Source organism: Hordeum vulgare, chromosome 2H (genome assembly GCF_904849725.1).
Source record: "Hordeum vulgare subsp. vulgare chromosome 2H, MorexV3_pseudomolecules_assembly, whole genome shotgun sequence".
NCBI lineage: Eukaryota > Viridiplantae > Streptophyta > Magnoliopsida > Poales > Poaceae > Hordeum > Hordeum vulgare.
The window spans coordinates 367,993,286-368,065,374 of NC_058519.1; the positions used below are offsets into that span (position 1 = coordinate 367,993,286).

Here is a 72,089-nt window from a genome sequence, read left to right on the forward strand (position 1 = left end):
GAACATCTCATATGCATCGTGTTGCTCAAAACGCCTTTGGAGCCCCGTTTCCAAACTGTATAACATGCCACACCTAACCAGAGAGTAGTCATCACTCCGCGTTTGCCGGACGTTCAGAATGTCCTGGGCTGCTGCAGGAGCAGGAGGGTCACCTAGCGGCGCATCAAGGACATAAGCCTTTTTAGCTGCTTCAAGGATGAGCTTCAAGTTGCGGACCCAGTCCGCATAGTTGCTACCATCATCTTTCAGCTTGTTTTTCTCTAGGAATGCGTTGAAATTGAGGTTGGCCATCTACAATATTTATAAAGACAACTTTTAGACTAAGTTCATGACAATTAAGTTCATTTAATCAAATTAAGTATGAAATCCCACTTAAATCGACATCCCTCTAGTCATCTAAGTGATACATGATCCATGTTGACTAACCCGTGTCCGATCATCACGTGAGACGGACTAGTCGTCATGGTGAGCAACTTCATGCTGATCGTATTCAACCGTACGACTCATGTTCGACCTTTCGGTCTCTTGTATTCGAGGTCATGTATGTACATGCTAAGCTCGTCGAGTCAACCTGAGTGTTTCGCGTGTGTAAATCTGGCTTACACCCGTTGTATGCAAACGTTAGAATCTATCACACCCGATCATCACGTGGTGCTTCGAGACAACGATCCTTCGCAACGGTGCACACTTAGGGGAATACGTTCTCGAATTTTTTTAAGAGGGATCATCTTATTATGCTACCGTCATTCTAAGCAATAAGATGAAAAACATAATAAACATCACATGCAATCATATAGTGACATGATATGGCCATTATCATCTTTGCTCTTTCGATCTCCATCTTCAGGCTTTGCATGGTCATCATTGTCACCGGCGTGACACCATGATCTCCATCATCATGATCTCCATCATCGTGTCTCCGTGAAGTCGTCACGCCAACTACTACTACCACTACTACTATAGGTAACCGTTAGCAATGAAGTGAAAGTAGTAAACACATGGCGTTGCATCTCATACAATAATTTAAGACAACTCCTATGGCTCCTGCCGATTGTCATACTCATCGACATGCAAGTCGTGAATCCTATTACAATAACATGATCATCTCATACATCACACATGCAACATCACAACATTGTCCATATCACATCGCATGTCAAACCCTGCAAAAACAAGTTAGACGTCCTCTAATTATTGTTGCAAGTTTTACGTGGCTGATTTGGGTTTCTAGCAAGAACGCCTTCTTACCTACATGACAGCCACAATGATGATATTCCGAAGCTATTTACCCTTCATAAGGACCCTTCTCATCAAATCCAATCCGACTAGAGTGGGAGAGACAGACACCCGCTAGCCACCTTTATGCACGGTGTGCATGTCTGTTGGTGGAACCTGTCTCACGTAAGCGTACGTGTAAGATCGGTCCGGGCCGCTTCATCCCACAATACCGCCGGAAAAGAATAAGACTAGTAGCGGCAAGGAATTGACAAATCATCTCCCACAACCTTTTGTGTTCTACTCGTGCATAGAATCTACGCATAGAAAACCTGGCTCGGATGCCACTGTTGGGTAACGTAGCATAAATTCAAAAATTTCCTACGCCACATTCAGATCTTCCTATGGAGAGACCAGCAACGAGAGAGGGGTGAGTGCATCTTCATAACTTTGACGGTTGCTAAGCGGAAGCCTTTCTAGAATGCGGTTGATAGAGTCGTACTCGCGGCGACTCAGATCGTGGTGTGATTCCGATCTAGTGCCGAACCACGGCACCTCCGCGTTCAACACACGTGCAGCCCGGTGACGTCTCCTGCACCTTGATCCAGCAAGGAGGAGGGAGAGGTTGGGGAATATCTCCGGCATCACGATGACGTGGTGTCGATGGAGAGACGAGGTCTCCTGGCAGGGCTTCGCCAAGCACCGTGGGAGAGGAGGAAGGAGGGAAGCAGGGCTGCGCCGAGGGAGATGGAAAACTGTGTGTAAAACAGCCCCAAAACCCTCTCTATATATAGGAGGAGGGGAGGGGATGTGCCACCCCTAGGGTTCCCACCCTAGGTGGTGCAGCAGCCCCCCAGATGGGAGGTGCGGCGGCCAGGGCACGGAGAGGGAGTGGCGCACCCCTAGGTGGGCCTTTGTCCCACCAGCGCCTAGGGTTTCCCCTCCCTCCCTCTTTGGTGCGCATGGGCTGGATGTGGGGGGCACACCAGCCCACCTAGGGGCTGGTTCCCTCCCGCACTTGGCCCACGTAGCCCTCCGGGGCTTGTGGCCCCTCCCGGTGGGCCTCCGGAACCCTTCCGGTGGTCCCGGCACTTTGCCGGTGGTGCCCGAAACATTTCCAGCGTCCAAACCCATCCATCCTATATATCAATCTTTACCTCCTGACCATTCTGGAGCTCCTCATGACATCCGGGATCTCATCCGGGACTCCAAACATCCTTCGGTAACCTCGTATAACAATTCCCTATAACCCTAGCGTCATCGAACCTTAAGTGTGTAGACCCTACGGGTTCGGGAGGCATGCAGACATGACCGAGACACTCTCCAACCAATAACCATCAGCGAGATCTGGATGCCCATGGTGGCTCCCACATGTTCCACGATGATCTCATCGGATGAACCACGATGTCAAGGATTCAATCAATCCCGTATACAATTCCCTTTGTCTGTCGGTATAGAACTTGCCCGAGATTCGATCGTCGGTATACATATACCTTGTTCAATCTCGTTCCGGTAAGTCTCTTTACTCGTTCCGTAGCACGCCATCCTATGACTAACTCCTTAGTCACATTGAGCTCATGATGATGTTCTACCGAGTGGGCCCAGAGATACCTCTCCGTCACATGGAGTGACAAATCCCAATCTCGATTCATACCAACCCAACAGACACTTTCAGAGGTACCCGTAGTGCACCTTTATAGTCACCCAGTTACGTTGTGACGTTTGTTACACCCAAAGCACTCCTACGGTATCCGGGAGTTGCAGAATCTCACGGTCGAAGGAAAATACACTTGACATTTAGAAAAGCTTTAGCATACGAACAATACGATCTAGTGCTATGCTTAGGATTGGGTCTTGTCCATCACATCATTCTCCCATTGATTTGATCCCGTTATCAATGACATCTAATGCCCATGATCAGGAAACCATGACCATCTATTGATCAACGAGCTAGCCAACTAGAGGTTGGCTAGGGACACATTGTGATCTATTTATTCACACATGTATTACTGTTTCATGTTAATAGAATTATAGCATGAACAATAGACGATTATCATGAACAAGGAAATATGATAATAACCATTTTATTATTGCCTCTAGGGCATATTTCCAACAGCACATTCTTTTGCAAAACTCACATTTGTTAGTCCAAGAAAATGACCCCCCTTGAGGAGACTTCGCAAAGATCTCATATTGACATGGGCTAGCCGGTGATGCCAAAGCCATCCCACATCAACTTTAGCCATTAATCAAGTCGCAGTCTTAGTGGGTCGATCCAAGAAGTTAACCACATAAAGACCATTCTCGACATGCCCAACAAAGTCTGCTTTAAGAGTCTTGCTCCAGAAAAGGGCCACAGAGTCAACACTAAAGAAGGTACGATGGCCCATGAGTGCAAGTTGATGAGCGAAAAGTAAATTGTATGCAAGGGTCTCAACAAGCATGGCATTCTATATAGATATGAAACTAGGTTAGCAACCTATATGATGCTAACAACAACAACAAAAACAACAAGCAAGTAACAAATACAAAGTAAAGGTAAGAAGTAATCACAAGTGGAACCGATGAAGATGAGGATGTGTTACCGAAGTTCCTTCGCTTCGAGGGGAATTACGTCTCCGTTGGAGCGGTGTGGAGACACAATGCTCCCCAAGATGCCACTAAGTCCACCGTATTCTCCTCATGCTCTCACACAATGCGAGATGCCATGTTTCCACTAGTGGTGCCCTTAAAGGTAGCGACCAAACCATTACAAACAGGGTTGGAGCAATCTCGACTTTTTGATTGGAGGCTCCCAACAAAACCACGAAGCTTCATCATAATGGAATTTGGCTTCGAGGTGACCTCAACCATCTAGGGTGCTCAAACACCCAAGAGTAACAAGATCTGCAAGGTATTAGTGTGGGGAATCAAATTTCTCTTGGTGGAAGTGTAGATCAAGGCCCTCTCAAGAAAACCCTAGAGTATCAACAAGTTTTGTTTGGCTAGGGAGAGATATCGGGTGAAACTGGAGCTTGGAACAACAATAGAGCTTAGAGTTGGGAAAAGTGAGCTTCTTGGGGAAGAAGACCTCCTTTGTATAGTGAGGGGACAATTCTGACTGTTACCCAATCACACAGTCTGCACATGAGCGGTACTACCGCTTCGGAGAGCATTCTACCACCCACTAGAGGTAGTACCGCTCGTGGGGAAGCGATACTATCCTTGTGGCCGTGGAGTAGTAGATCAGGAGGGAGGCAGAGGGAGGTAGTACTACCGGGGCAGTACTACTGCTGCTTGGGGCGGTACTACCGCCCATAAGGGGTACTACTGCCGCCTATATCCGCTCAAGATCCGCTGAGGGGCCAACCTAAGAAAACCTGAGCGGAACTGGCGAGGTAGTAATAAGCGATACTACCTCCTAGAACTACTGCTTTAGAAACCGCTCAGTCCGACACGAAAAGTGTTGAGACCTGGAGGCAACAGCACAAGCCAGCAGCACTGGCGAGGGCACTACCGCCTGAGAGGTGTACTACCGCTAACCAGGGTGGTACTACCATGGATAAGAAGTAGTATCACTCGTGGGAGTAGCACTACCGCTTGGGTCTTTTCACGCAGAACACGGCAAGATTAGAGGCTCCATCCTGGCAGGAAAGGAACAAGGGTGCGATAAAAAGTGTACGTGATGATTCCACCCAAACCTTTCTGATGCGAACCCCTCTTAATAGTACGTCTTTTCTTATGACTCAAATCCATCGAGAGTGAAACCTAAGAAAGAAACTCGTCTTCACTTTAATACACCGAGGCACATGAATTGTCTTGTGCCATATGATGAAATACCTGAAAGGCTTAGTGCACACGATTAGTTCACAATTGCATTGTCATCAATCACCAAAACCACTAGGGTAGAAATATGCCCTAACATTAACTCTATTCTTGTCTCGTACACTCTATATCTAATTAAAGTCACCAGCGAGCAACCATCTAGTACCGGGCATAGGCTTCTCACTCACTAGCTCATGGAAAAAGACATATTTGAGGTTGCTCCGAGTTGGTCCATAGAAAGTTGTGAATTTGAAGGACGTGTTGGTCCTCGTCAAATTTATTGTAGCAAAAAGGAAGAAAGCTCTAATGCTAATGTTCTGCACCTCCACCAGGTCTTCGTCCCACAACATCACGATGTTGCCTCGCGTGCCAATAGTAGGTCGTTGGGCGAACCTTTGAGTTGGCCTCCAAGAGAGGCAACCATGAAGGAGTCAACATGCTCAAGCTTGGTTTCTTGTAAGCAGACTAAATGGCAAGGTGTACTTGCGGTGGTTTCAAAAATGGTACATCGTCGGTCCAGGCAATTCAAACCGCAGAAGTTCCAGTTCAGAATACTCATGTTCTGCTCACTCATATTAGAACTTGAGATACAACGACTGGAAGATCTCTAGCTCCAGCCTTTATTTCATGGACACTTGTCTTAGAGCCAGACTACATAATAAGCCTTTGAACCTAATGGTGAAGCCAGATATAAGCTGTGTAGTCAATTTTTTGGTAAAATCAACGTATGCATGTAAACATGTGTAAAATAATGAATAGAAATTCATATATTTGACTACACAACTTTAAATTAACTACACAACATTGAACTTCTAACACCGTCATAGTTTGAACCCCATTTCATTTGCAAGTTGAATGGCACGCCGGTACACCAACAGTTCAGATCAATCATGATCCGCGATGGATGAAAAAACAACATGTTAGCGCAAGGAAAACTCCATGATTGTCCTTAGAACCACTCGTCCACCCCCGAAGTTATGCATTTTTTCCATAGCACCCTTCGCATTAGCATTAACCCAATCTAGCTCTGGACGTATACATTCATACACTTGTCACACTTTGATCACTTGATCCTTTGAATGGATTTCCAATCTTCAGAGAAGTGCACAAATTTGTCCTTTATCAGTTGAGGCTCCTCAATACGCTAGCAATTGAAAATAAGGTGCATTTTATCGCATTGGGGCATTTTGAATTCTTAAATAAACCAATCCGGAAACAATTAGATGTCAGTAAAATCATGAAAAAATGCGCGCCGATTCAAACCCTTAGTGGGGTTGGTGCGTAGCCGAATAGACAACTCATCCAGGTTTGCTTGTTGTCCACTAGACATAAGCTAGACATTTGAACCCTTCTTAATTCCATATCAATCACAATTTGTTGTTGTTCTCTTGTTGGATTCTATAATGCATCATTGGCATTATGTTCGTAACTATAGGGGATGTAGGCACTAGATATTTTGTGGAACGTGGAGGGGTAGGAAATAGGCATGACATTAGAGGCTTGAGCGAAGCAAACTCAGCTCACGACTCCCGTATAATGTCGTCCACATGAAGTAGCCCTTATTTTTCATGGAGAAAGTTGTACTTACATAGCTTTGCCTATATTACAGTTGACAATAACATGATATAAATATAGTTACCAATGCCATATGTTACACTTAACAACATATCAACTATGTAGCTATCATGCTACCCATGCTACACTTACCAACATGTAAACTGTTATGTATTTACCAACATGGTTATAATGTAGTTACAGGAATAACAATTATGTAGTTATCACCGAGTTCATGGTGAAGTCATTAGACTCCTTACCGAGTTGTCCATGTTAGATTTACCACACTACTAATGCTAAAGTTACCATGATACCTATGCCGAGGTTATCAAGCTTCTCATGTTGAAGTTACCAAGCTCCCAAAAAACTCCCACCTTCTCCTGCAACTCTCTTGCGGGCGTCCGGGTGGCTAACCATAGCACTGTCGACCACCCTCCCCTCCTCATCTCCCCATCCCTCGTTGCTGCCAGGGGGCGCGAGCGGGCGAAGCCCGATTCTCCCCAATGACGACGGGACCCTCTCGTCTCCTCGGGTGAGGGGAACGTCGTGAGCCGGATCTCTCGTTCCTAGACTCTGTGTTCAATGTCGGGCATGACAGTGCTCGAGCGTGGGTTTATGATGGTGGCGTGGCATCGGTGTGACGGGCGGCAATGACAGTGCTGCGGGTCGGCGGGTGGTGATGGCGGTGGCTGCTTCCCAGCAACGCCTTAAAGACGTCCTGGATTTGCGGGTCGGGCAAGATCGGGTCATGGGCGGCCCCTCTTGGCATGGCTCTTTTGTGTTTGGAGCAGCGGTGGAGATGGGCGTCCCTGTCTAGTCGGGCCCTTTGCGGCTGGACGATGATGCTCGGCATGGGAAGACCTCACTGGTGGCCTTCCATGGGTGATGCGGTAGCGAATCTAGCTTCCCTCCTCTTCGGCATCAGACGACGTACGGTGCCCTCCGGTTGGTCTGGTCCTGCTTCGGACTAAACAGGTGGTTTCGGAGGGGAGACTGGTAGGGGGCGGGGGCATCGTTGTGTGCCCCATAGCCGGAAAGGGGTGATGGTCTAGGCCATGTGTTGCTGGTTCACATCCCCCTGCCCCCAGTCGGCATATGGTGACGGTCCTTATCGAGGCAAGGTGTCCATCAATGGTTCCGGAGATGGTTGGGGCGTGGATCTGGTCAAAGTCATGTTCTCTGGTGGCCTCATGGTGGTGTGGTGGCAGGTCGGCGGTCCTCGTGGTGGGAGGCGCGTTTGTCATGGGCGAATGACGCGTCTCAGTTGCGGGCGAGTAGTCATGGCCGGTCAAGCGGCATGGCTGCACGTGATTGGCTGAACAGGGATGCGATGGAGGGGTTGGAGCACCGGGATACATCACTTGCCCAGTCTATGCACTCGCCGACAGTGACGACATCCACGGACGTCGTGTTCCTCCTTGTGGGCTCCGCCGTGGTTCTCCTCTCTTTGCATCTAGCTCCGGGAGAAAACTTGGTCTTCGGATCGGACGGTGGTGACATTCCGTGGTCGTACCCTTCTTATAGGCATCATCTTGGAGTCCTCGGTTTGGCGTGGTTCATCACACACCCTCCCGAACGATCGCTTTTGGTGGTGGTCTCCGTCGGCTCTAAGCGGTTCTTTTATGGATATCTTGTAGGTTCTTGGTAGTCGTTGAGGTTGTGTTTCAGTGCGCAGCATCCTTGTAACATGCATTGGGTGTGTGTGATGTGCATTTATATCAATGGCTTCGACGAAGTGATGGTTACTTTATAATATAAAGCACAGGGGACCCTTTTTCATCGAAGTTACCAAGCTGTCAATGTTGAAGTTATCTTGTTGTTCATGCAAAAGTTATCACACTACCCATTCTACTATTACTAACGGATGTTTTGTCACATTAACCAACATAGTAGTCATGTTTTTTCTTTCAAGAACACACATGAGATTTGTGTGTCGTTTCATTAAGGATTATTAAAGTAAGTGACTATACAATCATTACACGAGTAGGCACAAACACGATAGTGTGCCTACCCTCCACCGGCAAGGAAAAACTAGGTAATTACTCCCTATCATCTACCCTGGAGTGAACCTGTGCAAGCGCTAAGGAAAAAGCATGATGAATAAGACTTATATTGAGAAGCTACAACATAGCAACAAGTAGTCATGGTCCTTCACTACTTGATCGCAAAGCATGCATCAATCATGGTTATGGAGATGACGACAAACAAACTGATCTGTAGTGCACAACCTTCTGTGAGAGCTAGCCACAGGAACACCTTGGTATCCAAGGGCGCCCAAGAGTTCCACAACTCATCCCCGCATGGAATACACCGGTGTTTGCAGTGAGTTCTAGTTTTGAAGTCGATAACTATGCATGAACAATTCAGTAATATGCATAATGTTCGTTGGTAACAACACGTGAACATTTATGGGCAATTATTGTATGCTAGATAATAGAATTCAACCCAAAAAACCGATTGAAACGGCGCAGAAAAGAAGCCTTCATGACATGTAATGTGTGTGTAAACAATGTGGTAACTTACATATTGGAGGCCGGGTAAATTTTGCCCCGCAAAAATCATCGAAACATACTAACATGGGATCTTTTTCGATAAAGGATGGATTATATTGGCTTAAAATGAAGCATCAAGAGAATACTATTAAAATAAACACAAACCTGGCCGCTGCATAGTTAGGATGCACACATCCAACACTGATGCGCACACACAAATAAATGCCGACAAATAGCAAAGTCACAAAAGATCAAATCTATGCATGCGCGAAGAAAAAACCATAAAGCCACAGGTCATACGTCTCCATACCTTTTTAAAAACTTTTGCTATTGCACAATTTAAGTGAAACTAACCCGGATTGACACTCTTTTCTGTAAAACTATCACAGTATTGTTTTTGTGCATAAATAAAAGTGGTCGGAATTGGACAGGAATTTTTGGAGATTTTTTTTGGAATAAACAAAAAATACTAGTGCAAAGAAATACCGGAGGAGGCCCACCAAGCCGCCACACGGACAGGTGGTGTGGTCACCCACAAGGTGCGCCACCTACCCGTGTGGGGGCATGGTCATCGTCTTGACCTGATTCCAACACAAATCTCCTACACAAACAGCCACAGAAAAATTCATCCCGTTTTACGATACATAGACGCCGCCACCCACTGTTCTTTGTTGGGAGCCCTAATCTGGAGTCTGTTTCTAGCTCCGGAGAGAGGGATTCGTCGCCATCGTCATCATCAAACCTTCTCTATTAATAATTTCATGATGCTTATATCCATGTGCGAGTAATCTTCTGTAGGAATATGGAGGTAGATGGGATTTGGATGAGATTCATAATGTAATCGTTGTCAGATTTTTAGGACTTGTTCTCAAATATCCACTATGTTCTGAGATTGATGTTGCTATGCTTAATGCTTGTTACTAGGGTCCTAGAACCATGATTTCATATATGAATTTGTTCAGTTTTCATGAATATATGTATGTATTTGATCTTACATGCAAGTTGTAAGCACCTGTTATCCCTCTGAATCCTATACCCCAAAGTGAAAACAATTGGGATACTCCGCGGGGATGACTTTGATTTGAGGATTACATGTATTCACTATGTTTTAGTGCTTTGTTCATGTTCTCTATTAAAATGATCGTCTCGGTTACCCTTAGTTTCCATTAGGACCCTAATGTGATGGGAGGGTAGAACAAAAGATATTATGCAAGTTCTTATTGCAAGAAGGTATGATTATACACGAAATACATGTCTATGGTTGATGAACTGAAGCTAGTTCGTACTGGTCTAGGTTAAGACTGTTGCATATAGAATCTCATCTGAACACCCCATTGCTACTCCATGCTTACACTTTTATGCTATTATCACTACTAAGTCACTATTGTTCTGCTTTGCTACAAATTTATTACTATTGCTGCTACTATTACCTTATCACTACTGCTATGATATTACTGTGCTACTAATAAATTTATGCAAGGAAGTTATCTTTCAGGTGGGATTGAATTGACAACTCAATTGGTAAACATTATAAATATTCTTTGACTACATTGTGTCGGATCAATAAATTTTGGTTCAAATATTAATCTCGAAGACTATTGAGATCCCCTATACTTGTGGGTCATCAATCGGATCCACGATCGGCAAACTACAACAAAGACCATGTCCTCACCAATCATCTCATGACACCACACAGACGATGTCGTACCTAAAAACAATGCCTTCAGGAGGGACGGGATCGGCCCACCCAAGGGGAAAATCTAGTTTTTCACCCTGAAGAACCAGTCGGAGCATATCCGAGCAATGCCTTCAACAAGGTAACAATGCAAAAATATCACCATTGCAAGGTATAACCAATTCAGGTCATACCTAGGCTCTCGCCCCGGAGCTCGAGTCCTCGTGCTCGAGTAGGACCACCATCAAATTCACTTTGTGTTGTGAGCAACACTTTTTCGTGACCCCGCATCTACATGCAACGTATCACTGCTCCCGTTGCACGACCATATCTTTGCGTCAAGTCGTCGTCAATAATTGCACCTCTCCATCGATGTCAACCACTAGATCTGGAGACACGCACCATCATGAAGACATTTGAGGCTACCACAATCTTTAGTGAGTCTGCACCCGCATGCCGGAGTGGTAACACCAGCACCAACACCAAGGCGGAGTACACAACCGTTGACTACCACCTCGTCGGAGGGAGTTTTGTTTAGATCCATCGGCCCAGGGGCCGACATGGCTGCAGCTGGAGCACGAAAGGCGGATCACGATAGCCGATGCGTGTTCGCGCATAGCGCAACCTGCAAGGCCATTAGCGCACAGCCAACAAATCAGTGTCGTGCCTCCCGACTTGAGCACCATGCCCGTCCCGAGCACCTCCGTTGTCGCGCCTCATCCACCTACCCAGCACGGGAATCCAAGGGTCCCGACCACTAAATGGGCCAAGCAACTTCAACCGCCTTACGGTCGTCCACGAAAACGGAGGAAGGTACCTCAAAGAACCCCGTGCAAACATACGCGTGAAGAGATGTGCCACCGTTCGCAACCGCCCAACGCCCCCACGAATCTGGTCGACAGCGCCAACCCTCACACCAGCTCAGCCCTGCGTTACCATGCCCCAAGTGTCAACACGATGGAGAGGGCAGCCCGCACGCACTCCCCACAACACGAGCCTATGGACACCTTGTTGTACAAGCATGCAAAGAACTAGAGTCCCGTGCCCACCTACCTCGGGGCCGACCAAGGCTTCGCTGGTGGGCACCCTCCGGCGGCTGCAACGAGAAGGTGGATGAGGGGGACGAAGTGGCGACACTAGGGTTGCTACCCCGAGTCAGGAGAGGAAGGCTAACATGGAATCTAGTTCTGAAAGTCTCTTCGTGATGCATTTAATGTTGAAAATGAAATTTTGAATTAGACCAACCTATAAAACATTTTAGATTTAAAAAATGAGAATAGTATTAGATAACATTAGGTTTTTACTCTAGGGCATGCATGCATACGCATGTAAAGATGAGGGGTGTTGGTATTTATCACTAAATTTGATATGTTCTCTATATATCATAGTCGTAAACTAGAACTAAATTCTAGAGAATGGATGTTTGGTTCCCGAGCACCATGAGGCCTTTAAATTTAAAATTTAAATTTCATAAAATTCATATTTTAACATTCCAAAAAATTCAGAAAAAATACAGAGATATATGAGGCGTAACACATATGTGAGTAAATTTTCAGGGCAAAATATGTTCAAATGAAGGTTGTGCAAAAAAGACATATCTAAAAGTTTTTAACACATGATACTATTCATCCTCTAAGGTCATAATTTTTTTTTTTTGTACAGATCGCATTTCAACGTTTTTCATCCTGAAATTTCACACACATATACATAACATCCTTGTTTACTTGCATAATATTTTTCAAAATTTTTTAAACCAAAAAGTTTAAATTTTGAATTATTTTCAAAAAGAGGCCTCCATGGTGCTAGGGAGCCAAAAGCAATTTCCATAAATTCTATCACTATATCTATTATCAGCATTATCAGCAGTATCTACGGCGCCCTTAATTTGACGTCCCCACGCAATTCATACCACCACGCGTTCATAAAATCGCAAGGCTGGCAAGCTTTGATTGCTTGCTCGTCCCAAAAGTCAGCCATGGACCGTGCACAGGTGAGACATTGATCTTCCATGTGAGGGCGATGACCTCTACAAAACTAAGACCAGCATATATTTTTTGTTGAACGGACCTAAGACCAGCATGTCTATGTCAGTAACTCTCTTATACTCCCTCCGTTCTTAAATACTCCCTCAGTCTCAAAATAAATGTCTTAAGCTTAGTATAAATTTGTACTAGAGCTTATATAAAGTTGATACAGTTATTTTGGGACGGAGGGAGTATAAGTCTTTTTAAAGATTTCACTAGAAGACTACATACGGAGCAAAATGAGTAAATCTATATTATAAAATATGTCTATATATATTCGATGTAGTCTACTAGTGAAACCTCTAAAAAGACTTATATTTAGGTACGAGTATTAGTCAAAGTCTCAGAGATAACCCGTTCCAGGTGGTGTTGTTCATAATCAAGAACCGAAGAGTCGTACATACACCAGCCGATGCTTCCTTCCCGTCCAATAATGTAACTTGGAAAAAGGCTTCTGATGCTGTGGCGGCCATTTGAATCTTTCTGTACATGTCTTAAAAATAGTTCATGCCGATGGTGGCGGCCATTTGAATCTTTCTGTACTCCCAAATTGGATGTGATGTTGTGGTTTATTAAACTGAGGAACATTTGATGTGATGTGATGTGATGTGATGTGGTTTGGCTAGCTAGGTTCAGACATCCGTTAGGGCACAAAGAAATTTTGGATCAACTGAGAGAGCGCTGTCCGTATCCCGTCGATATTGACAGGGGATGCTCATCGGAGCGATCCAGTTTCGTATAGCAACTTCATTTGGACAGAGCCTAGTAGGAATCAAATCGACAACATTCGCGAGGTATCTACACAACATCAATGACATGTTCTTCATACGATTGTGAATTTACCATCTATGCTATTCATTAATTCAATGAATGTGGGTGTACACCGTAAACGCGTGTGTCTACCCTGAGATCACGAATTGGGACGTGCACCTGTCAAGTGTCCGGTCATCATCAGCCACCCACCAGGCTCGTCTCTCACAATGGTACTCCTTCTTATCCATATTAGTAAATAAACGTATATAGATATATTTTAATGTATGTTTGAACAAATAATTAATTTGGATAAAATAAAATATTACATTTTTGTACAATTATTATCGCGTTGAATAGTACTAGTACTCACGGAAAGCAAAACAAAGACCATATATGTGCAAATCTGGTTACTTGCTCGCTCTCTCCCTCTCTGTGTATTATATAAGCAACTCCCTAGATCGCGAGCCGCATCTCTTTTCTTCTCCCCGTCGAATTAAGAGAAAGCTAGTGTGCAATGAGCCGAATGGGCAGCAGCAACGGCGGCAGCAAGGTGGCGAGCTGGCTGTGGCGCGCGCCGCGGCGGGCACTGGGCCGCGCGCGCGACCTCTACGTGCGGAGCCTCACCAGGTGCGCGGGCCAATTCCCGTCCGACGCCTCCTTCGGCTACCCGTCCTTCGCCGCCGCGCCTGCGCCGTGCAGCAGGGCCGACGGCTACCACAGCTTCTCCGCCTCCCCCTCATCCTCCTCGCGGTCCTACGACGGCGACGGCGACCTGCGGGAGCTCATGCGCGCCGCGTCGGAGAGGCGGGCGGCTCCGGAGCGGCCGGCTGCCGTACCCAGGAGCCGGAGCGTGGCCATGGCGAAGATCGACGAGGACGGGCCGTGCGAGTTTGCTCTCGCCGGCGCCGGCGTGGCGTTTGCCAGGAGCCGGAGCTACGCTGTCTCCGCCGGCCGGGCCAGTGGGCAGAGAGGGAGGGCGGCGCCTATACCCATGGCTTGATCGATTGTTGCACTGGGACTGGGAAGCTTCAACCTCGAGTCCAGCCTTCCTCTGCTTTTCACCTTCGAGTCTCCATAAATCTGCAGTGGTGCTGTAAATAGACTAGATCTCTTGTTCTGTTAATCCTTCTCCCGTCATTCTGTTTTGTCTGAAAATTATTCCGGCGCATTCGCTTGTAATCTCTTCCGCATAGCAGTCGCATGATATGCGATGTCCCTTTTCTTTTCTTTTTATTCGGAGAAACAAAGAGTTTATCCTCTGCTAGATAAACGGCCGTGCCTTCCAACCTGAGAAAAAAATATTCATAAATTTTAATTGTCATGACCATATTTTTTGGGGCTGCTACCAATCCACCGGTGGATATTTACTAAAAATCCATCACCTCTACAGCCGTTCGATCTCGCTCATAGCCGTCCGATCCGCTCCTGATTTAATTCCTGAAACAACGTTCGAGTTGCAGAAACAATCGTTTTGTTGCAAAAAATAAACTTTGGATCCATTAAATCCTGAAACAACGGTTGAGTTTCAGAAACAATTGCTTGTTTCAGGAAAAAAATTGTTCGTCTTTCTGCAAACATAGGTGCTGTTGCGGAAGAATTTTTTGCAACAAAGGTCATGTTTCAGAAATTTTTTGCAGCGGGCTGGGATGGGGCCGCGCTACGGCGGTGCGGGGCGACGGGCGGGGAGGCGTCTAGCCCCCTGGTTGCGGGAGCTCGCCGGCGTGGCCGAGGGGCTACGGCGGAGCCGAGAGCGGGCTGGGACGCCGCAGCACTCCGGCGGTGTGGGCGACGGGCGGCTGGCCCTGGCCGCGTGAGGCGACGCGGCTGCCCCTGGCCGCGTGAGGGCTGCCCCGTGGTCGCGGGAGCTCGCCGACGGGGCCGGGAGCAGGGCGGGGAAGGCCATGGCAACGGCGGCAGCTCCGGCGAGGCTGAGCAGGCCCGCAGCGGCGAGGTCGTCGGGGCCGCAGCAGGCCAACAGCGGAGGGGCGACGGGACCGCAGCAGGCCGGCGGCGAGGTCGTCGGGGCCGCAGCAGGCCGACGGCGGAGGGGCGACGGGGCCGCAGCAGGCCGGCGGCGGCAAGGTCGTCGGGGCCGAGGCGGAGGCGAAGGCACGTACCAGGCAGCTTTGTGAAACACATGCCCAGTTTCTGAAACACCGATCCAGTTTCGAGATTTAACGGACGAGCAGGGCGACGGATGGATTGGGCGGATCGGCCGGTGGAAGATAATCTTTTCCCATATTTTTTTGCATCATCGAGATACACTATCGTTCTCATTTTATGAGATTGAGAACAATTTTTAAAAATCCTGAACTTTTTTTAAACTCGTGAACATATTTGATACCGTGAATTTTTTTCAAATTCGTGAACATCTATAAAGATTTTCGAACATTTTTATAAGCAAACATTTTATGAATCAATATACTAGTATTTTATAAGTCACGAGCAGTTTTTCAATTTTTAAGATATTTTGAAATTCATGAATTATTTTTGAATTGACGAAATTTTGTTCAATTTATTAAAAAAATGTAAGAAGTTCTTAAAAAATGATGAACCTTTTTAGATTTTCCGAGAGTTTGTTTTCAAAATTGTGAACATTTTCTAAAATCGTGAATATTTCTTAAATCCACAAATATTTAGAATTATTGAACATGTTATTTCAAGAAAATCATTGAAGAGTTTTTGAAACCTTTTTGAAGTCCTAAATTATTTCAATTAGAAAAAATGGAGACAGAAAAGGAAAATAGAAAATAGAAAATTTAATATAAAAACCAAGCAGCTCGGACATGGACAGGCCTAAACAGGCGCTCATGTCTTCACCCAGCGCGTAGAGCATAGTATAAGAGGTTCCTGATGCATGGGCCGGCCCAAGCAGGATTTCCTGTACGAAATGTTGTTTATCATTTATAGATGGCATCGATGGGTAATATTTTGAAACATTGGGGACAATTTATGCGACGTACCGCAAGAAGCATTAACGACTTTGTTCTTACTAGTAAATATGTCCGTGCATTGCAACGGAAAAGTAAACATTTTATATCCGAGTGGTTATTTTCATGTTCATTCAATTTTGATTCTAACTCATCATATTGATGGCGTACACCTGCGACCATGCTCACGCAACATCTGAGTGGGTTGTTTGAAACTGAGGAGGCCGGTCTATAAATGAAATTTATTAAAAAAATCCTATATGTATCACTGTCACATGCAACAGATGGAACAGAAATTAAAATCATACTTATCGGTTCAATATTAATGTTCATGACTATCACACAAGTAGTTGGGATATTTTCAAAATAATCCAACATGTACCTATGATGTTCATTAATTTATAAATGTATGTACATACATAAAGTTGTTTATGTACTCACTACAAAAAATTGTGTAGTCCAATGGTAAGTATGAGGCTGGATTTCGTCAAGAAAAGTTACATACGTAGGGTCCTATATTATGAAATATGTACAAAGAGATAATCTGATGCAAGTAGAGCATTCCCAAACATGGGAAATACATTTTTGTTCCTTGTTGTATATGCATTCTATACAAGAAATTCTTTATAATAATCAATTTAAAAGTTAAAATAGTTCCCAAGTATTCTTAGATTAAACTTGACTCTGTTTTGCACTAGTATATAAATTTTTATAAAAAAGAATTCAACTTGACTTGTGGACAAAAAAGACAAAAATTATTTACTATTATAGGTCACTGTTCATAATATTTTGACCAATAATTTGTCTCTTTGAGAAGAAGTCAAAGTGTAGTTTCTTTTTGTGGAATTTTTCTTACAAGTATAATGAAAGGTCAAGTTTATTTAATAAATATATTCAGAATTTTGAACTTTTTATTGAATTTCTAAATTTATTTTGCATATAGAGTACATATACATTCCAAAAGTTCCCCTACGCCAAAGGATTATATTTTTTCCTTCGTTCGCTCAGTGTCAACGAGCGCCGCTACGAAATAAAGGTGGATTATGCATCATTGATTTACATTACACCCTAAATTCCATTTTCAAAATAACGGACATATAAAATAATATCATATTCAAATTCTACACGATTTTACAATCAAATTTGATATATAACATGTTAAAATTAGGGTTACCATTTAAGGGATATGGTTATTTAAAAATATTTATTTATTTTTAATAGACTCAGGCGTGATTAATGCAGATATCAATGTGTTTCATGTAATACTGGAAAAGCAGGTTCCCTATCACTTATAGATGGACTATGGGTTAGTTGGCATAAAATACACAAGATTTTGCGTAAAACTCAAAACAAACAAAAAAACGACTCGTTCTGACTTAAATAAGGATCGTGAGTTAATTATTGAAAAAGGCATGAACTTTTTTACAAAAATGCCGATGACATACGACTTTATTATTAGATAGAGATTATTTATATATTTCTACCATAAGCATACACCTATCTATTTTTGAATGCAACAATATAATTATTTATAAAACAAAGAAGCGCGAAGGGTCCGACTTTAAATTAATAAATCCCACCAACAAGCAGCACCCGACAAGGTTCGAACCACACATGAAATTAGAAGGGACATTTACATTTGAGCCCCTAGTTGTGTCACACCCGTTTGATTTGTCCCTAAATTCAAAAAACTCTCGTTTCTCTCCAAGCTCGCTTGCTCTTCTTGTGTTTTTGCCCTTTGACTGTTTGACCGTCACCTTGAAAACTAGAAAGACAAGATGCGGTAAGTTCGGTACATGCAACCAGCCTCTAGGCCTAAGATAATAGACAAATATGGCGCAAAGGCTCTCGGCGGGCACCATACATGAATTCGATGACTCCAGCAAAACGAAGCACCATGGAGCGAAGTTAATGGTGCGCTTCTAGGTGAATGACTCTGATCCGCTCCATGGTCACCTAGATAAGCTCACTGTCAAGTTGTTTCTCCAACGGCGTCCAAATGAGAAGAAAAGGATGGCATTCAAATGTCACATCACTCATACTTGTGATTTGCGTTGGATTTTCCATGAATAGGAACGGGTAATTGCAGCAAATACGGGTATCTATTTATGTGAATTAAGAAACCAAGGTTTATCAAAGAACCAATAGAAATTTCAATCCTCAACCGTCTTCAACGGCTGCACGCAAAAGAGCAAACAACTTGCACTCAACGCGGGCAAGAGGGATGTCAATCTCCTCGGTCTCGTTATTTGCAAGCAAATAAGATATGTAGATGATTGTAGATAATTGTATATTGCAAAAGAAAAGAAAAGGCAAAAAGAACAGCAAGGAAATTATAAGTTTACTGAATAGATAAGTGAATAGACTCGGGGGCAGTATGTTCTCTAGTAGCATCTCTCATGAAAGCAACATATGGTAGATAAAAAAAATTACTTTTGGGCAATTGATAGAAAAGCAGATAGATATGCGATTTTCATGGCAATGATCACGTGTATATATGCGTCATGCCCATAAGTAAATAGGTTGACTCCTGTCTGCACCTACTACTACTACTACTACTACTACTACTACTACACTTCAAGAGCGCTTCTATACTTCCCTCTATATGTATTAAGTTCATGACAAACAGAGTAATGCTTGAAGAACAATGACATGATGTAGACAAAGTAAACTCAACCAATATGAATAAACCCTATCATTTTATCCTTAGTGGCAGCAACACGAAGACGCAACTTGTCCCCTTCTGTCACTCGGATATAGAAACTCGTCAAGTTGAACCCACTACAACGCACCCCTCTCACTCAAGAAATACCAAACTACTTGGCCAAAGCAATTCAATAGATCAGAGAGAATTACTAAGTTATGATGATCATGCAAATGCGAATCATAATAATTTCAGAGAAGACTCAAATACTTTTCATGAATAATCTGGACATAAACTCATAATTCATCGGATCCCAACAAAAGTACCATACAAAAGAATTACATCGGATAGATCAAAGGGAAGATGCGATGATCATTGTATTGAAGATCAAGAGAGAAAGAGAGAGAGATAGCCATCTAGATACTAACAACAGACCCGTAGGTCTATGCGGAACTACTCACACATCATCAAGAGGGCAACAAGGTTGATGAAGGCCCCTCCGTGATTGATTTCCCCTCCAACAGAGTGCTGGAACGGAGCTCCAGATGGGATCGTCCTGGAACACAGACTTGCAGTGTCGGAAAAATCGTTTGTCTCTGATATTTAGGGTTTTTGGAATATATGTGAATTTATACGCCAAAGATTGGAGGTAGTGGGGCCACCAGGGAGGGACAAGCCATCACGATGCGCCCACCCCCTTGGTCGTGCCGTGTTGGCTTGTGCCTCCCTGGTGTGGCTTCCAGCCTCCTCCTGAAGCTTCCGAGTTTTCTTTTGGTCGAGAAAAAAATCATAAAAACGTTTCGACGCAATTGGACTTCATTTGGTACACTAGACGTGAAAAGTAAAAAACAAGCAGAAAACACGAACTCGCACTAGGCACTCGGTCAATAGGTTAGTGCTCAAAAATAATATAAATTGGTAAATTGTGACCCAAAAAGTATCCTAGGATGATATATCACTATGGAAAAAACAAAAATTATAGATACGTTGGAGAGGTATCAAGCCTCCCCAAGCTTAATTCATGCTCGTCCTTGAGTACGTAAATGATAAAAACAGAATTTTTGATGTGACATGCTACCCAATATGCAATATTTTGCATTTATGCTCATTGAGAAATAATGAATTAACAAACATCAAGATAGAAATATTTATAAACATAAACAACAATATCATCAATCTTTCAAAGTACACGATCCTAAAAGAACATTTACCCTCATTCATCTTTCATATTAGCAAGGCATGACTCCATCTTCACCACAATAATACAAGTGTCAAGCACCACAGTGTCCAAGTCAGGCAATTGGATCATACTTTTCAATGTGAATCGACTTTTTATTCTTCATGCAATACATGAGCGTGAACCATGGACATAGCATAAGGGTGGAGTAGAATATGGTGGTAGATATCAAAGGGGTAAAAAATGAAGAAGATAATCTCACATCAACTAGGCGTACCGACGGGCCTTGGAGATACCCATCTGTAGATGTCAATGCAACAAGTAGGGATTGCCATAAAAATGATGCACTAGAGTTATAAGTGTATGAAAGCTGAAATGAAGCTAAGTGGGATGTGCATCCAACTTGCTAGCTCATGAAGACCTCGGGCATTTGAGGAAGCACATCATCGGAATATGCAAGCCAAGTTTATAATAATGAAAATATGATTCCCACTAGCATATGAAAATGATATATCATGAGACTCTCTATATGAAGAACAAGGTGCCACTTTGAGGAACAAGTGTGGTAAAGGATAGTAGCAAAGTCCCTTCTCTCTTTTTCTCTCATTCACTTTTTATTTTCATTTTATTATTATTATGGTGGGCTCATTTGGCCTCCCCCACTTTTATATTCCCACTGGGACAATGCTCTAATAATGATGATCGTCACACTTTTATTTACTTACAAGTCATGAAAGCTCAATATGAAGAACTATGAAGCAATATGACTCAATATGAATGCCTCTCGTAGTGTACCAAGATGTGCCATGATCTAGCGTGACGTATATCAGCAATATTATGAATGGTGACTTTGCCACAAATGCTATGTCAGCTCTATATGACCATGCAAATAAATATGATGACGAACTAGTCATATATCTCAGAATGGCTATGAAAATGCCATGATATGTAGGTATGGTGGCTGTTTTGAGGAAGATATAGGAAGGTTTATGTGCAGTGGCGGAGCCAACGCCAGGCTACCCTGGGCACTTGCCCAGGCTCGCTGGACACTAGCAGCAACAATAGGTATATTAAATAAAGGCTTAAACTGATTTGTAACTTACTCTACCCGGGCAAAGAAAACTAGGCCTTAGTTTCTCTCACATAAACAGGCTAATCAGCCCAGCAATTAACAAGGCAGACAATTACGTGGCTGCCCAGGCTGTCGAAACAAGGATTACTGCTGGTGTCTCTTCGTTTTTCACAGGCGACATAATCATATGATGGATCGCGCAACTGCTGGCGGCTGAACCCTAGACGGCTGGACGCACTCCCGGCGCTCGGCGCCGGCCGCCGGCGGCAAGTGACACAAGGCTGCGAGCCCCCAATGCAGCTCATCCCCTCCTTCCTCTCATTCGGCTTTAGCTTCCTAGTTCCTTCGGTAAGAAATCTCCATGAAAATTAGGGCCAGCCAGTACTGGGGCCAACTGACCAACGATCTCTCATGTCTCATCTATAGAGTCTGAATAGTTGGGAAGTAGAAAATACTGATCGAGATAAGTATACATATGCGGTAGCGGTCAGCAGTCTGAATAGTTATACATATGCAAATGATATTGCTGCTGCTAGTGTCCAGTTTGAATTTTTTGCTGCGATATTGATATTGCAAATAATATCCTCGTCAATAGATATTGCTGCTGCTAGTGTCCAGTTCTTATTTACCTGTTTAGCAACTAAGTTCAAACTTTATCATTAAATTTCATAGATGAGGAGGTTTTTGGTTGATAGAGCAAGCACTGAAAATGTGAATGGTGTGCAACCGGAAGTAGAAGTGGAGGCACAACCACCTCCTAACATTGCCAATGAATTTAATCCAAATGATATTGAGCGTGATCCAGGAAAGAGGAAACAAATTAGTGAGTATCCTCCTAATATTCAAGATCAAGTGAGAAGAGCATATGTATTGAAGGGTGCAATGCAACCAGATTTGAATAAATTTCCTCGTACTGAATTTGGAAGTTCACGTACATCAAGAGCATTTTCTAAATCTTGGTATAAAATACATCCATGGATTGAATACAGCGAGTGGAAGAAGGCAGCTTATTGTTTTTATTGCTTTCTCTTTAAGCAACCTGGAAGGGCTGAGCACTTTGGTTATGAAGTATTTACGAAAGAAGGATTTACAGATTGTAAGTATGCATCTAAAGCCTTCAAAGATCATATTGGTGGTCATGGTAGTAAGCACAACTCTTGCGTCAAGCATTATGATGATTATAGTAATCAAAGACAAAATGTGGCAAGCAATCTTGCTAGATCAAGCAAGGAATTAGAAGAAATGTATAAGATCCGCTTGACTTGTTCTGTGAGTTGTTCAAGATATCTCATCGCACAAGGCTTGGCTTTTCGTGGACATGACGAATCCTCTACTTCTCTGAACAAAGGAAAATTTAGAGAGATGATATATTTAGAAAAAACTAAAAATGAACAAGTGAGAGATGCTTTTGACCGTGGTGCAAGAAATTGCACAATGACATCCGCTGACATTCAAAAGGAGCTTGCAATGTGTTGTGCACATGAAGTTACCAAGAGGATCATGGCAGAGCTTGGTGATAAACAATTCTTTGTGCTTATTGATGAATCACGTGATATATCTGTTAAAGAGCAAATGGCGGTGATGTTGAGGTTAGTAATTTCACTTTCTTTCATTATTTGTTTGTCATTTATTTTCTATGTTGTCAACTAACCTTGTTTTTTATATAGATTTTTGAATGACAAAGGAAAGGTTGTTGAACGATTTATTGCTTTGTACCATGTCAAAGATACTACATCTGAAGCACTAAAGAATGCTCTTTATGGTATTCTTGATAATTATAAGTTATCTATTTCAAGGATACGAGGGCAAGGATATGATGGTGCTTCAAATATGAGAGGCGAGTTTAATGGTTTGCAGAAAAAATCATAGATGAAAACCCCTTTGCTTTATATGTTCATTGTTATGCTCATTGTTTGCAGTTGGTGGTTGTCTCTGTTGCTAGTAGTTGCTCATCTATTCATGATTTCTTTGAGTACATCTCCTTAATTGTGACCACAACAACTACATCTTGCAAGAGAAGGGATGCATTGGCAGAGGCACAACACCAAGATATTCTGGATAGACTTGAGAGTGGTGAGATATGTGCAGGAAGGGGCTTGCACCAATTAACTACCCTTGCTAGGCCAGGTGATACTAGATGGGGTTCCCATCATACTACCTTGCTTCGTTTGAACCAAATGTGGTCCTCCGTGTTACAGGTGCTTAGTACGGTTGATGAACATGGACGTGGGACATCTCAAGTAGGAGGTTTGATAGAAAAAATGGAGAGCTTTAAATTTTCTTTCATTCTAAAACTTATGTTGAAGTTGTTTGGCATCACAAATGAGCTCTCAAAAGTCTTGCAAAGAAAAGATCTTAATATTGTGCCTGCCATGGAATTAGTGGATGATGTCAAAACTCGGCTGGCAACATTAAGAGAGAGTGGTTGGGATGATTTATTTTGTGATGTTCAAGAATTTTGTGCTGCTAATAGTATTCCAGTGCCAAACATGGATGAAGTAATACCGGTTCGTGGTCACTCAAGGAGAGTAGGGAGGACTATCACTAATCTTCATCATTACCGTGCAGAGATTTTTTATGTTGCTATTGATAAAATTTGCGTGGAGATGGATCACCGCTTCAGCGAAGGAGCTAATGGTGTGCTTGATTGCTTCTCATGTCTTGACCCCAATAATTCTTTCTCAAAGTTTAACATTGATAAGCTTGCGCGTCTTGCTGAAATTTATCATGATGACTTTTCTAGTGATGATCGTGGAATAATTAGAGAGCAGCTTCTCACTTGTATAAGTCAAGTGAAAAGGCATGCTTGTTTTTCTACTTGTGATGATGTTCAAAGTTTGGCCCCGAAGATGGTTGAAACTGAGAAACATTTGGTATTTCCATTGGTATACAAACTTATTGAGTTGGCTTTGATATTGCCGGTGTCAACGACATCTGTTGAGAGAGCTTTTTCAGCAATGAAAATTATCAAGACTAAACTGCATAGCAAGATCAATAATGAGTGGTTCAATGACTTGATGGTATGTTACACCGAGAGAGAGTTATTCAAGTCAGTTGATGATAAGGATATTATTCGAACATTTACTGCAATGAGGTCTCGAAAAGAGCACTTGCCTCGTAATTTTCTTTAGTGCATTATCGGTATGTTCAATTTGACCATCTCTATTCCTTAAGCTTTTGATTTCACATCTCAAAACTAAATTTATTTAATTACAAATCTATTTTTATATTGCACTCCCTTCTAGGCTAATTATATGTCTCTTTTCATTACAGATGGTATGGATAGATTTACTTTTGCTGACAACATGGCAAGTTCGCCTCTATGTAAGGTAGGCTATGTATCTTTTGCTGTCATGTCCCAACTTTATTTGGTCTATGAAGAGGATTATATATTAGGTCAGTTTAAAATTAAATTATGTATGACTATTAGGCTTAACTTGGTGGTATACTGCATGTTGTGTATTCGACTAGCCGATTTTTTTTAGATTATACACTTAGGCTTAACTTGCCCAGGCTCCATAAATTTTCTGGCTCCGCCACTGTTTATGTGTGACACAGCGTATCATGCCACGGGGTTTGGATGCACCGACGAAGTTTGCACCGGTCCTCGAGGTGAGAATTGGCAATGCATGGTACCAGAGGGGCTAGCAAAATATGAGGATGTGAGATTGTGTATGTCCATGGTTTCACATTAGTCATGAAGAACTCATATACTTATCATAAAGTTTTATTAGTTTCATCACAAATTAAAGCACTACTCGCATGCCCCGAGGGAGAGAGTTGGGAGGAGTTAATCATCGCACGACTCTGACTCGAAACAACAATAGGATTTTAACGAGGAATAAAAATTCTCACACATCTCCGCCATGCCCTTTTAATATTTAGACAAAAAAGAAATTAACACCTGTTATTACCGGTACTTCTATGAATCAACAATGATGCACTCACACCTTTTTCATATTACCACATCAATATCATTAACCCACAATTTCTCTTTAAGTGCTACATGATGGTTTTAATTATCATTCATTGGATACTTATTATTTTTGGACTAACCTTATGACCCATGCAAATTACCGATAATGTTTATTAACTCCTAAACAAATATAAGTGAAGAACAAGAGTGCAAATATTTCTATAAAATCTACACGCCACCGGGCTCAATAATATATAAGTGAAGTACTAGAGCAACTGCTAAGCTCAAAAAATATAAGTGAAGCACACATAGTATTCTAATAAATCATGATGCATGTGTGTGTCTCTCAAGTTGGTGTGTCAAGAAAATTATGATTGTGGCAAACTAAAAATAAAAAATCAACTAAAGCAAATGACGCTCCAAGAAAAACTCATATCATGTGAGGAGTAAGAATGTAGCTCCAAGTGACATACCGATGCATTGAGACGAAAGAGGGGATGAATTTTGGGGCATCCCCAAGCTGAGACGCTTGAGTCTTTCTAGAATATTACCTTGGGTTAGCTTGGACATCCCCAAGCTTAGGCTCTTGTTGCTCCTCGTTCCATCGTCCATTGTGATAACACCCAAAACTTGAAAACTTCAACCACACAAAATTCAACAAAACTTCATGATATCTGTGAGTATAAGCAACATATCAAATACTTAGGTACTAATGTAAATTGATTGATATTTCATTATTGCATGGATCATACCCCATGACTTATACCCCCCGATACAATCCATAGCATCATCAAAACAAGCAAACTATGTAAGCAAAAAACAGAATATGTCTAAAACAAAATAGTATGTAGTGATCTGTAATGAACCTATACTTCTGTAAATCCAAACATTATGAAAAATTAGGAAGACCTAAGGAATTTGTACAGAAATACTATGCAGAAAATTCAGCTTAAAAAGACGTTCCAGGAAAATCGTAGAAATTCTGCACTAGACGTCAAAGTTTTTGTTTTTGCACCATATCAATTATACTTATCATACAAGTCATCCCATAGGCTTTACTTGGCCCAAACACTAATTTAAACATAAAAGCATGATACATATCCAACGTATCTATAATTTTTTATTGTTCCATGCTATTATGTTATCATTTTAGAACACTCTTTAGGCACTTATCTACCAATTTACATTATTTTTTAGCACTAACCTATTGACGCAATGCCGAGTGCGAGTTGTTGTTTTCTACATGTTTTTCCACTTTTCAGGTTCCAGTATGAAACGAAGCCCAGTGGACCTGAAACGTTTTGTGAATTTTTTCTAGACCAGAAGTATACCGTGGAGCATCGGAAGAAATTGGGGAGGCACACGAGGCTCTCACAAGCCATCTAGCTGCGACCTCGGGGGCACACCCTGATATCTTGTGGCCGCCTCGTGGCTCCCCTAACCCTGTTCTCTGGTCTATAAATTCTTATTTACCCTAAAATCATTAGAGGAGGTCCCAGAAGTAAAACCGCAAGTCTCTGTTCTAATGGAAGGCCATCTAGAGCTCCGTTCCGACACTCTGCCGGAGGGGGGATCGATCACGGAGGGCTTCTTCCTTAACCTTGATGCCCTCATGATGATGTGTTAGTAGTTCACCTCAAACATATGGGTCCATGGCAGTACCTAGATAGCATATCTCTATCTCTCTTTGATCTTCAATACAATGATCATTGCATCTTGGCTTTGATCCACATGATGTAAATCTTTTGTACGGTGCGTTTGTTGGGGCCCGATGAATTGTGGGTTTATGTTCAGATTATTCATGATAAATATTTGAGTCTCTTCTGATTGATAATATGATTCTTATGTGCATGATTATAATAGCTTTGTAATTCTCCCCGATCTATTGAAATAGTTTGGCCAACTAGATTGATATTTCTTCGGTGAGAGAGGTGCGTTCTAGTTGGTTCAACATGTAGAGTTTCTATATCCGAGTGATAGAAGGGGACAAGTTGTATCTTTGTGTTGCTGCTATTAAGGGTAAAACGACGGGGTTTATTCATATTGGTTGAGTTTACTTTATCTACATCATGTCATCTTACTCCAAGCATTACTTCGTTTGTCATGAACTTAGCATGTAGAGAGGCAAGCATAGAAGCCCTCTTGAAGTGAAGTAATACTAATAGGTGTAGGCAGGAGTCGGCCTATTTGTTTATGTATGTGATGCATATATTTACATAATCATTGACGTGAACATTGCATAACTATCTGCTCTTCTAACAATTGTCCAACAATAATTTGGTTACCCACTGTATGCTTATTTTCATGAGAAATGCCACTAGGAATAGCTATGAGCCCCGAGTCTATTCACAACATATTGCTAAAACCTCCAATAACTTGCTCCAATTTATTTACTTTTATTTTATTTTGCATTTTATAATTATCTAAAATTATCTACACACCTCATTCGCTTGCAAATAACGATACCAGGGGATTGACAACCCTCTTGCCCACGTTAGGTGTGATGACCCACAAGTATAGGGGGTCAATCGTAGTCTTTTCGATAATTAAGAGTGTTGAACCCAACATGGAGTGGAAGGAAATGACAAGTGATTTTCAGCTAGGTAATTTCTGCAAGCACTAAAATAGCGGTAAGAAGTTGTTTGGTAGCAAGATAATTGTAACAAGTGACAAGTAGCAATAGTAATAATAGGTGCAGCAAGGTAGCCCAATCCTTTTGTGGCAAAGGTGTAACGCCCAAGATGCGATCCTATCCTTATTTTGACGTGAGGGCCTCGACAGGTATAGAAGCGCATCTCGTCGTTTCGCAAGAATGGATATCGTTACAAGTACATGTGATGAAGAGAAGAGTATATGGAATTGGCTTACACTCGCCACAAGCTACATCAGAGCCACATCAGTACAATACATAAACACCACGAAGAAGAGCAGGGTCCGACTACAGACGAAAACAAACAAGAGAAGAACGACGTCCATCCTTGCTATCCCAGGCTGCCGGCCTGGAACCCATCCTATATCGACAAAGAGGAAGAAGAAACTCCAAATGAACAATCATCGCGCTCACGCCAAGTAACCTTTACCTGTACCTGCAACTGGTGTTGTAGTAATCTGTGAGCCACAGGGGACTCAGCAATCTCATTTCCAAAGGTATCAAGACTAGCAAAGCTTAATAGGTGAGGTCTGGTTAAGTGGTGAGGCTGCAGCAAGCGACTAAGCATATATTTAGTGGCTAACTTACGAGTACAAGAATAAAGAGGGGGATGATCTACGCATAGCGGACGTGAACTACTGATGATCAAATGAATGATCTTGAACACCTACTAACGTCACACATAACCCCACATTGTCCTCGGTCGGAGAAGGAACTCGCGAAAGAGACAGTCACGGTTACACGCTCAGTTGGCATGTTTTAATTAAGTTAACTTCAAGTTGTCTAGAACCAGTGTTAAACAAAGTTTCCACATTGCCACATAACCGCGAGCATGTCTTTCTGAAAGATTTAACCCTACAGGGGTGCTCCAACTAGTCCATCACAAACTACCACACACTGTGATGGAATGATCTCGATCAGGGAAACCCGTGATCTCCTCGGATCCCTATAGGAAAACCTCAACCTCGAGTTAGCTCAAAGCATCCTCGCAATCCCTCGCACAAGACGCTCGATAAAGGTAAAACAAGTCCATCAAGGCCGCCCGACGTGCTGAAAATCCCGATAGGAGCCGCGTATCTCGTTCTCAGGGCACAATCGGATGAGCGCAGCGTACAGTGGCCTGGTAGAAATCACCCAAGTTGCCCCGGGTTGGCCCCGCACATGACTCTATTTTGGACCAACACCATCAGCACTAGCCCTCCCTATATTATGTTGAATTACTCCTCGGGTAGCACTAACTCCCTATGCTTTTCAGTATTAACATAATTATTATGTTGGGAAAATATAGTAGCAATGCTGGGCCTTGCCAGACGAGGTTTATCCTAAAACGAGAATCTAGGGGGTCCCCATAACAACCCCAAGCATGTTAAGAGCGCTCATTTATGGAACATAACACCGATAGCCGAAACTAAGGGGGCAAAGGTGGAACAAAACACCAGGTTAGAAAGGCCGAGCCATCCACCTTTTACCGTGTATATAGGTGCATTAATTTAAATAGCAATTAATATGGTGATATAACAAGGAAACCATGGTTAAGCAAGCGGTAACATAGCCAATAAGTGGTTTGCTAGGTTGTGAACAGGTTGAAGGTTTTCATGGCAATGTTGAGAGGCTGATATTTAACAGGTGGTAGGCAGCGAGACATAACGATAGAAATGACAAAACTAGCATGGCAATGATAGTAATGATATCTGAGGAAATGGTCATCTTGCTTGAGATCCCGCTTGGAAGAAGAGTGACTCCGTGAAGCACACGAACCGACGTAGTCGAACGGGTCCTCACTTTCCGACACGCTTGCGGAACTCTATCGAGACGAAGCAAACCGGAAAGAAGCATCAACACAGATATTCACCACGGCACATGCACGACAAGATGCAATCCACATATGATGCATGATCAGCTGAATATATTCAAGACATGGCATGCCAATTCACAACAATCACACACTACACATTAAGTGAAGTTCAATATGCAACGAGTTGCATATTGACGAGACTCCACATACGGATTATTTAGTTCTATACCGATTAGTTACACAACAATATTGGATGTGGTTAAACATGGCAAGATGTGAAGCGTAATTAAGCTACCTATCTAGGCATTTTAAATGAGGTCGGAAATGACTTATAGCATCTCCAAACTGACCCAACATGTTAAATTAGAATTATGTCCAGATCTGAACTAACATGATTTAATATTTGTTAAACTGCAAAATAAAGTGGTTCACGTGATTCTACAAATCGTTCCAATCAACTTACACACATAGAACATCTCCAACGGAGCTACAGTTCAAAAGATATGCTCATCGCAAGATATGATGTCATGAATGCAATATGTATGCGAATGTCAGCCACAAGGTTTCCATACCAAGAAGGCAGCTACATATTATGAAATACATGAGATTCTAAGCCAGTTTCATATAGAACACGATCAAAATGGAGCAACGGTTCAACAAATACAAGCTACACAAGAAATAGACATAATCTGCCAAAAACAACAACATGGCATTTTCTACACCCCGAAACAACAAGCTACATAACTCCAAAATGCTCAAACAAGACATGAGACAGTAGAGGGCAAGATGCACTTCAACACCCTACTAATAACATCTAGCATGGAAGCTTGGATCACTAGGAAAAGAACTCACAAAATGGCATCTCACACACAGTTTCAGACTTAGTGAAAATATCAGGTTTGACACCGCAGTTTTTGATCTGAAGGCATATTGAAAATAGCAAAACTATATGCTATAGGGCTCCAAATGGCATGAAAAACCATAGCATGCTAGAGAATCTTAAGTACTACAACTAACTCCATTGCACCAACCTCAAAAGAGCTATAGATCACTCGCAAAACTCATGGCAAGACAGCAACAAAATATAACAGATTTCAGACTTAGAAATATTTCAGCATCTCCAAATCAACGCTATTTTCCTAGTAGCTGACAACAAGCAAACAACACCTAAACATGGATTTCTATTGCAACCAAAATTACCAGGGGCTGGCATACATATCCAAGGGCATATCTCTAGTTGACAACTCATTCATATCACGCACGGAATAAATCACACAAAATAAACAAAAGGGCAACATGGAAAAATATCACGCGCACTAACTTGCTCAAAAGCTAAAACTAAATGCACAGTAAAAGTCTATGGATTTTTCTACCCGAAAACATATATAATATGTGGGGTTGCAAAATAAAACTAACAGCACACGTATATGCGAGAATAAGTCCTAAACACGACATACCAAACTATTGACAGCCCCTACATGCAAAAATGCAACAACTACTCTAAAATACATGGCAAAAGGTCCCGAACAACATGAACATTTCATATATGGTATTTGAACAAACCGAACACGCATAAAAATAGCTACAGAAGAATTCCCTATTAGGACAACACACAAATCTAGGCATATGACGGGTCAAACCACTTCAAACATGCATGCAATTCATAAAATCATAATCTACGCAAAAGTTTACACGAGTTATATATATAATACATCACGATCCGACACATGGTTTAAAATCTACGAGCATTTGAAAATCTAGCATTTTCCTGGAATTAAATAAATCGCAAACTAAAAACTAACGGGCCGAATTGTCCAAGGCCTAACCAGAGCTCTGAGCACACAATACTCATACTACGCACATGCGGGACTTAGTGGGGCGGTGCTCACCTGAGGGGCCATGGCCAAGGTCAGCTCGGTGGGGCGCTGGGCCTGGTCGGGGCGGTGAGGCAGGCCGGGCGAGGCCCAACAGCCGAAGCAGGGCAGCGGCAGCCCGTGCGGGCACCACGTGAGGCGAGCACTCGGTCGTGCTCTCGGCTGCTCCAGCGGGGGCCAACACGGGTTGCGCCGCCGGCGGACTGGGGCTTGAGGGGCAGCGCTCTAGCGAGGAATCGAACGGATCGAGGCACCCGGCGGCGGATCTAGCCTCGGGGCTGCCAGATCTGGCCGAGGAACGGCGATAGGCGGTGGTTCCATGATGACGAGCTCCGGGCGAGGAGCTGGACTGGGGCGGCGGCTTCGATGACCTGGGCAGGGATGCGCAGGCGGCGCGACGACGAGCACCGGTGTGGGGTGGCAACGGCGACCTCTGGCGGCGCACCAGCGGGTGACGCGGGGAGCTGCAGGAGGGAGGCGCTCGACTCCTCCATGGTGGTGCGGGTGTTGCAGATCGGGGCGATGGCGCGGCTGCTCGGCCCATATCGGCCCCGGGCGGGCCGGTTGCGGGCCAGAGGGGGCCGGCGGTGGCTGAGGGGAGAGAGGGAGGTGGAGGCTGTGGAGAGTGGTGACTAGGGTTTGGGGTTTGGCACGGGATTCGAGGAGGAGAGAGAGAGAGGGGCTAGATTAGGCAGGTTGGTTGTCTATTTATAGACAGGGGCTAGGGTTAGCAGAATTTTTCCCCGGTTTCAACCGTGCGATTGGAATCAAACAGTTCGGGATATAAACCTTGCGATAAGCTTGGTAGGGAGGTACCAAAGTAATCCCGGTGCGGAACACTGGACAACGGTCAGGAATATCCTTAAGTACCTGAAAAGGACTAAGGAAATGTTTCTCGTTTATGGAGGTGACGAAGAGCTCGTCGTAAAGGGTTACGTCGATGCCAGCTTCGACACAGATCCGGATGACTCTAAGTCACAAACCGGATACGTATATGTGTTGAATGGTGGGGCAGTGAGCTGGTGCAGCAGCAAGCAAGAAGTCGTGGCAGCATCTACATGTGAAGCGGAGTACATAGCTGCTTCAGAAGCGGCTCATGAAGGAATTTGGATGAAGGAGCTCATCACCGACCTTGGAGTGGTTCCAAGCGCGTCGGGTCCTATGACACTCTTCTGTGATAACCCTGGAGCTATTGCCATAGCCAAAGAGCCCAGGTTTCACCGGAAGACGAAGCACATCAAGCGCCGCTACAACTCCATCCAGGACCATGTCCAAACTGGAGTGATAGATATTTGTAAAGTACACACGGATCTGAATATTGCAGACCCGTTGACTAAACCTCTTCCACGAGCAAAACATGATCAGCACCATAATGCTATGGGTGTTCGATACATCACAATGTAACTAGATTATTGTCTCTAGTGCAAGTGGGAGACTGTTGGAAATATGCCCTAGAGGCAATAATAAAATGGTTATTATCATATTTCCTTGTTCATGATAATCGTCTATCGTTCATGCTATAATTGTATTAACAGGAAACAGTAATACATGTGTGAATGAATAGATCACAATGTGTCCCTAGCAAGCCTCTAGTTAGCTAGCTCGTTAGTCAATAGATGATCATGGTTTCCAGATCATGGACATTGGATGTCATTGATAACGGGATCACATCATTGGGAGAATGATGTGGTGGACAAGACCCAATCCTAAGCCTAGCACTAGATCGTATTGTTCGTATGCTAATGCTTTTCTAATGTCAAGTATCTTTTCCTTCGACCATGAGATTGTGCAACTCCCGGATACCATAGGAGTGCTTTGGGTGTATCAAACGTCACAACGTAACTGGGTGACTATAAAGGTGCACTACGGGTACCTCCGAAAGTGCCTGTTGGGTTGGCACGAATCGAGATCGGGATTTGTCACTCCGTGTGACGGAGAGGTATCTCTGGGCCCACTCGGTAGAACATCATCATGAGCTCAATGTGACTAAGGAGTTAGTCACACGATGACGTGCTACGGAACGAGTAAAGAGACTTATCGGTAACGAGATTGAACAAGGTATAGGTATACCGACGATCGAATCTCGGGCAAGTTCTATACCGACAGACAAAGGGAATCGTATACGGGATTGATTGAATCCTTGACATCGTGGTTCATCCGATGAGATCATCGTGGAGCTAGTGGGAGCCACCATGGGTATCCAGACCCCGCTGATGGTTATTGGCCAGAGAGGTGTCTCGGTCATGTCTGCCTGTCTCCCGAACCCGTAGGGTCTACACACTTAAGGTTCGATGACGCTAGGGTTATAGGGAATTGTTATACGAGATTACCGAAAGTTGTTCGGAGTCCCGGATGAGATCCCGGACGTCACGAGGAGCTCCGGAATGGTCCGGAGGTAAAGATTGATATATAGGACGGATGGTTTCGGACACCGGAAGTGTTTCGGGCATCACCGGTAACGTACCGGGACCACCGGGACCACCGGAGGTGGTCCCGGGGGACCACCGAAGGGGGGCTGCGACCCCAAGAGGTAAGATGGGCTAAGTGGGGGTGGGAACCAGCCCCTAGTTGGGCTGGTATGCCTCCCCACTCAGCCCATGGCGCAGGGGAAAGGAAAAGAGGGGGGAACCCTAATTTAGGTGGGCCTTAGGCCCACCAGAGGGGTGCGCCACCCCTCCCCCTTGCCCTGGCCGCCACCCCTTCCCCATCTGAGGGCTGCCGCACCCCTTAGGGGTGGGAACCCTAAGGGCTGCGCCCCCTCCCTCTCCCCCTATATATAGATGAGGTCCGGGGCTGTTTGAGACACGGTTTAATCTCTCTCTCTCGCAGTCCTGCCCTCTCCCTCCTCCTCTCTGCCGGTGCTTGGCGAAGCCTTGCCGGGAGACCTCGTCTCTCCACCAACACCACGCCGTCGTGTTGCTGGTCTTCTTCCCCAACCTCTCCCTCCTCCTTGCTGGATCAAGGTGCGGGAGACGTCACCGGGCTGCACGTGTGTTGAACGCGGAGGTGCCGTTGTTCGGCACTAGATCGGAATCGCTGCGAGTACGACTCCATCAACCGCGTTCTAGCAACGCTTCCGCTTAGCGATCTTCAAAGGTACGAAGATGCTCTTACCCCTCTCTCATTGCTGGTCTCTCCATAGGAAGATCTGAATATGCGTAGGAAAATTTTGAATTTATGCTACGTTACCCATCACTCCAGGAGGGAGGCGCTCGACTCCTCCATGGTGGTGCGGGTGTTGCAGATCGGGGCGACGGCGCGGCTGCTCGGCCCATATCGGCCCCGGGCGGGCCGGTTGCGGGCCAGAGGGGGCCGGCGGTGGCTGAGGGGAGAGAGGGAGGTGGAGGATGTGGAGAGTGGTGACTAGGGTTTGGGGTTTGGCACGGGATTCGAGGAGGAGAGAGAGAGAGGGGCTAGATTAGGCAGGTTGGTTGTCTATTTATAGACAGGGGCTAGGGTTAGCAGAATTTTTCCCCGGTTTCAACCGTGCGATTGGAATCAAACAGTTCGGGTCACGAGGTCGGTCTAGGTTGTTGTGTAGAGTAGGCTAGCCGGAGATGAGAGGGGAAACGGCACCCGGCAACGTAATTTTAAAACATCAAAAGCCCGTCCGCCGATAAACCGATGACGGTGCCGCTACGGTCGACCATTCGGGTACCAGACGAACTTTGATTGTGGTGAAAATTGGTAGGAGGCCTACCTATAAATAAATAAGACCGCACGCCAAGTTTCATCCCAATACAACAATGTTTTATACACACTTTTAACAACAAGGATTGTCGATGCCGCGGGCGCGTGCGTGTATGGTCGGACTCAAAACGGGCAACGACGAGAACGGAGAGAACCGGCAACTAATAACGGATGCAAGTTTTGAAAACTGGCGGCAACACAGTGCCGATGCAATGCAGATGATGCGCATGATGCGACAATTAAAATAATCACATGACAACAACGGAATAAAAGGGGAATCTTCTGGAGCGTCGGTCTCGGTATGTCACAACTCTCCTACACTACAAGAGGATCTCGACCCGAGATCCAAGAATGAAAGGGGGAAGAGGATAAGAAAGAGCAAAAGATAAAACTTAGTCGCTTCTTTGACAAACGAGTGAAACCAACAATCCTTGAAGGTTGCAAAGAGATGAAGAATGATATGAGAAACAAGCAAGAATTCACAGAAAATTTCGGCAGCACTTCGGCAGGAAAAGAGGTCAAAATTCGATAAGATAGGAGAACTAGACAAGATTCACAACACACAACTAAATTGAACAAGGGAACAAAATGATCTTGAAAAGTCAAAATGATAGATTGAGGAGAGCAACATCACAAAGCCTCCGTTACAAAGAATAGAAACTAGTTATTGGAAAGAAAGAACAAAGAAGAAAATGACAACTACTACCACAAGAATCCTGAAGAAAACCTTGAGAATGAAGAGATCTTGAGCCGCCTAATAGAAAACTGAACGAGGCACCAGACTAATTGAGAGACGAACAAAGAGACAACAATTGAGAACGAAAGCTGAAAGCCGAGGACGAAGAAATCTTCTGAAATGATGGCCTTGGGAGGATCAAGAATAAAAACTATTTAGAAATGCACCGGATAGATATGGAAGGAATTACTCATGAGCGAAAACAAATGGGAGAATAACATGAATGTGAGAAGACAATCTTCAAAAGAATGGACAAGATTTGACGGAAGCACTCCTCGGTCTTCCAAGCTGAAAAATGATGAGGAGAACACCACCAAGAATAACTAAGACACTCCGGAATAAAGAAAAATGGAAGGTTGAGCCGAAGACGGGAAACAATTCAAATTGATCTTGAAGAAGGAATATGACTGATGAAATTCATACTTACGTCATAGTTGAAAAGAATTAGAGAACTCCGGAAAGATGACAAGAACCAGCTAAGATCCTGGGAAAGAACCTGTGGGTTATGGGCCCACTGAAAGAAACAACTGTCGAAAAGATTGCTTAGAAGAGAGATATTGCACCGGTATAAAGAAAACTTGATGAGGTTAGCACCTCGAATTAATTGGAGGGACTGAAAACAAGAGACTCTAAGATATCTTCACCACTCCGGATAGAATAGAGAGAAATGACAATAAGAAGACTTGATAAGAATTTCCAACATGGGAAAGAATTTAAAGGATGAAAAGGATATGATGAACACCGATATCTTAAATTGAATCCACCGAAAAAGAGAAAAAAATGAAGAAATGATGAACTAGAAACTCCTCAGAATCTTCTCAATGAATTATCGGATACAACACGGAAGAAGAGAGAGCGGAAGCATTGGTGAAAAGAAAGGCACTTGGATGATAATGAATCATTGAATAAAAGTACGGGAGGGTGGGCAAAAACAAAGACAACTTGGGACAAATGAGATGAACTCTGGAAGAAATGAGAGACTGAACTTGCAAAATTCGAAAAGGATAGGATTGACTTGAAGAGAAGCACACCGGTTGAAAAAGAATTGACATGACAACTTAGGTTGACAAGAATTGATGAGACAACTTCATTGAGCAAAAGACTTTGTATTCTCATAAAAATATGAGAACACCTCTTGGAAAGAAATGAATTCACCATTTGACATCGAAGCAACTTGAATTACCATATTCTAACAAAACAGATGATGCGGCTTACGAAACAATCCAGAACAAATTCATGAGAGAGATTCCGTCCGATATTTTCGTGGATAGGATCGCACGGGCTCGATCCTTATAGTAGCCATCATGTACAAGGCAGTGCACACGACATATGAAGCGTCCCCGAGTCATAGCAAGCTACAAGGCTCTTTAAGACACAACGAGAACCACTATAAAACGGCCGTGAACAAATGAATCCGCTAGATGTTGAACCCGAACCTAACATCATGCATTTGTTGGAAGATTATCCTATAAGTAACTACTTGAATTCCCACCTAAGAACTCCCGAAATTTCTGGTCATGCAATCTGATCCGCAGATACAAGGAGTAATATAACACTCAACTCCTATACTAACCCATCTAGTGTATCACATCCGTCAATGCACAACCAGAATCTCGGAACCTCATCTATCTCAGACACTCGTAATCACAACGATACCAAGTATGGCGATACATCCAGAACTCTGTGCACTAGTACTGGGGAAGCCGGACTCCTCTCGTCACTACTAGTATTGAAGCAAGTTCGAACATCCTCCGTCCTGAGATACTAAGAAATCTGAATGATAACGATGTGCTCAAGAATGCCATGGAGCTCAACTCCCCGGATGAAATCAAGTCAGACAGGAGGCACCAAGACAGAACTCCGTCACATCGACATCATATAGTTTCCAAAATATCCGCGTGAACCTAATTTTTTTTGAGTGAGAAGAGGAGTAGAATTAAAATTCCTAAGTCGTGAACCTCACTAGAGCATAGAAGAGGAGAAAAAAGAAACCTACTCTCTGATATATAACTAGACTAAAAGCAGTTTTTCACTAGACTCGACTCGGCCAAGATCGATCAATCAAGGGGGCTCCTAGGTCAGTACTGCTCTGATACCAACTTGTAACGCCCAAGATGCGATCCTATTCTTATTTTGACGCGAGGGCCTCGACAGGGATAGAAGCGCATCTCGTCGTTTTGCAAGAACGGATATTATTACAAGTACATTTACTGAAGAGAAGAGTATATGGAATTGGCTTACACTCGCCACAAGGTACATCAGAGTCACATCAGTACAATACATAAACATCACGAAGAAGAGCAGGGTCGAACTACGGACGAAAATAACCGAGAAAAGAACAACGTCCATCCTTGCTATCCCAGGCTGCCGGCCTGGAACCCATCCTAGATCGACGAAGAGGATGAAGAAGAAACTCCAAATGAACAATCATCGCGCTCACGTCAAGTAACCTATACATGTACCTTCAACTTGTGTTGTAGTAATCTGTGAGCCACAAGGGACTCAGCAATCTCATTTCCAAAGGTATCAAGACTAGCAAAGCTTAATAGGTGAGGTCTGGTTAAGTGGTGAGGCTGCAACAAGCGACTAAGCATATATTTAGTGGCTAGCTTACGAGTACAAGAATAAAGAGGGGGATGATCTACACATAGCGGACGTGAACTACTGATGATCAAATGAATGATCCCGAACACCTACTTATGTCACACATAACCCCACCGTGTCCTCGATCGGAGAAGGAACTCGCGAAAGAGACAGTCACGGTTACACACTCAGTTGGCATGTTTTAATTAAGTTAACTTCAAGTTGTCTAGAACCACTATTAAACAAAGTTTCCACGTTGCCACATAACCGCGGGCATGGCTTTCCGAAAGATTTAACCCTGCAGGGGTGCTCCAACGAGTCCATCACAAACTACCACACGCTGCGACGGAATGACCTCGATCAGGGAAACCCGTGATCTCCTCGAATCCCTATTGGAAAACCTCAACCTCGAGTTAGCTCAAAGCATCCTCGGAATCCCTCGCACAAGACGCTCGATAAAGGTAAAACAAGTCCAGCAAGAACGCCCGACGTGCCGACAATCCCGATAGGAGCCACGTATCTCATTCTTAGGGCACAATCGGATGAGCGCAGTGTACAGTGGCCTGATAGAAATCACCCGAGTTGCCCCGTTTTGGCCCTGCACACGACTCTGTTTTGGACCAGCACCATCAGCACTAGCCCTCCCTGTATTATGTTGAATTACTCCTCGGCTAGCGCTAACTCACTATGCTTTGCAGTATTAACAGAATTATTATGTTGGGCAAATATAGTACCAATGTTGGGCCTTGCCATATGATGTTTATCCTAAAACGAGAATCTAGGGGGTCCCCATAACAACCCCAAGCATGTTAGGAGTGCTCATTTACGGAACATAACACCGGTAGCCGAAACTAAGGGGGCAAAGGAGGAACAAAACACCAGGCTAGAAAGGTCGAGCCTTCCACCTTTTACCGAGTACATAGGTGCATTACATTAAATAGTAATTAATATGGTGATATAACAAGGAACCCATGTTATCACATGGAAGCAACTGCACCTGCAACTAGCAACGCTAACACATGGTTAAGCAAGCGGTAACATAGCCAATCAGTGGTTTGCTAGGTTGTGAATAGGTTGAAGGTTTTCATGGCAATGTTGAGAGGTTGATATTTAACAGGTGGTAGGCAGCGAGACATAACGATTGAAACAACAAAACTAGCATGGCAATGATAGTAATGATATCTGGTCAAATGGTCATCTTGCCTGAGACCCCGCTAGGAAGAAGAGTGACTCCGTGAAGCAGATGAACCGACGTAGTCGAACGGGTCCTCACTTTCCGACACGCTTGCGGAACTCTATCGAGACGAAGCAAACCGGAAACAAGCATCAACACAGATATTCACCACGGCACATGCACGACAAGATGCAATCCACATATGATGCATGATCAGCTGAATATATGCAAGACATGGCATGTCAATTCACAAAAATCACATACTACACATTAAGTGAAGTTCAATATGCAACGAGTTGCATATTGACGAGACTCCACATACGGATTATTTAGTTCTATCCCGATTAGGTACACGACAATATTAAATGTGGTTAAACATGGCAAGATGTGAAGCGTAATTAAGCTACCTATCTAGGCATTTTAAATGAGGTCAGAAACGACTTATAGCATCTCCGAACTGACCCCACACGTTAAATTAGAATTATGTCCAGATCTGAACTAACATGTTTTAATATTTTTTAAACAACAAAATAAAGTGGTTCACCTGATTCTACGGGTCGTTCCAATCAACTTACACATAGAGAACATCTCCAACGGAGCTACGGTTCAAAAGATATGTTCATCGCAAGATATGATGTCATGAATGCAATATGTATGCGAATGTCAGCCACAAGCATTCCAAACCAAGAAGGCAGCAACATATTATGAAACTACACAAGATTCTAAGCAAGTTTCATATAGGACACGACCAAAATGGAGCAACGGTTCAACAAATACAAGCTACACAAGAAATAGACATAATGAGCCAAAAACAAAAACATGACATTTTCTACACCTCAAAACAACAAGCTACATAACTCCAAAATGCTCAAACAAGACATGAGACAGTTGAGGGCAAGATGCACTTCAACACCCTACTAATAACATCTAGCATGGCAGCATGGATCACTAGGACAAAAACTCACAAAATGGCATCTCACACACAGTTTCTGACTTGGTGAAAATATCAGTTTTGACAGTGCAGTTTTCGATCTGAAGGCATATTGACAGCAGCAAAACTATATGCTACAGGGCTCCAAATGGCATGAAAATTCTCAGCATGCTACATAATCTTAAGTACTTCAACTAAATCCATTGCACCAACCTCAAAAGAGCTATAGATCACTAGCAAAACTCATGGCAAGACAACAACAAAATATAACAGATTTCAGACTTAGAAATATTTCAGCATCTCCAAATCAGCACTATTTTCCTAGGAAGGTGACAACAAGCAAACAACACCTAAACATGAATTTCTATTGCAACTAAAATTACCAGGGGCTAGCATACATATCCAAGGGCATATCTCTAGTTGACAACTCATTCATATCATGCACAGACTAAATCACACAAAATAAACAAAAGGGCAACATGGCAAAATATTATGCGCACTAACTTGCTCAAAAGCTATAACTAACTGCACACTTAAAGTCTATGGAATTTTCTACCCCGAAAACATATATAATATGTGGGGTTGCAAAATAAAACTAACGCCACACGTATATGCGAGAATATGTCCTAAACACGACATAACAAACTATTGACAGCCCCTACATGCAAAAATGCAAACAAGTACTCTAAAATACATGGAAAAATGTCTCGTACAACATGAAAATTTCATATATGGTATTTGAACAGACCGGACACGCATAAAAATAGCTACGGAATAATTCCCTATTAGGACAACACGCAAATCTAGGCATACGGCGGGTCAAACCACTTCAAACATGCATGCAAGTTGTAAAATCATAATCTACGTGAAATTCTACACGGGTTAAATATATAATACATCGTGATCCGACACATGGTTTAAAATCTACGAGCATTTGAAAATCTAGCATTTTCCTGGAATTAAATAAATCGCAAACTAAAAACTAACGGGCCGAATTGTCCAAGGCCTAACCAGAGCTCTGGGCGGAAAATACTCATACTACGCACAAGTGGGACTTAGTGGGGCGGTACTCACCTGAGGGGCCATGGCCCAGTTCGGCCCGGTGGGGCGCTGGGCCTGGTCGGGGCGGTGAGGCAGGCCGGGCGAGGCCCAGCAGCCGAAGCAGGGCAGCGGCGGCCCACGCGGGCACCACGCGAGGCGACCGCTCGGTCGTGCTCTCGGCTGATCCAGCGGGGGCCTACAGGGGTTGCGCCGGTGGCGGACTCGGGCTCGAGGGGAGGCGCTACGGCGAGGAACCGACCGGATCGAGGCACCCGGCGGCGGATCTGGCCTCGGGGCTGCCGGATCTGGCCGAGGAACGACGGTAGGCGGCGGTTCCATGACGTCAAGCTCCGTGCGAGGAGTTGGATGATGACCCACAAGTGTAGGGGATCTATCATAGTCCTTTCGATAAGTAAGAGTATCGAACCCAACGAGGAACAAAAGGAAATGACAAGTGGTTTTCAACAAGGTATTCTCTGCACGCATTGAATTTATCGGTAACAGATAGTTGTGTGATAAGATAATTCGTAACGAGTAGCAAGTAACAATAGTAAAAAAGTTGCAGCAAGATAGCCCAATCCCTTTCGTAGCAAGGGACAAGCCTGGACGAACTCTTATATAAGGTAAAGTGCTCCCGAGGACACATGTGAATTTCTGTCAAGCTAGTTTTCATCATGTTCATATGATTCACGTTCGCTACTTTGATATTTTGATATGTGGGTGGATCGGTGCTTGGGTACTGTCCTTACTTGGACAAACAACCCACTTATGATTAACCCCTCTCGCAAGCATCCGCAACTACGAAAGAAGAATTAAGACAAAGTCTAACCATAGCATTAAACTAGTGGATCCAAATCAGCCCCTTACGAAGCAACGCATAAACTAGGGTTTAAGCTTCTGTCACTCTAGCAACCCATCATCTACTTATTACTTCCCAATGCCTTCCTCTAGGCCCAAATAATGGTGAAGTGTTATGTAGTCTATGTTCCCATAACACCACTTGAGGAAAGACAACATACAACACATCAAAATATCGAACGAAATCAAATTCACATGACTACTTATAGCAAGACTTATCCCATGTCCTCAGGAACAAACGTAACTACTCACAAAGCATAATTATGTTCATGATCAGAGAGGTATTGAATAGCATTAAGGATCTGAACATAAGATCTTCCACCGAGTAAACCAACTAGCATCAACTACGAGGAGTAATTAACACTACTAGCAACCTTACAAGTACCAATCGAAGTCGCGAGACGGAGATTGGTTACAAGAGATGAACTAGGGTTTGGAGATGAGATGGTGCTGATGAAGATGTTGATGGAGATGAGTCCCCTCCAATGAGAGGAGTGTTGGTGATGACTATGGAGATGATTTCCCCCTCCGGGAGGGAAGTTTCCCCGGCACGACGGCCCTACCGGAGCTCTAGATTGGTTCTGCTCAAGTTCCGCCTCATGGCGGCAGCGATTCTTCCCGAAAGCTCTCCCCTGATTTTTTCTAAGAAGAAACCCTCTATATAGCAGAAGATGGGAGCCGGAGGGGTAACAAGGGGCCCACGAGTCCACCAGGCGTGCCCAAGGGGGTAGGCCGCGCCTGGCAGGCTTGTGGCCTCCTTGTGGCTCCCCTCTAATATTTCTTCCGCCCAGTATTTTTTATATATTCCAAAATAATTTCTCACTGATTTTCACGGCTTTTGGAGTTGTGCAGAATAGGTATCTCAAACTTTCTCCTTTTCCAGCCCAGAATTCCATCTGCCGGCATTCTCCCTCTTCATGTAAACCTTATAAAATAAGAGAGAAAAGGCATACGTATTGTACCATAATGTGTAATAACAACCCATAATGCAATAAATATCAATATAAAAGTATGATGCAAAATGGACGCATCAACTCCCCCAAGCTTAGACCTAGCTTGTCCTCAAGCGGAAGCCGAGATCAATAAATATGCCCACATGTTTAGAGAAAGATGTGTCGATAAAATACAATATGGCCATGCAGGCATCATGATCATAATTAGAACAGAAATATCGTCATATAATCTCTTATGCTGAAGTGACAATTGCTTCACAATGTAATGTTGGAAATATGCCCTAGAGGCAATAATAAATTAGTTATTATTATATTTCTTAGTTCATGATAATCGTTTATTATCCATGCTATAATTGTATTGATTGGAAACACAATACTTGTGTGGATACATAGACAAAACACTGTCCCTAGTAAGCCTCTAGTTGACTAGCTCGTTGATCAAAGATGGTCAAGGTTTCCTGGCCATGGGCAAGTGTTGTCACTTGATAATGGGATCACATCATTAGGAGAATCATGTGATGGACTAGACCCAAACTAATAGACGTAGCATGTTGATCGTGTCATTTTGTTGCTACTGTTTTCTGCGTGTCAAGTATTTATTCCTATGACCATGAGATCATATAACTCACTGACACCGGAGGAATGCTTTGTGTGTATCAAACGTCGCAACGTAACTGGGTGACTATAAAGATGCTCTACAGGTATCTCCGAAGGTGTTAGTTGAGTTAGTATGGATCAAGACTGGGATTTGTCACTCCGTGTGAACGGAGAGGTATCTCGGGGCCCACTCGGTAATACAACATCACACACAAGCCTTGCAAGCAATGTAACTTAGTGTAAGTTGCGGGATCTTGTATTACGGAATGAGTAAAGAGACTTGCCAGTAAACGAGATTGAAATAGGTATACGGATACTGACGATCGAATCTCGGGCAAGTAACATACCGAAGGACAAAGGGAATGACATACGGGATTATATGAATCCTTGGCAGTGAGGTTCAAACGATAAGATCTTCGTAGAATATGTAGGATCCAATATGGGCATCCAGGTCCTGCTATTGGATATTGACCGAGGAGTCTCTCGGGTCATGTCTACATAGTTCTCGAACCCGCAGGGTCTGCACACTTAAGGTTCGACGTTGTTTTATGCGTATTTGAGTTATATGGTTGGTTACCGAATGTTGTTCGGAGTCCCGGATGAGATCACGGACGTCACGAGGGTTTCCGGAATGGTCCGGAAACGAAGATTGATATATAGGATGACCTCATTTGGTTACCGGAAGGTTTTCGTGCATTACCGGAAAAGTTTCGGGCTCATCGGTAGTGTACCGGGAGTGCCGGGAGGGGTGCCGGGGACCATCGGGAGGGGTGTCACGCCCCAAGGGGTCTCATGGGCTATGGGAAGAGATAAACCAGCCCCTAGTGGGCTGGAATAAGTTCCCACTAAGGCCCATAAGGTTTGAGAAGGAAAAAACACAAGGTGGAAAGAGTTTCCAAGTGGGAAGGTGGAATCCTACTCCAAGTAGGATTGGAGTAGGACTCCTCCACCTCCAATTTCGGCCAAACCTTTAGGTTTTGAGGCTGCCTCCTCCCCTCCCTCCCACCTATATATACGGAGGTTTTAGGGCTGATTTGAGACGACTTTCTCACGGCTGCCCGACCACATACCTCCATAGTTTTTCCTCTAGATCGCGTTTCTGCGGAGCTCGGGCGGAGCCCTGCTGAAACAAGATCATCACCAACCTCCGGAGCGCCGTCTTGCTGCCGGAGAACTCTTCTACCTCTCCGTCTCTCTTGCTGGATCAAGAAGGCCGAGATCATCGTCGAGTTGTACGTGTGCTGAACGCGGAGGTGCCGTCCGTTCGGTACTAGATCGTGGGACTGATCGCGGGATTGTTCGCGGGGCGGATCGAGGGACGTGAGGACGTTCCACTACATCAACCGCGTTCACTAACGCTTCTGCTGTACGATCTACAAGGGTACGTAGATCACTCATCCCCTCTCGTAGATGGACATCACCATGATAGGTCTTCGTGCGCGTAGGAAACTTTTGTTTCCCATGCGACGTTCCCCAACAGTGGCATCATGAGCTAGGTTCATGCGTAGATGTCTTCTCGAGTAGAACACAAAAGTTTTTGTGGGCGGTGATGTGCGTTTTGCTGCCCTCCTTAGTCTTTTCTTGATTCCGCGGTATTGTTGGATTGAAGCGGCTTGGACCGACATTACTCGTACGCTTACGAGAGACTGGTTTCATCGTTACGAGTAACCCCCTTTGCTCAAAGATGACTGGCAAGTGACTGTTTCTCCAACTTTAGTTGAATCGGATTTGACCGAGGAGGTCCTTGGATGAGGTTAAATAGCAACTCATATATCTCCGTTGTGGTGTTTGCGTAAGTAAGATGCGATCCTACTAGATACCCTCGGTCACCACGTAAAACATGCAACAACAAAATTAGAGGACGTCTAACTTGTTTTTGCAGGGTATGATTGTGATGTGATATGGCCAACGATGTGATGTGATATATTGGATGTATGAGATGATCATGTTGTAATAGAAATATCGACTTGCACGTCGATGGTACGACAACCGGCAAGAGCCATAGGGTTGTCTTTATACTAACGTTTGTGCTTGCAGATGCGTTTACTATTTTTCTAGGATGTAGCTTTAGTAGTAATAGCATAAGTAGCACGACAACCCCGATGGCAACACGTTGATGGATGATCATGGTGTGGCGCCGGTGACAAGAAGATCGTGCCGGTGCTTTGGTGATGGAGATCAAGAAGCACGTGATGATGGCCATATCATGTCACTTATGAATTGCATGTGATGTTAATCCTTTTATGCACCTTATTTTGCTTAGAACGACGGTAGCATTATGAGGTGATCTCTCACTAAAATTTCAAGACGAAATTGTGTTCTCCCCGACTGTGCACCGTTGCGACAGTTCTTCGTTTCGAGACACCACGTGATGATCGGGTGTGATAGACTCAACGTTCACATACAACGGGTGCAAAACAGTTGCACACGCGGAACACTCGGGTTAAGCTTGACGAGCCTAGCATGTGCAGACATGGCCTCGGAACACATGAGACCGAAAGGTCGAGCATGAATCGTATAGTTGATATGATTAGCATAGGGATGCTTACCACTGAAACTATTCTCGACTCACGTGATGATCGGACTTGAGATAGCGGATTTGGATCATGTACCACTCAAATGACTAGAGAGATGTACTTTTTGAGTGGGAGTTCTTAAGTAATATGATTAATTGAACTAATTGTCATGAATATAGTCTAATGGTCTTTGCGAATTATGATGTAGCTTGCGCTATAGCTCTACTGTTTTTATATGTTCCTAGAGAAAATTTAGTTGAAAATTGATAGTAGCAAACTTTGCAGACTGAGTCTGTAAAAACGAGGATTGTCCTCGTTGCTACGCAGAAAGCTTATGTCCTTAATGCACCACTCGGTGTGCTGCACCTCGAGCGTCGTCTGTGGATGCTGTGAACATCCGACATACACGTTTCTGATGACTACATGATAGTTCAGTGCAAAGTACTTAATGGCTTAGAAGCAAGGCACCGAAAACGTTTTAAAACGTCACGGAACATAAGTGATGTTCTAAAGAGATGAAATTGTGATTTCATGCTTGTGCCCTTGTTAAGAGGTACAAGACCTCCAACAAGATTCTTTGACCACAAAGTGGAGGAGAAAAGCTCAATCATTGAGCGTGTGCTCAGATTGTCTGAGTACAACAATCACTTGAATCAAGTGTGAGCTAATCTTCCAGATGAGATAGTGATGGTTCTCCAAAGACACTGCCACCAAGCTGTGAGAGCTTCGTGATGAACTATACATATCAAGGATAGATACAATGATCCTTGAGCGATTCGTGATGTTTGACACTGCGAAAGTAGAAATCAAGAAGGAGCATCAATAGTTGATGGTTTGTAAAACCACTAAAGTTTCAAGAAAGGCAAGGGCTAGAAGGGATACTTCGTGAAACGGCAAAACAGTTGCTGCACTAATGAAGAGACCCAAGATTAAACCCAAACCCGAGACTAAGTGCTTCTGTAATGAGGGGAACAGTCACTGAGGCGGAGCAACTCTAGATACTTGGTAGATAAAGAAGGCTGGCAAAAGTCGAAAGAAGTGTATTTGATATACATGATGTTGATGTGTACTTTACTAGTACTCCTAGTAGCATGAGGGTATTGGATACCGGTTCGGTTGCTAAGTGATTAGTAACACAAAATGAAAGCTACGGAATAAACGGAGACTAGCTAAAGGCGAGGTGACGATACGTGTTGGAAGTGTTTCCAAGGTTGATATGATCAAACGTCGCGAGCTCGCTCTACCATCGGGATTGGTGTTAAACCTAACTAATTGTTATTTGGTGCTTGCGTTAAGCATGAACATGATTGGATCGTGTTTGTTGCAATACGATTATTCATTTAAAGAGAATAATGGTTACTCTATTTTCTTGAATATTCACCTTCAATGGTTTATTGAATCTCGATCGTAGTATTACACATGTTCATAATATTAGTGCCAAAAGATACGAGTTAATGATGATAGTACCACTTACTTGTGGCACTGCCGCTTGAGTCATGTTAGTATAAATTGCATGAAGAGGCTCCATGCTGATGGATCTTTGTACTCACCTGATTTCGAATCACTAGTGACATGCAAATCATACCACATGAGCAAGGCCTTGTTTTCATTGAGATGAAATAAGATAGTAACTTGTTGGAAGTGATACATTTTGATGTATGCAGTCCAATAGGTACTGAGGCACGCAGTAGATATCATTATGTTCTTACTTCACTGATGATTTGAGTAGATACAGGAATATTTACTTAATGAATCACAAGTCTGAAATGTTGAAAAGTTCAAATCCGTTTCAGAGTGAAGATCGTCGTAACAAGAGGACAAACTGTCTACGATATGATCATAAGAAATGAATATCTGAGTTACGAGTTTTGGTACACAGTTAAGACAATGTGGAAATTGTTTCGCGGTTCATGCCACCTGGAACATCATAGTGTGATGATGTGTCTGAACATCATAGCCACGCACTATTTGATATGGTGCATACTATGATATCTTTTATCGAATTGCCACTATCGTTTATGGGTTATGCATTAGATACAACCACACTCACTTTAAATAGGGCACTGCGTATTTCCGTTGAGATGACACAGTATAGACTGAGGTTTAGAGAAATCTAAACTATCGTTTCTTGAAAGTTTGGGGCTTCGACACTTATGTGAAAAAGTTTCAGTATGATAAGCTCGAACCCAAAGCGGACAAATGCATCTTCATAGGATATCCAAAACAGTTGGATACATCTCCTATCTCAGATCCAAAAGCAAAGTGTTTGTTTCTAGAAACGGATCCTTTCTCGAGGAAAGGTTTCTATCGAAAGAATTGAGTGGGAGGGTAGTAGAACTTGATGAGGTTATTGAACCATCACTTCAACCAGTGTGTAGCAGGGCGCAGGAAGTTGTTCCTGTGGCGCCTACACCAATTGAAGTGGAAGCTGATGATGGTGATCATTGAGCTTCAAATCAAGTCACTACAAACCTCGTAGGTCGACAAGGTCGCGTACTGCTGCAGAGTAGTATGGTAACCCTGTCTTGGAGGTCATGTTGTTGAGCAACAGTGAACCTACGAGTTATGGAGAAAGCGATGGTGGGCCCATATTCCGACAAATGGCTGGAAGCCATGAAATCCGAGAGAGGATCCATGTATGAAAACAAAGTGTAGACTTTAAAAGAACTACTTGATGGTCATAAGACTACTGAGTAAAGATGGATCTTTAAAAGAAGACAGACGATGATGGTGATAAGTCACTATTAAGAAAAGCTCGACTTGTCGCAAAGATGTTTTCGATAAGATCAAACAGTTGACTATGATGAGACTTTCTCACTCGTAGCGATGCTAAAAGTCTGTTAGAATTATGTTAGTTGTTGATGCATTATTTATGAAATATTGCACGTAGGATGTCAAAACATTGTTTTCTCGACGGTTTCCTTGAGCAAACATTGTATGTGATACAACCAGAAGGTTTTGTCGATCCTAAAGATACTAGCAAGTATGCAAGCTCCAGTAATCCTTCAATGGACTGGTGCAAGCATCTCGGAGTTGGAATATACACTTTGATGAGATGATCAAAGATTTTGGGTTTGTACAAGGTTTATGAGAAACTTGTATTTCCAAAGAAGTGAGTGGGAGCACTATAGAATTTCTGATAGGTATATGTGGTTGACATATTGTGGATCAGAAGTAATGTAGAATTTCTGTAAAGCATACAAGGTTGTTTGAAAGAAGTTTTCAAAGGAGTACCTGGATTACGCTACTTGAACGTTGAGCATCAAAGATCTATGGAGATAGATCGAAAGCGCTTAATAGAAGTTTCAACAAGATGCATGCCTTGACAAGTTTTTGAAAGAGTTCAAAATAGACCAGCAAAGAAGGAGTTCTTGGTTGCGTTGTGAGGTGTGAATTTGAGTAAGACTCAAAACCCGACCACGGCAGAATAAAGAGAATAGACGAAGGTCATCTTCTATGCCTTAGCCGTAGAATCTAAAGTATGCCATGCTGTGTACCGCACCTGAAGTGTGCCTTGACTCAAAGTATGTTGAGAGGTACAGAGAGTGATCCATGATTGAATCACTAGCAGCGGTCGAAATTTATCCTTAGTAACTAATGGACTAAGGAATTTTTCTCGATTATGGAGGTGGTTAAAGAGTTTGTCGTAAAGGGTTACGTCAATGCAAGCTTTGACACTAATCCGGATAACTATGAGTAGTGAAACGGATTCGTATAGTAGAGTAGATATTTGGAGCATTTCCGAATAGCACGTAGTAGCAGCATCTATAAGATGACATAAAGATTTGTAAAGAACGCACGAATCTGAAAGTTTCAGAACCGTTGACTAAAACCTCTATCACGAGCAAGACGTGATCAGACCCCATAACTATATGGGTGTTGGATTCGTTGGAATCACATGGTGATGTGAACTAGATTATTGACTCTAGTGCAAGTGGGAGACTGTTGGAAATATGCCCTAGAGGCAATAATAAATTAGTTATTATTATATTTCTTAGTTCATGATAATCGTTTATTATCCATGCTATAATTGTATTGATTGGAAACACAATACTTGTGTGGATACATAGACAAAACACTGTCCCTAGTAAGCCTCTAGTTGACTAGCTCGTTGATCAAAGATGGTCAAGGTTTCCTGGCCATGGGCAAGTGTTGTCACTTGATAATGGGATCACATCATTAGGAGAATCATGTGATGGACTAGACCCAAACTAATAGACGTAGCATGTTGATCGTGTCATTTTGTTGCTACTGTTTTCTGCGTGTCAAGTATTTATTCCTATGACCATGAGATCATATAACTCACTGACACCGGAGGAATGCTTTGTGTGTATCAAACGTCGCAACGTAACTGGGTGACTATAAAGATGCTCTACAGGTATCTCCGAAGGTGTTAGTTGAGTTAGTATGGATCAAGACTGGGATTTGTCACTCCGTGTGAACGGAGAGGTATCTCGGGGCCCACTCGGTAATACAACATCACACACAAGCCTTGCAAGCAATGTAACTTAGTGTAAGTTGCGGGATCTTGTATTACGGAACGAGTAAAGAGACTTTCCAGTAAACGAGATTGAAATAGGTATACGGATACTGACGATCGAATCTCGGGCAAGTAACATACCGAAGGACAAAGGGAATGACATACGGGATTATATGAATCCTTGGCACTGAGGTTCAAACGATAAGATCTTCGTAGAATATGTAGGATCCAATATGGGCATCCAGGTCCCGCTATTGGATATTGACCGAGGAGTCTCTCGGGTCATGTCTACATAGTTCTCGAACCCGCAGGGTCTGCACACTTAAGGTTCGACGTTGTTTTATGCGTATTTGAGTTATATGGTTGGTTACCGAATGTTGTTCGGAGTCCCGGATGAGATCACGGACGTCACGAGGGTTTCCGGAATGGTCCGGAAACGAAGATTGATATATAGGATGACCTCATTTGGTTACCGGAAGGTTTTCGTGCATTACCGGAAAAGTTTCGGGCTCATCGGTAGTGTACCGGGAGTGCCGGGAGGGGTGCCGGGGACCATCGGGAGGGGTGTCACGCCCCAAGGGGTCTCATGGGCTATGGGAAGAGATAAACCAGCCCCTAGTGGGCTGGAATAAGTTCCCACTAAGGCCCATAAGGTTTGAGAAGGAAAAAACACAAGGTGGAAAGAGTTTCCAAGTGGGAAGGTGGAATCCTACTCCAAGTAGGATTGGAGTAGGACTCCTCCACCTCCAATTTCGGCCAAACCTTTAGGTTTTGAGGCTGCCTCCTCCCCTCCCTCCCACCTATATATACGGAGGTTTTAGGGCTGATTTGAGACGACTTTCTCACGGCTGCCCGACCACATACCTCCATAGTTTTTCCTCTAGATCGCGTTTCTGCGGAGCTCGGGCGGAGCCCTGCTGAGACAAGATCATCACCAACCTCCGGAGCGCCGTCACGCTTCCGGAGAACTCTTCTACCTCTCCGTCTCTCTTGCTGGATCAAGAAGGCCGAGATCATCGTCGAGTTGTACGTGTGCTGAACGCGGAGGTGCCGTCCGTTCGGTACTAGATCGTGGGACTGATCGCGGGATTGTTCGCGGGGCGGATCGAGGGACGTGAGGACGTTCCACTACATCAACCGCGTTCACTAACGCTTCTGCTGTACGATCTACAAGGGTACGTAGATCACTCATCCCCTCTCGTAGATGGACATCACCATGATAGGTCTTCGTGCGCGTAGGAAATTTTTGTTTCCCATGCGACGTTCCGCAACATGTAAAGTATGGATCAAGAACCTTATTGAGAATTAACAACCAATAGTCTTTAGTCATTGAAGCAATTGCAATTTATCATAACATCGGAAAGAGTCGAGCTTGTAAAGCAAATCCACATACTCAATCATCTTTTAGTCTTCTACAATTGCTAAAACTCACGCGGTACTCATGAGATCAAAGTTTCAGTTGGACACAGAGAAAGATAGGGGCTTATAGTTTTGCCTCCTAACTATTTACCTCAAGGGTAATGTCAACAATAATAATTCATGGTTACTTACTTCCAAGTTGATATATGAATATAGATCTTTCCCTAGCACATGACGTTAGCCAAGATACTGGCGAAATAAGGAATTGGTGTCGATCACCATGACTCTTTTAAAGATAAAAAGTAAAGGTACAAGATAGGCCCTTCGCAGAGGGAAGCAGAGGTTGTCATGCACTTTTGAGGTTTGGATGCGTGATCTCTTAGTGTGAAGGAACGTCACTTTATATTGCCTCATGTGATAAAGAACTTTATTATGCAGTCTGTCGCTTTTATGTCTTCCTCATCACAGGTTCGTACAAAGCTTATTTTCCACACTCTAATGGATCATACATATTTAGGGAGCAAAATTTTTATTGCTTGCACCGATGACAACTTACTTGAGGGATCTTATTCAATCCATAGGTAGGTATGGTGGACTCTCATGGCAAAACTGGGTTGAGGGTTTATGGATGCACAAGTAGTATCTCTACTTAGTGCGAAGGTTTTGGCTAATATGAGGTGGAAGCAAGCATTACATGCTAAGGGATCTCTAGTCATATAACATTGTTCGGAACCAAGCAAACATAATTCATTATGTTGTCTTCCTTGTCCAACATCTACTTCTTAGCATGTAATAGTTTAATGAGTGTTCACAATCATAGACAGTGTCAAAGATGATATATTTATATGTGAACCTCTCTTTCTTTATAAGTTCCTATTAATTGCAACAATGACCAAGGTCTACGTTTGTCCACCCACAACAAGTTTCAATCAACATTCTTTTTATATGTGAAGCCATCACTTCCCATAAGATAATTACATGATCTTTCATGCTTTTGTTCTTTTATTATTCTTTTCTTTAGATCATGGCATGAAGCAAGGCCCTTAACTAAAACACTCCTTATCATATAACTCACGAACTCAATTACATGGGGGGTAACACAAAGCAAAACTCAAGCCTAGATCATACTAAGAACTTTATTCTACTAGATAAAGATATTACCAAAAAGGAAAAAAATCGAACTAAGATAAAGGTAAAGGCAAAAGATGTGATGGTGATATGATACCGAGGCCACTCCCCCAAGCTTGGCACAAGCCAAGGGGAGTGCCCATACCCGTGTTTAGTTGTCTTCCTTCCGAGGTGATGGTGGTGAAGTTGTTGGAATCTGGGGTTGATTCTCCGTCTTCCAAGGCATCGGTTCTCCATCATGGAAAGATGATCGAGTCTCCGGAATCCTCAAATCTGCAACCAACCGCATTGCTTTAAATCTACACTCATACTCACAGTTTTGGTTCTGCAGGTCATAGATCTAGGCTTGGAGGTGATCGATTCTATCATAGAGCCTGGAGAGGTGCTTCCCGATGTCATTGGCATCGATCTTGTGCTTGTTGGTGAACTCCGTGATCATCATGTGGTTGGCGTTGAGTCCGCGTTCCACCATCCCTTGGCACTTGAAGACTTGCTGCTCCATTGCTTCGAGCCTCGCCTCTACGCTTCCGGTCCTCTTGGACCCCTCAACATCATGGATGTGCAGAACCCCCTCATGCATCTCGATAGATTGAGGGTGTTGCAGCACCTCCGTGACGTAGGGATTGATGACCTTCTCGAAGAACTTGTCCTTCGGTACTTTTGGGGACGCCATAGCGATCTAGATCTGTCTGCACAGCAGCTCGAAACGAAAACAGAGGATATTTGCGTGATACGAGGGTAAGACCTTTCGGGAGATTATATAATGAATTTTTACCGACCAAAAGGAGTATACCACAAGAAAACGGAGTCCGGGAGGCACACGAGGTGCTGACTGCTACCTCTTGAGCTTGCGTTGGTTTTTCCCTTGAAGAGGAAAGGGTGATGAAGCACAATAGCAGTAAGTATTTCCCTCAGTTTGAGAACCAAGGTATCAATCAAGTAGGAGTATCAAAACAAGTCACAATGTACCTGCGCAAAAACAAACAAACTTGCACCCAACGCTATAAAGGGGTTGTCAATCCCTTCACGATTAATTGCAAGGTGAGATCCGATGGTGGAAAGTGCAACAAAGTAAAAGTGTAGAGCTGAAAATATGATGTGAAGTAGACCCGGGGGCCATAGTGTTCACTAGAGGCTTCTCTCATGATAGCAAGTATTACGGTGGGTGAACGAATTACTGTCTAGCAATAGATAGAACCGCGCAAAGTCATGATGATATCTAAGGCAATGATCATACATATAGGCATCACGTCCGAGACAACTAGACAGATACTGTCTGCATCTACTACTATTACTCCACACATCGACCGCTAGCCAGCATGCATCTAGTGTATTGAGTTCATAACAAACAAAGCAACGCCTTAAGCAAGATGACATGATGTAGAGGGATAAATTCATGCAATAGATATAAATCCCGTATTTTTACCCTTGATGGCAACAACACGATGTGTGCCTCGCTACCCCTTCTGTCACTGGGTGAGGACACATTGCAAGAATTATGGATAAAGTTGGCCAAACGAAACCCACAACTCGAAGAGAATTACAAGGATACGAAATCATGCATATAAGAGATCAGAGGAAACTCAAATAATATTCATAGATAATCTGATCATAAATCCACAATTCATCGGATCTCGACAAACATACCGCAAAAGAAGGTTACATCGGATAGATCTCCATGAAGATCATGGAGAACTTTGTATTTAAGATCCAAGAGAGAGAAGAAGCCATCTAGCTACTAGCTATGGACCCGAAGGTCTGTGGTGAACTAGTCACGCATCATTGGAGAGGCAATCGTGTTGATGAAGAAGCCCTCCGTGTCCGAATCCCCCCTCCGGCAGGGCACCAAAACATGCCCCAGATGGGATCTTGCGGAGACAGAAGCTTGCGGCGGCGGAAAAGTATTTTCGTGGCTCTCTCCGACAGTTTTGTATTTTTAGGGAATTTATAGGCGGAAGAAGTAGGGAAAAGGAGCCACGTTGGGCCCACAAGCCTGGTAGGCGTGCCCCCCAGGCCGTGGCTAGAGGGCTTGTGACCTCCCCCGGGGTCCTTTGCCTTGGTTCTCAAGTTCCCTGCATATCTTCTGTTACGGAAAAAATCATTCCGAAGGTTTTATTCCATTTGGACTCCGTTTAATATTCTCCTCTGAAAAGGTCAAAAACACGGAAAAAACAGAAACTGGCACTTGGCACTGAGTTAATAGGTTAGTCCCAAAAAATATATAAAATAGCATATTCATGCATACAGAACATCCAAAGTTGAGAAGATAATAACATGGAAGCATAAAAAATTATAGATAAGTTGGAGACGTATCAATCATCCCCAAGCTTAACTCCTGCTCGTCCTCATGTAGGGAAGTGATAAAGACTGATTTTTTATGTGGAATGTTACCTAACATATTTTTCCGTTGTAACTTCTTTCTTGTGGCATGAATGTTCAGATCCGTAAGATTCAAAACAATAGTTCACTATTGACATGAAAACAATAGTGCTTCAAGCATACTAGCAAAGTGATCATGAACTTTGGAAATAACAAGGCCAAAGAAAGTTATCCCTACAAAATCATATAGTCTGGCTATGCTCCATCATCCCCATACAACGAATTTAAATCATGCACAACCCTGGTATTGGCCAAGTAATTGTTTTCGCACTCTTACTTTCTCAAACTTTTTCAACTCTCACGCAATACATGAGTGTGAGCCATGGATATAGCACTATAGGTGGAATAGAGTGTGGTGGGGGTTGTGAGGCAAAAAGGAGGAGATGGTCACATCGACTCGGCGTATCAACGGGCTATGGAGATGCCCATCAATAGATATCAATGTGAGTGAGTAGGGATTACCGTGCAACAGATGCACTTATAGCTATAAGTGTGTGAAAGCTCAAAAGGAGAACTAGTGGGTGTGCACCCAACTTGCTAGCTCACGAAGACCTAGGAAAATTTTGAGGAAGCCCATCACTGGAATATACAAGCCAAGTTATATAATGAAAATTCCCACTAGTATATGGAGGTGACAAAATGAGGGACTCTCTATCATGAAGAACATGGTGCTATTTTGAAGCACAAGTGTGGAAAAAGATAGTATCATTGTCACTTCTCTCTTTTTCTCTCTCTCTTTTTTCTCTCTTTTTTTCTGTGGGCTCTTTGGCCTCTTTTCGTCATTTTTTTGGTGGGCATCTTTGGCCTCTTTTTTTATTCCTCACATGGCACAATGCTCTAATAATGATGATCATCACACTTTTATTTACTCACAACTCAATACATAGAGCAATGATGACTCTATAGGAAATGCCTCCGGCAGTGTACCGGGATGTGCAACGATCTAGCTTTAGCGTATGACATTGAAACATCTCGCTAGCTATCTTACGATCATGCAATGGCAATATGAAAGTGATGGCACATGTCATGAGACGGAGCGGTGGGAGTTGCATGGCAATATATCTCGGAATGGCTATGAAAATGCCATAATAGGTAGGTATGGTGGCTGTTTTGAGGAAGGTATATGGTGGGTTTGTGCATCAGCGAAAGTTTTGCGACACCAGAGAGGCTAGCAATGGTGGAAGGTGAAAGTGCATCTATACCATGGACTCACATTAGTCATGAAGAACTCATATACTTATTGCGAAAGTTTTATTAGTAATCGAAACAAAGTGCTAAACGCATACTCCTAGGGGAAGGGTTGGTAGGTGTTAACCATCGCGCGATCCCGATCGCAACACAAAGGATGACAATCAATAAATCAATTATGCTCCGACTTCCTAACATAGCGGTTGACCATACGTGCATGCTACGGGAATCACTAACCTCAACACAAGTATTTCTAGATTCACAACACCCTACTAACATAACTCTAATATTACCATATCCATATCTCAAAACTAATTGATAGGAATCAAACTTCTCTTTACTAATCAATTCACATGAATATGTAAGTTTTTATTATATCCTCTTTGGATGCCTATCATCTTTAGGACTCTTTCATGGCACACGCCAACTACCAAGTTACTCAGAGAGAGCACTCTCAAAAAGATATAACTGAAGATCAAGAGTTCTTATATATCCAAAATATGACATCGCCGTTCTCTAAAAAGATCTAAGTGAAGCACTAGAGCAAAGTTGTCTAGCTCAAAAGATATAAGTGAAGCACATGCGAGCTAAATTGCCTAACTCAAAAGATATAAGTGAAGCTCAATGAGTATTCTAGCAAATTCACGATGATTGCATGTCCCTCTCAAAAGGTGTGCAGCAAGGATGATTGCGGCAAAACAAAAATAAAAGACTCCTATAATACATGACGCTCCAAGCAAAACACATATCATGTGGTGAATAAAAATATAACTCCAAGTAACGTCACCGATGGATTGAAGACGAAAGAGGGGATGCCTTCCCGGGGCATCCCCAAGCTTAGGCTTTTTGGTGTCCTTGAATTTGTCTTGGGATGCCTTGGGCATCCCCAAGCTTAAGCTCTTTCCACTCTTTATCCCATTTTCCATGAGAACATCACCCAAAACTTGAAAACTTCACAACACAAAACTTAAACAGAAACTCGTGATATCATTAGCATAAGAAAACAAACCACCACCCTTTAGGTACTGTAGTAAACTTTATTTCTATTTATATTGATGTTATATTACTGTATTATCACTTTTCCATGGATAGTACCCCCCGATACTATCCATAGTTTCATCAAAATAAGCAATCAATACAACAAAAACAGAATCTGTCAAAAACAGACCAGTCTGTAGCAATCTGTATACTTTGTATCCCTCTGGTATCCCAAAAATTCTGAAAAATTACGACAATTATGGCAATTTTTATATCAACCAGCAGCAAAATCAATCAACTCAAAAGCTCTTTCTGGATAGGAATGAAAAATAATTTCGTGAGCGCAAAGTTTCTGTCTTTTTCAGCAAGATCAAACCACCATCACCAAAACTAGTCATAAAGGTTTTACTTGGATCAAACACAAAAAAACACAAAAAAACACAATCATAACAGAATTATGATGGTGTGGACACAACAAAACAGAAAGGAAAAAGTAAAAATAAATTCATTGGGTTGCCTCCCAAAAAGTGCTATTGTTTAACGCCCTTAGCTAGGCATTGATAATTCAATGATGCTCACACAAAACACAAGAATTGAAGCACGAGAGCATCATAAAGCATGTGAAAATCACATCTAAGTCTAACATACTTCCTATGCATAGGAATTTTATAGGAAAAAAATTGTCAAGACAACCAATAGTTACCATATGCAAGGAAGAAGAAAGAGACAAACATAATGAGAGGTAATTTAGTAACATGAAAGTTTCTACCACAATATTTTCCTCTCTCATAACAATTACATGTGGGATCATATTCAAATTCAACAATATAACTATCACATAGGATATTATTTTCATGATCCACATGCATGCAAAGTTAACGCTCTTCAAAAATAGTGGGTTTATCATCAACTAAAGTCATGACTTCTCCAATCCCACTTTCAATACTATTGCAAATATCATAATCATCATGAGGATTAAACAAATTTTCAAGATCATAAGAAAAATCATTACCCCAATCATCATCATTGCAACAAGTAATGGACATAGCAAAACTAGCATCCCCAAGCTTAGGGTTTTGCATAATTTTAGCATGATTGACATTAATAGAATTCATAGTGAAACCATTGCAATCATGCTTTTAATTCAAGGAGCCCTCGTGAATCACTTCATAAGATTCTTCATCACAATTTTCAGATTCACGCATCTCAAGCAAAACTTCCTAAAGATAGTCAAGTGCACTCAACTCACTAGCAATTGGTTCAACATAATTGGATCTCTTAAAGAGATTAGCAAGTGGATGAGGATCCAAATCAATAGATTTTCAGCAAGCGAAGGTGCAAGCATATTGAAGGCACATATCACACAAGCAAAGGAAAGGCAAGCGAAAAAGGCAAATATTTTTGTAAATTTTGTTTTTGTCAGAAGTGGGGGAGAGGAAAACGAGAGGCAAAAGGCAAAAAAAGTGAATGCAAGAGATGAGTTTGCGATAGTTACTTGGATAAGCTTCACTTAGAATAGTCCCCGGCGCCAGAATTGACACGTTGAAGGGAGACTATTCTTCTTCTACCTCTTGAGCTTGCGTTGGTTTTTCCCTTGAAGAGGAAAGGGTGATGCAGCACAGTAGCAGTAAGTATTTCCCTCAGTTTGAGAACCAAGGTATCAATCCAGTAGGAGTATCAAGACAAGTCACCAATGTACCTGCGCAAAAACAAACAATTTGCACCCAACGCTATAAAGGGGTTGTCAGTCCCTTCACGATTAATTGCAAGGTGAGATCTGAAGGTGGAAATTGCAACAAAGTAAAAGTGTAGAGCTGAAAATATGATGTGAAGTAGACCCGGGGGCCATAGTGTTCACTAGAGGCTTCTGTCATGATAGCAAGTATTACGGTGGGTGAACGAATTACTGTCGAGCAATTGATAGAACCGCACAAAGTCATGATGATATCTAAGGCAATGATCATACATATATGCATCACGTCCGAGACAAGTAGACCGATACTGTGTGCATCTAGTACTATTACTCCACACATTGACCGCTATCTAGCATGCATCTAGTGTATTGAGTTCATAACAAACAGAGTAACGCCTTAAGCAAGATGACATGATGTAGAGGGATAAATTCATGCAATAGATATAAACCCCATCTTTTTACCCTTGATGGCAATAACATGATGCGTGCCTTGCTACCCCTTCTATAACTGGGTGAGGACACCGCACGGTATGAACCCAAAACCAAGCACTTCTCCCATTGCAAGAATTATAGATCAAGTTGGCCAAACGAAACCCACAACTCGAAGAGAATTACAAGGATACGAAATCATGCATATAAGAGATCAGAGGGAACTCAAATAATATTCATAGATAATCTGATCATAAATCCACAATTCATCGGATCTCGACAAACACACCGCAAAAGAAGGTTACATCGGATAGATCTCCATGAAGATCATGGAGAACTTTGTATTGAAGATCCAAGAGAGAGAAGAAGCCATCTAGCTACTAGCTATGGACCCGAAGGTCTGTGGTGAACTACTCACGCATCATCGGAGAGGCAATGGTGTTGATGAAGAAGCCCGCCATGTCCGAATCCCCCCTCCGGCAGGGCACCAGAACCTGCCCCAGATGGGATATTGCGGAGACAGAAGTTGGCGGCGGCGGAAATGGACTTTCGTGGCTCTCTCCGGCAGTTTTGGATTTTTAGGGAATTTATAGGCGGAAGAAGTAGGGCAAAGGAGCCACGTGGGGCCCACAAGCCTGGTAGGCGCCCCCAGGTCGCGGCTAGGGGGCTTGTGACCTCCCCCGGGGTCCTTTGCCTTGGTTCTCAAGTTCCATGCGTATCTTCTGTTACGGAAAAAATCATTCCGAAGGTTTTATTCCGTTTGGACTTCGTTTAATATACTCCTCTGAAAAGGTCAAAAACACAGAAAAAACAGAAACTGGCACTTGGCACTGAGTTAATAGGTTAGTCCCAAAAAGATATAAAATAGCATATTCATGCATACAAAACATCCAACGTTGACAAGATAATAGCATGGAACCATAAAAAATTATAGATACATTTGAGATGTATCACTCACGAGCCCAACAGGCTCGCCCAGGGGGGTAGGGCGTGCCTGGCAAGCTTGTCGCCTCCTCGTGCAATTTCCGGACTACTTTAATTTTTTCTATTTTTCTAAATATTCCAAAACGGAGAAAAAATGCTATTGGAGAAGTGATGACCCACAAGTATAGGGTATCAATCGTAGTCCTTTCGATAAGTAAGAGTGTCGAACCCAACGAGGAGCAGAATGCTCTGACAAACGGTTTTCAGCAAGGTAATAACTGCAAGCACTGAAAGTAGCGGTAACAAGTGATGGTGTAATGAGGTGAAACGTAGCAAGCGAAAAGTAACAAGTAACAAGTAATAGCAATGGTGCAGCAAGTGGCCCAATCCCTTTTGTAGCAAGGGACAAGCCTGAACAAAGTCTTATAGGAGGAAAAACGCTCCCGAGGACACACTGGAATTTCTGTCATGCTAGTTTCATCATGTTCATGTGATTCGCGTTCGTTACTTTGATAATTTGATATGTGGGTGGACCGACACTTGGGTACTGCCCTTACTTGGACAAGCATCCCACTTATGATTAACCCCTCTCGCAAGCATCCACAACTACGAAAGAAGAATTAAGACAACGTCTAACCATAGCATTAAACTAGCGGATCCAAATCAGCCCCTTACGAAGCAACGCATAGACTGGGGTTTAAGCTTCTGTCACTCCAGCAACCCATCATCTACTTACTACTCCCCAATGCCTTCCTCTAGGCCCAAGTATGGTGAAGTGTTATGTAGTCGACGTTCACATAACACCACTAGAGGAAAAGACAACATACAACATATCAAAATACCGAACTAATACCAAATTTACATGACTATTATTAGCATGACTTATACCATGTCCTCAGGAACAAAAGTAACTACTCACAAAGAATAATCATAATCATGATCAGAGGTGTAATGAATAGCATCAAGGATCTGAACATATACTCTTCCACCAAGTGATCCAACTAGCATCAACTACAAAGAGTAATCAACACTACTAGCAACCTTACAAGTACCAATCGAAATCGTGAGACGGAGATTGGTTACAAGAGATGAACTAGGGATTGGAAAGGAGATGGTGCTCATGAAGATGTTGATGAAGATGCCTTCCCTCCGACGAGAGGAGTGTTGGTGATGACGATGGCAACGATTTCCCTCTCCAGGAGGGAGGTTTCCCCAGCAGGATCGTCCTGCCGGAGCTCTAGATTGGATCTGCTCAAGTTCCGCCTCGTGGCGGCGGCGAAACCACAAAAAAGCTCTCTCTTGATTTTTTCTGGAACGAAACCCTTCATATAGCAAAAGAGGGGGGCTAGTGGGCCGTCAGGGAGCCCACAAGCCATGTAGCCGCCACCAGGGGGTGGCGGCTACCAGGCTTGTGGCGCCCTGGTAGCTCCCCTCTGGTACTTCTTTTGCCCAGTATTTTTTATATTCCCAAAAAATTCCACGTAAATTTTCAGGGCATTTGGAGTTGTGCAGAATAGATGACTCAGATTTGCTCCTTTTCCAGTCCAGAATTCCAGCTCCCTGAATTCTCCCTCTTCAATTAAACCTTGCAAAATAAGAGAGAAAAGGCATAAATATGGTACCACAAAGTAATATAACAGCCCATAAAGCAATAAATATCAACATGAAAGCATGATGCAAAATGGACGTATCAACTCTCCCAAGCTTAGACCTTGCTTGTCCTCAAGCGAAAACCAAGTACCATAAACATGTCCACATGTTTAGGGACGAAGGTGTCGATAAAACATAATACGGACATGAGGGCATCATGATCACACAAAGAACAGCAATACATCATAAAGATTCTTATGGGAAAGTAACAATTCCTTCACAAAGCAAAGTATGAAGCAAAAGCCTTACCGAGAAGTAACCAACAACAGTCCAAAGTCATTGAAGCAATTGCAAATTATCACAACATCAGAAAGAGTCAAATAAGAGCTTGTAAGGCAAACCCACATACTCAATCATCTCTTTTATTTTCCACAATTGTTACAACTCACGTGGTACTCATGGTATCAAAGTTTCAACGGGATAGAGAGGAAGATAGGGGCTTATAGTTTTGCCTCCTAATTATTTACCTCAAGGGTAAAGTCAACAATGATAAAGCATAAGTACTCAACTCCAAGTTGATATATGAATATAGATCTTTCCCAAGCATGTGACAGTAGCCAAGACAAAGGAAAAAATAGGGAATTGGTGAAGATCACCATGTCTCTTACAAGGGCAAAAAGTAAAGGTACAAGATAGGCCCTTCGCAGAGGGAAGCAGAGGTTTTCATGCACTTTTGAGGTTTGAATGCGTGTCCTCTTAGTGCGGAGGAATGTCACTTTATATTGCCCCTCTGATAAAGAACTTTATTATGCAGTCTGTTGCTTTTATGTCTTCCTCATCACAGGTTCTTACAAAGCTTATTTTCCACACACTAACAGATCATACATATTAGAGAGCAATTTTTATTGCTTGCACCGATGATAACTTACTTGAATTATCTTATTCAATCCATAGGTAGGTATGGTGGACTCTCATGGAAAAACTGGGTTGAAGGTTTATGGATGCACAAGTAGTATCTCTACTTGGTGCGGGAGTTTTGTCTAATATGAGGTGGAAGCAATCGTCACATGCTAAGGGATCTCTAATCATATAAAATTGTTTGGAACCAAGCAAACACAATTCATTATGTTGTCTTCCTTGTCCAACATCTACTCCTAAGCATGTAATAGTTTGGTGAGTGCTCACAATTGTAAAAAGTGTCTAAGATGATATATTTATATGTGAACCTCTCTTTCCTTATTACTTCTTATTAATTGCAACAATGACTGAGGTCTATGTTGATTTATTCTCAACAAGTTTCAATCATCATACTTGTTATATGTGAAGCTATCATTTTCCATAAGATCATCTCATGATCTTTCATGTATCGTTCTTTTCATACTTTTGATCACGGCACAAAACAAAGCCCTTGACTAAGACACTCTTTATTATATAGCTCATAAGCTCGAATACAAAGGGGGAGAGACAAGGCAAAAGACTCAAACTAAACACTAAAGACTTATTCCACTAAGACAAGAAATAAAAACTGAAAAGGAAAGAACTAAAACAAAGGTAAAAGCAAAAGATATAAAGGTGATACGATACCAGGGCAACTCCATCAAGCTTGGCAAAAGCCAAGGGGATTGCCCATACAAATGCTTAGTTGTCTTCCTTTGGTGGTGATGGTGGTGGAGTTGTTGAAGTAGTCTGATCCTCCGTCTTCCAAGGCATAGGTGCTCCATCATGGCAGGATGAATGAGTCGCCGGAATCCTCAAATCTGCAGCCAACCTTATTGATTTAAATCTATACTCATACTCACAGTTTTGGTTCTGCAGGTCATAGAGCCTGGAGAGGTGTTTCCCAATGTCAATGGCATCCATCTTGTGATTGCTGGTGAACTTCGTGATCATCATGTGGTTGGCGTTGAGTCCATGCTCCACCATCCCATGGCACTTGAAGACTTGTTGCTCCATTGGTTCGAGCCTCGTCTCCACGCTTCCGGTCTTCTTAGGCCCCTCAACATCATAGATGTGCAACATCCCCTCGCTCATCTCGATAGATTGAGGGTGTTTCAACACTTCCGTGAGGTAGGGATTGATGACCTTCTCGAAGATATTGTTCTGAGGAGCGTTTGGGGAAGTCATGACGATCTAGATCTGCCACAGAAACAGGCTCGAAACAAAAACAGAGGAAAAATGCGCGATACGGAGATCAAAACCTTCGGGCGTATATATAATGATTTTTTCTCGACCAGAAGGAGTGCTCCGCAAGAAAACGGAGTCCGGGAGGCACACGAGGTGCCCACAAGCCCTCTAGCCGCCACCAGGGGGTGGCGGCTACCAAGCTTTTGGCCGCCTCATGCGCTCTCCGGACTGCTTTTTATTTTTCTAATTTTCCAAAAATTCCAAAATGGAGGAAATTTCCTATTGGAAAAGTTTCGGAGTCCAATTACTTACCGAAACAGATACCTCTTCGTTTTCAGGGTCTGAAACAGGCTGATAAACATCCCTTATGTACTCCTCTGGAGTTATGATATTGATGATATTGGTCTCAACATTTATGGAAGTACCGGAGATGTAATGCTTGATTCTTTGCCCATTTACCACTCTAGGAAAATTTCCTTCCGTGTTATTGATTTTGATGGCACTGGAACGATATACTTCTTCGATAACGTATGGACCTTCCCATTTAGAGAGAAGCTTGCCTGCGAAGAATCTTAAGCGAGAATTGTATAGCAGGACATAATCACCTTCATTCAACTCTCTTTTCTGTATTCGTTTATCATGCCATCTCTTAACCTTTTCCTTGAACAACTTGGCATTCTCATATGCCTGGGCCCTCCATTCATCTATTGAGCTGATATCAAACAACCGCTTCTCACCGGCAAGTTTGAAATCGAAGTTGAGCTTTTTGATTGCCCAATAAGCTTTGTGTTCCATCTCAAGAGGTAAATGACAGGCCTTACCGTAAACCATTTTATACGGCAACATGCCCATGGAATTCTTATAAGCAGTCCTATAAGCCCATAGTGCATCGTCAAGTTTGCTAGACCAATTCTTTTGAGATCTATTGATAGTCTTTTGTAGGATCAATTTGATCTCCCTATTACTCAACTCCACTTGACCACTAGAATGAGGATGATAAGGAGATGCAACTCTATGGTTGACATCATACTTAGCGAGCATCTTGCGGAAAACACCATGAATGAAGTGTGAACCGCCATCAGTCATCAAATATCTAGGGACTCCAAATCTTGGGAAAATGACTTCTTTAAGCATCTTAATAGAGGTGTGGTGATCAACATTTTTAGTGGGGATAGCTTCTACCCACTTAGTGATGTAATCCACAACAACTAAGATGTGAGTGTACCCATTGGAACTCGGGAAGGGTCCCATATAATCAAAGCCCCAGACATCAAATGGTTCAATGACAAGTGAATAGTTCATAGGCATTTCCTGACGCTTACTGATGTTCCCTATTCTTTGGCATTCGTCACAGGATAAGACAAACTTACGGGCATCCTTGAAGAGAGTGGGCCAATAGAAACCTAATTGCAATACCTTATGAGCAGTTCTATCTCCAGCATGGTGTCCTCCGTAGGCTTCGGAATGACACTTCTGCAAGATCTGTCCCTGTTCATGTTCAGGCACACAACATCTAATAACACCATCTACGCCTTCCTTATAAAGGTGAGGATCATCCCAAAAGTAGTGTCTCAAATCAAAGAAGAATTTCTTCTTTTGCTGGTAGGTGAAACTGGGTGGTATGTATTTGGCTACGATATAATTTGCGTAATCGGCATACCACGGTGGACTATGTGAAGTGCGGATGACATTTAGTTGCTCATCAGGAAAGCTGTCATCAATAGGTCGTGGGTCATCAAGGACATTCTCTAGCCTGGACAAGTTATCTGCTACAGGGTTATCAGCACCCTTTCGGTCAACGACGTGCAAATCAAATTCCTGTAGTAGGAGAACCCATCTGATCAGCCAAGGCTTAGCGTCCTTCTTCTCCATAAGGTACTTAATAGCAGCATGATCAGAGTGAATAGTGACTTTGGAGTCAACTATATAAGATCTGAACTTTTCACATGCAAACACGACTGCTAAAAACTTCTTTTCCGTAGTGGCATAGTTTCTTTGGGCACTGTCTAGAGTTTTACTAGCGTAGTGAATAACATTCAACTTCTTGTCAACTCTTTGTCCTAGAACAGCACCAACAGCATAATCACTAGCGTCGCACATGATTTCAAAGGGCAAGTTCCAGTCAGGTGGTTGAACAATAGGTGCGGTTATCAAAGCCTTCTTAAGTATTTCGGAAGCTTCCTCACAATCCTCATCAAAAACAAAAGGAACATCCTTCTGCAAGAGGTTGGTAAGAGGCCTAGAAATCTTAGAGAAGTCTTTAATGAACCTTCTATAGAAACCAGCATGACCTAGGAAACTTCGTATACCTTTGATATCTGTGGGGCAAGGCATTTTCTCAATTGCATCAACCTTAGATTTATCAACTTCAATGCCTCTCTCAGAGATTTTGTGTCCTAAGAAGATGCCTTCATAAACCGTAAAGTGGCACTTCTCCCAATTCAAGACGAGGTTGGTATCTTTGCATCTCTGTAAGACTCGATCAAGGTTACTGAGGCAATCATCAAAGGAAGACCCATAAACAGAGAAGTCATCCATGAAAACCTCGACAATCTTTTCACAAAAGTCCGGGAATATTGCCATCATACATCTTTGAAAGGTGGCAGGTGCATTGCATAAGCCAAAAGGCATACGCCTATAAGCAAAGGTACCGAAGGGGCAGGTGAAAGTGGTTTTCTCCTGATGAGATTGTGCAACAGGTATTTGCGAGAAACCTAAATAACCGTCTAGAAAGCAGAAGTGTGTGTGTTTGGATAGCCTTTCTAGCATTTGGTCGATAAACGACAAAGGATAATGGTCTTTCCTGGTTGCCATGATCAGTTTCCTGAAGTCTATCACCATCCTATAGCCAGTAATAATCCTTTGTGGGATTAATTCATTCTTATCATTAGGAACGACGGTGATACCTTGCTTCTTAGGTACGCAATGTACTGGACTTACCCAATCACTATGAGGAACAGGATAAATGATTCCTGCTTCCAGAAGCTTTAATATTTCTTTCCTAACGACCTCTTTCATCTTAGGATTTAATCTCCTTTGATGATCAGCAACTGGTTTAGAATCAGGATCAGTTTTAATCTTTTGCTGACATAGAGTGGGACTAATGCCCTTAAGATCATCAAGAGTATATCCAATAGCAGCACGGTGCTTCCTCAGAGTTTTTAGTAACTTCTTCTCTTCGTGCCGTGAGAGGAGAGCACTAATAATAACAGGATATATCTCCTTCTCATCAAGATAGGCATACTTAAGAGTATCAGGCAACTGTTTAAGCTCGAACACAGGATCACCCTTTGGTGGGGGAGGATCCCCAAGAAGTTCAACAGGCATATTATTCTTGAGAATAGGATATTGTTCTAAGACAATTTTATCTATCTCATCTCTTTGCTCCATATGCATATCATTTTCATGCTCCAGAAGATATTGCTCTAAAGGATCCGTAGGAGGTACGACAATAGAGGCAAGAGCAATGATTTCATCCCTACCAGACGACTCTTTTTCATTGGGTTGTCTTCCAAACTTGGAGAAGTTAAATTCATGAGACACACCCTCGAAACTAACTGTGACAGTCTGCTTAATGCAATCAATGTGAGCATTGGCAGTGTTGAGAAAGGGTCTACCGAATATGATGGGACAAAAGCTATCTTGTGCAATACCAAGGCCGAGGAAATCAGTAGGATACTTCATCTTACCACACAGGACTTCTACGCCTCTCACAATTCCCAGAGGGCAGATAGTGTCTCTATTAGCTAGCGTAATAGTGACATCATGGGTTCTAACTCAGCAGGTGCAATCTCATCTTTGATTTCATCATATAGGGAACGGGGTATTGCACTAACACTAGCACCCATATCACATAAACCATGATAACAGTGATCTCCTATCTTGACAGAAACAACGGGCAGGCCAACTACATGTCCATATTTGTCTTTCGCGTGAGGTTTAGCAATTCTAGCGGAGTCCTCACAGAATTTGATAACATGCCCATCTATGTCTTCAGCTAAAAGATCTTTGATAATAGCAACACTAGGTTCAACTCTAATCTCCTCAGGGGTGCAAGTGGTCTAATGTAACCCGTACGTATCACTGTTGGAGCTTTAGAATAATCCTTTTTCCTAGCAGGATAAGGTGGTTTCTCAGCATAGGCACAAGGAACAACAGGATCACTAAAAGCTATGACTTTCTCCTCAACTAGATTGGTTTTGACTATGTTGCTTTCTACAGGAGGATGATACTTAAACCACTTCTCTTTGGGAAGATCAACATGAGCAGCAAGAGATTCACAAAGAGAAGCTACTATCTCAGAGTCAAGTCCATACTTAGAGCTAAAATCTCTAGAAGTGTTTGTCTCAACAAAATATTTAACACAATCAAACTGGAAATTCATACCTGACTCCTTACCTTCCTCGAGCTCCCAATCTTCAGAGTTACGTTTGATTCTTCCCAATAAATTCCACTTGTGTTCAATATCCTTCTTCATTAAAGAACCGGTACAAGAAGTGTCAAGCATGGTATGATCTTCATGAGAAAGCTGAGCATAAAAGTTTTGAGTGATAATTTGTCTCGAGAGCTCATGATTGGGGCATGAATATAGCATTGATTTAAGCCTCCCCCAAGCTTGAGCTATGATTGTAGTCCCATGATCCAGTATCATCACATAGCCTATACCATGTCAACGCCTTATCCTTCAAAGATAAAGGAAATACTTTCTTCTTTACCTCATCCTCGGGCAAACCTGCAAGCTTAAATAAACCACAAACTTCATCTACATAGATCAGAGGCAAGTCTGGATGTGAAGATCCATCTCGTGTAAAAGGATTAGCCAACAGTTTCTCAAGCATACCCGAAGGAATTTCATAAAAGGTATTTTCAGTAGGTACCTCAGGTTGAGGAACAACTCCTCGTGCTTCCGTTCGTGCTGAAGATACCCCGAACAAACTCCTCAAAGGAACAGTTTCCATAGTGACAAGTGACAATAAATTTCAGCACAGTATATAAATGTTTCCTTACCAAATTCCACTTACCAAAGGCGCTTCACACCCCGGCAACGGCGCCAGAAAAGAGTCTTGATGACCCACAAGTATAGGGGATCAATCGTAGTCCTTTCGATAAGTAAGAGTGTCGAACCCAACGAGGAGCAGAAGGCTCTGATAAACGGTTTTCAGCAAGGTAATAACTGCAAGCACTGAAAGTAGCGGTAACAAGTGATGGTGTAATGAGGTGAAACGTAGCAAGCGAAAAGTAACAAGTAACAAGTAATAGCAATGCTGCAACAAGTGGCCCAATACCTTTTGTAGCAAGGGACAAGCCTAAACAAAGTCTTATAGGAGGAAAAACGCTCCCGAGGACACACTAGAATTTCTGTCGTGCTAGTTTCATCATGTTCATGTGATTCGCGTTCATTACTTTGATAATTTGATATGTGGGTGGACCGGCGCTTGGGTACTGCCCTTACTTGGAAAAGCATCCCACTTATGATTAAACCCTCTCGCAAGCATCCGCAACTACGAAAGATGAATTAAGACAACGTATAACCATAGCATTAAACTAGTGGATCCAAATCAGCCCCTTACGAAGCAACACATAGACTAGGGTTTAAGCTTCTGTCACTCCAGCAACCCATCATCTACTTACTACTACCCAATGCCTTCCTCTAGGCCCAAGTATGGTGAAGTGTTATGTAGTCGACGTTCACATAACACCACTAGAGGAAAAGACAACATGCAACATATCAAAATACCGAACGAATACCAAATTCACATGAATATTATTAGCATGACTTATCCCATGTCCTCAGGAACAAAAGTAACTACTCACAAAGCATAATCATAATCATGATCACATGTGTAATGAATAGCATCAAAGATCTGAACATAAACTCTTCCACCAAGTAATCCAACTAGCATCAACTACAAAGAGTAATCAACACTACTAGCAACCTTACAAGTACCAATCGGAGTCGCGAGATGGAGATTGGTTACAAGAGAGGAACTAGAGATTGGAGAGGAGATGGTGCTGATGTAGATGTTGATGAAGATGCCTCCCCTCCGACGAGAGGAATGTTGGTGATGACGATGGCGACAATTTCCCCCTCCGGCAGGGAAGTTTCCCCAGCAGGATCGTCCTGCCGGAGATCTAGATTGGATGTGCTCAAGTTCCGCCTCATGGTGGCGGCGAAACCACAAAAAATATCTCTCTTTATTTTTTCTGGAACGAAACCCTTCATATAGCAAAAGAGGGGGGCCAGTGGGCCGTCAGGGAGCCCACAAGCCCTATAACTGCCACCAGGGGGTGGCGGCTACCACGCTTGTGGCGCCCTGGTAGCTCCCCTCTGGTACTTATTTCGCCCAGTATTTTTTTTATATTCCCAAAAAATTCCACGTAAATTTTCAGGGCGTTTGGAGTTGTGCAGAATAGAGGACTCAGATTTGCTCCTTTTCCAGTCCAGAATTCCAGCTGCCTGAATTCTCCCTCTTCAATTAAACCTTGCAAAATAAGATAGAAAAGGCATAAATATGGTACCACAAAATAATAAAACAGCCCATAAAGCAATAAATATCAACATGAAAGCATGATGCAAAATGGACATCTCAAGAAGTTTTGTAGTCGGTTTACTTACCGAATCACATACCTCTTTGTTTTCGGAGTCTGAAACACGCTGGTAAACATCCCTTATGTACTCCTCCGATGTTATGGTATTAATAATATTGCTTTCAACATTTATGGGAGTACTTGAGATATAATGCTTGATTCTTTGCCCATTTACAACTCTCGGAAAATTACCTTCCACGTTGTTGATTTTGATGGCACCGAAACGATATATTTCCTCAACAATGTATGGACCTTCCCATTTAGAGAGAAGCTTGCCTGCAAAAAATCTTAAACGAGAATTGTATAGCAAGACATAATCACCTACATTGAACTCACCTCTTAATTTTTCCTTTAAACAACTTGGCATTTTCATATGCCCGAGTTCTCCATTCATCAAATGAGCTAATATCAAATAACCTTTTCTCACCAGCAAGTTTGAAATCGAAGTTGAGCTCTTTGATTGCCCAATAAGCCTTATGCTCTAGCTCAAGAGGTAAATGACATGGTTTACCATAAACCATTTTATACGGAGACATGCCCATGGGATTCTTATAAGCAGTTATATAAGCCCACAA

The 72,089-nt window shown here is 43.0% G+C and overlaps 1 protein-coding gene and 1 pseudogene across 1 annotated transcript; both read left to right on the forward strand.

Moving 5' to 3' along the window:
* The first annotated feature begins 13,816 nt into the window (after positions 1–13,816).
* LOC123430092 lies at positions 13,817–14,838 on the forward strand. The gene has a single exon (XM_045114004.1). It carries the CDS (start codon positions 14,032–14,034, stop codon positions 14,515–14,517), a length of 486 nt encoding a protein of 161 aa, XP_044969939.1. The 5' UTR covers positions 13,817–14,031; the 3' UTR covers positions 14,518–14,838.
* A 7,174-nt stretch (positions 14,839–22,012) lies between these two features.
* LOC123430093 lies at positions 22,013–24,471 on the forward strand (annotated as a pseudogene).
* Positions 24,472–72,089: the final 47,618 nt, after the last annotated feature.

Excerpts from the sequence above, each read along its gene's own strand:
- LOC123430092 (XM_045114004.1), top strand. The coding sequence starts at position 14,032 with ATGAGCCGAATGGGCAGCAGCAACGGCGGCAGCAAGGTGGCGAGCTGG.